Genomic DNA, 72,089 nt, shown 5'->3' with positions numbered 1-72,089 from the left:
AAGCGCGCGGCGAGCAAAGTGATAACATCCATGATTCCCCTTCTTCAACAGATAAAAGTGGAAGAACAGGGGAACAGTGGCGGCACGCCCCATGCGGGCAAAAAATATATAGAAACCCATGATCACCCTCCAAGAATTGGGCAACACCTGCCCAGGGGTGACGTGCCAATGCTCTAACACCAACTCGACAAAGTGAGGGATAGGAAGGCAAAGGCCCTGGAGGAAAAAGGCATGGTAGAGACAGATCTCGTCTGCACGGTGAGAGAAGGCATACTCGCCAGGTCCGAGAATACGTAACATGACCTCAACGGGACTGTGGAACTCCTCACGAAGGGAGACCAAGTCGGAAGGAGACAAGATACTAGCAACATGACCCAACATATCAGCAGGACCGACGACTGAGGACACCGCCCCAGAAGGCCTACGATCCCTACCAGGACCAGAGACACTAGAAGGTCCCACACCCCCATCACTAGCACTGGGGGAAGGTACAGAGGATGGAGTACACACAGAAGAAGGCGATCCTAGGGAACGCTCCTCTGAAGATCCAACCCCGACTGAAGCAGGGCCAGGGTAATTAGGAGACAACATGAACGACAAGAGAAGAATAGACTACTTACTTGAGAAAGCGATCTCCCAGAAGAAGCTAGCAAAAAAAATGAAATGAAGACCACCGGCAAAGTATAAACATCAGATCCATCACAGACAAGAAGAAGAAGAGTGAAGAAGCATGAGGGTCCATCGCACCCACGGATGCGGCCTCACTCCCCTAGGCGCGGCATCACACCCACAAGCGCGGCCTCACACCCATAGGCACAGCCACACCCGCAGGCGCAGCCACCCCAGGCACAGCCATCCTAGGCACGGCCTTACACCCGCAGGTGCTTCCTCACACCCATAGGCGTGGCCACACCTGCAGGCGCAGCCTCACCTAGGTGCGGCCCTGCATCAAAAAAAAAAAAAAGAAGGGGTTGAACTTACCTTAGGGGGAAGGCGATCGCACGGGGGAGCAGACACACGATGACGCGACCACACCACGGGCACGATCAAGTGACAAAGACCACCAAATGCAAGGCACTCAAGCCCTCCAAGTAAGCAAGGCACTAAGTGAGCACAAGGCATGCACAGGGACCCAAAACCAAAGGAAGGAAAACCAAAAAGTTGACACTAGTCTAGGTAACCCAAGGACAAGCACATGGTGGGCACCAAAAAGAGGACAAAAGACAAAAGTGTAATGCACAGGAGAAATTCAAGAAGAGCAACAAGTGGGAGACAAAAAGTAAGAAAGAGAAATGATGAGGAAAAATGAGAAGTGAAAAAAGAGAAAGTGAAGAAGAGGGACATATATCTACAAAAAACAAAGCAAAAAAGAAGAAGGAAAAGTGTAGGAGAAAGGTTTGAACCTCCAACCTCTCCCACCTCACTAACAGATTTATAGGCAAGCCCCACAAAGAAAGTTCATTCACAGCGGACCCCTCACTATATAAAGGCATCTACTCTCTTGGACATCCTATCTCAAGAGAGTGGGGGGCAAATGATACATCCAAGATTCACCAAACCAGTCAGCAGCTGCCACGTGTCACAAAGCGACCCGCTCCAGAACCAAGGAGAACCAACCAGGGGTCCCACCTAGGCATGGCCTACACCCAGGCGTGGTCTCACACCCAGGCGCGGCCTCTCACCCAGGCGCGGCCTCACCCAGGCACGGCCTCACCCAGGCGTGGTCTCACACCCAGGCACGACATCGTGGATGCAGACGTGATATACACGGACACTGAGGCCGCTCGTCTATGACCCAATTGTGTCACTATAGACTTATGCCACCACCAGGACTCTGGGCTACCGCTTAGAAGTCACGCCACCCAGACGGATTCAAGCACCAATGACGTTATCACTACACGTGAGTATCTATCCGCCAAGGATCTTGATACCACCAGGACACTCCCTCCCGCATGGAGATGACCAATCAGGATAGAGCCCTACTACCCAGGGCCTCTATCCACTCAATGGCAAACTCGCCATCAAACTGGGACTCTCCATATCATCATACTCCACTATAAAAGGAAAGGTACACCACCCTCAGAGGGGACATAAAAACTCATATTGAATTCTACATTCATCTGTTTGCTCAGGAGATCTAACTTTGGCATCGGAGAGCCCTAGGCCGGAACCACACCGGTTCTCTCTGTTGACCCCTTGGTCTTTTTGCAGGTGACGGTACTCACAGGACCACCCGATGATTTCTTGACGCAACAAACGCTAATTGGTCATGCAGCATGTCGTGTACCTACGCCCAAATAGTCGTGTGTGAATTGTGAAATGACCTGTGGAAAGGATCAGGGATGCACCAATCATTTCACATGTGCTTGTGTCTATCACACCCCCACCCAAACTAGTCTGGGTTATGTAACTGAATGTCTACTGATATTCCCAAAACCACTAGGACCTCAGTTCTGTGGGCTACTCATAGTTAATAATCACAATAATCAATAAGAAAATTAGAGTAAATATAGCAGAAACTTATGTTGCAATGGAAGCCTGCCAGAACACGTGTACCTCCTGCCCGACAAACCCACTATTGTTAGAATAGTTTGATCTAAATAGGGACAAGACCATAAAAGCTAGGATCTCCATAGGGCATTCAAGAACACAACAAACAAATAATAGAGAATCAGAGATAGAACCACTAACCTTGTTTTGAATCCATAATGATGATAATTGCAACAAAAAATAAAGACCAAAGATCTAGGTGCTTCTCCTCTATTCCCAAAGATAACTGGCCTGATGAGAATACCGTATGCATAGGGATGATGAACACTGAATATCTCCCACTCTTTCCAGAATGCACTCCTCAACAAAAATTGAGAATAATTAGTTGTGATGGGCTAGAGGGGGGACCTATCTCTTTTTATATAGTAATTCTTATAGGGCCTCTTTCATCATAGTCCCAGTAGGAATCTAACTGACCCTCACTAAGCCAGACCACATAGGACCCCTAAAACCACTCAATGACCCTCTTTATCATACCATAACTAGAATTAGCCTTAGTTTAGGGATTTAATTAGGTCCACATAGAGTTCTATTAGAAATAGAATTCTAACATTCTCCCACTTGGATTTATATTAAATTCCATAATTTTAAAAAATTTGAAAAGACATATTTGACCAAAACAAATCATAGGCTAACGATCTTTTAAGAAAACTTTATGTGCACATTTTAAAAACAAATTGGTCTAAGGGTCAGTTTTAGAAAGTCAATCATGTCCCATAAATTTTTAGACACTGAATCATGGCGGTAATTGCATCTATCAAGCGACACAGAATCTTCCATGGTCACGAGAGCCCTCAACTCTACTAACATGGATGCAATAGGGTAGTGTGGCAACTAGATGATACTCACATAATGATTCCTTATGTATCATCCATTTATCAATCCAATATTTCTCTCCTTTAAGTGGCATTGGTACACTAAAAAAATAATCTTTATGATTCCAACGAATCTGTATGTCTCATCTTGAATAACTCGAGTTATACTTTATATGTCACAAGGCATACCTTTAGACTAATAACTTAATGCCCCAACCTTTGCTTAAGATTAACACATTCCTTAAGACTTTAAAACAAGAAATATATACATCATGTCAATATATAAAACACCCTTATGTTAAAAAAATATTTGCATGGATAGACAACTAATATATATAAGTCAGTTTATCATATGATAAAAATTACAGATGAAAAGAAAATTTAAAGTAAAATGAATTAGAATAAAAATAACTCCCACTAAACAACCGCATCCCATGATACAACTAAGCTCATGTTCATGACATGTCTCTCAAAAACACAAGGGTGAAGACCTTTCGTTAGGGGATCTATAACCATATCATCTGTATCAATATGCTCCACTGCAATGTCACATTTCCTTACTATCTCCTTTATGGTCAAAACTTGGCCTCCATGTGCTTAGACCCTCTAAGTCCTTTATTGTTGTTTATAACCAATACAACAAAGTTGTTGTCACAGTATATCTTGATGGGTCTATCCACATAATCTACAATGGTCAACTCCTTTATGAGATTCCTGAGCTAAATGGCCTAAATAGCAGCCCCATAACATGCTACAAACTCTACATGCATAGTCGAAGTGGTCACCAACGTCTGCTTTTTATTTTTTCATGATACTACCCCTCCTACCATCAAGAAAACATAACCAGATGTGGACCTCCTATCATCCTCACAGCCAGCAAAGTCAGAATCTGTGTAACCCACTAGCTTGAGTTCAGGAACATGTTTGTATATCAGCATATAATCTCGTGTCCCCTTCAAGTATCTCAATACTTTCTTGACAGCAACCCAGTGGCTAAGACTAGGATCTGAGTGATAACTACTAAGAAGTCCCATCACAAAGGTAATATCTGGTCTGGTACAGACCTGAGCATACATGATACTACCAAGTGCGCTAGCATAAGACACCTTCTTCATTTCATCCCTCTCAACTTCATTTTTTAGGCACTATGTCAAGCTCAGCTTGTCACCCTTGAGAAAAGGAACATTCCCAGGTTTACATTCCAGCATACTGAACCTGTCTAGAATACGATTAACATAAGTCCTCTGAGAAAGACTTAATATACAGTGAGAACGATCCCTATGGATCTCAATGCCAAAGATAAAAAAAAGCTTCACCAAGGTCTTTCATGTCAAATTCCCTAGATAATAGTTGTTTTGTGTTATGCAACATTCCTAAGTCACTGCTAGCAAGCAGGATGTCATCCACATAAAAAATGAGAAAATAGAATTTACTTCCACTGACCTTGTGATATACACATTGATCCACTTTATTTTTCATAAAATTGAATGAAGTCACAACACTGTCGAACATCAGATACCACTTCCTAAAAGCTTGTTTGAGATCGTAGATAGACTTCTTAAGTCTACACACAAGATAATCTGAACTATCCACTGCAAAACCCTCAGGCTGAACCATATAGACCTCCTCATCAAGATTTTCATTGAGAAAAGCTGTTTTAACATCCATCTGATGTAGCTTCATATCAAAATGAGCTACCAATGCCATGATTACCCTGAAAGAATCCTTCGAAGAGACTGGAGAGAAGGTCTCATTATAGTCTACTCCCTCTCTCTGAGTGAATCCCTTGGCTATCAGTCTGGCTTTAAACCTCTCAACTTTTCCTTTGGAATCCCTCTTAGTTTTATACACTCATTTACAACCAATGGGCTTACAACCTTTAGGTAATTCAATAAGCTCCTAAACATCATTATGTTTCATCGATTATATCTCATCTTTCATCGCATCTAACTACAAATCTGATTGAGGACTAGAAACAACGCCTGAATAAGTAACTGGATCAACCATACAACCAATGTCATAATCATGTTCTCCTAGATAGACCTCATAGATAGATGGTATAACTGACTTTCTCTCCCTGATGGATCTCCGTAATGGTGCCATCACTGCCTCACCCTGAATCTAAAGAATCTCAGCTGGAACTCCATCAATGATAGGATCTTGAACCGTACCCTGATTAAGATGAATCTTATCAAGTGTTGCATGAATGTTAGGGACCATATCAATATCAGGCTCCTAAACTCCAGCAGGTGTAACCAATGGCGTAGTATGCCCCGCATCCGTCTAAAGAGGTAGAAGATAAGGTATTGATGTACCAACCATGCCGTTATCTTGAACAATTTGAGAGCAATCATTCTTTTTTACCACATCAAATTCCAAAAACTTCGCTGTCTATGACTCCACAATCCTAGTGCCTTCGCAGGGATTATAAAATTTATATCCCTTCGAATGATCTAGGTAGCTGACAAAGTAGTAACGAGTAGTCTTGGGATCTAACTTGTTTAAAGTCGGATTATATAACTTCACTTTTGCAAGGCACCCCCAAACTCTAAGATGGTTTAAACTGCATTACGGCTGGTCCATAACTCAAAAGGGGTAAGAGAAACGACTTTAGTAGGTACACGCTTAAGGATATAAAGAGCAGTTTTCAAAGCCTCTCCCATAAGAACTTATGCAATTTATCCTACTAACCATACTCCTTATCATGTCCATAAGGATGCGGTTATCTCTTTCGATGACCCCATTTTGTTTAGGATTTCCTGGCATAGTAAACTGACCAACTGTCCAGAGTCCTCTAGGTATTTGGCAAACGGGCCCTTAAGCTGTCCAGCATTGCCATGTCTGCCATAATACTCACCCTCATGATCGGATCTAATAATTTTAATAACTTTTCCCAGCTGTTTCTCAACTTCAATCCTAAAATTCTTGAACTTATTGAGAGATTCAGACTTTTCTTTAATTAAGAATAGATAGCCATATCGGGAATAGTCATCTATAAAGGTGATGTAATAAAAAATTTTACACAGTGTAGCTGAATAGGGACCACTAATGTTAGTATGAATGACCTCCAACAGGTCAGAACTTCGGGCTACAATTTTCTTCTTTATTTTGGTCATCTTTCTCTTACAACAGTCTACACAAGGTTTTACATAACTTTTGAGAGTAGGTAGGATGTCAGATTTTATCAGCCTTTCCACTCTTGCCTTAGAAATGTGACCTTACCTCTTATGCCATAATGTGACAGACAGTTCCTTAGGTAAGGGTCTTTTCAAAATAATATTTTCAACATTATAGGAGACGTAGATATCATTAGGATACAAACACAGTTTGTACAATCCATTGGACATAATGCAGGAACCAATTTTACTTGAATTAAAAAACAAATTAACCATACTATTCTTTATTTCAAAATGGTAACCCCTCATGTCCAAAACTGAAATAGAAATTAAATTCTGCCTGAAAGATGGTAAAAAATGATCTTTAAAGTCAAATTAAAATCCAAATCTAATAATAAAATGACATCTCCCATAAACTCTACGTTAGAATGTACATCGTTTACTATGACCAGTCTTGATTCATCCTTATTTAGCCTCCTCCAGTTTATGAACCCCTGTATGGTAAAAGCAATATGGTTAGTTGCACTGCTATCTAGCCACCAAAAATTGGATGGGGCTTCTGATAGATTGGATTCACAAACAAAACCCAAAGAATCATTACCTGATGGCTATTTGGGCTTGGACAACCAAGCCTTGTATTTGTCGTAGTCCTTCTTTATGTGATCCTTTTTGCAAAAGAAGCAGCAATCACTCTCTTTCTTGAAAGAGTCTTTCTTGGGTCCCAAATTTTTAGTCTGATCGGACTGTTTATTGGCAGACTTATGAGTATGGTTTTTAAACCTTTTACTCTTACAGGTTTTGGAAGTTGTAGACACTGAAATTTGCCACCACCTTTGGCGATGATGACGATGGGATACGGATAATGGACGTCGCACCCCCTATCCCTTGCCTAGGACCAAAAAGACAGGGCCCATGGGCCCAGACACACTTAGAACACCAAAAAGGCCCATTTAGACTCAAAAAAGTGAAAAGAGGGGGACCACACTGTCCATGGCACTGTGGACAGTGCCCCACGGCCCTGTGGAGGCCTCCTACGGCAGTAGGGTACAGAGCCATGCCGCCGCGGAGGACTACGATGTCAGCAGGCTAACGTCATTCACGGCATCGTGGTTAAGTCCTCCACTGTACCGTGAAAGACCTATCCAGGTCAGGAGGTGTGGGACACCCCCTATAAATAGGAGGGTCCCCCTCCCCTCATTTCAAGGAGGGGTAGGGAGATCCTCCTAACCTGAAATCCATCCCTTTTGGCCCCGATTCCCTCTCTTTTGAGCGTCCGTTAAAGCAAGGTTCCTGAGTGTGGATAGATCCATCGATTACCCGTTCGATAAAAGAGCAACTTCATTCCCCCCCGATCGTTATCCTGCACGGGTAACAAAAAGCCCCTCTTAGTCGTTATTTCTGTCTGAAAAGACATCCAAAAGAACCATTACCCTATTCAAAGAAGCTGGTGTTGGCTCATTTGTCTGCCTCCCCTGAGCCAGGGGATTGTCAAGATTTGAGGTATACCCATATAGAGGGATAATTGCTGCATTTCATTTATTACAATGTAGTTGCTAGAATTTTATCATTTTAATGTATACATTGTAAATATAGGCGTCATGTACATTACATACTCTCATTTTCATAAAAGAGTGAATATTCCCCCTTTTAGCATCTATAACAGATAGACTAGTTTTTGCCGGGCAAGATGGGTGCCTAACACCTTCCCATGCTTGTAACCTAACCCCTTACCCGAATCTCTAACCAGACCATATGGAATCATGTAGCTCGTTTTCGTTCATAACGGATAGGGCTACACCCATTGGGTCCTAAGCCCTGACCCTAGGTGGCGACTCCTCATTTTGTTTTAATATTTTTATAGTGTGACCCCAACTATTGTGTTAGTCCATTCCGTAATCCTGCCAACCGGCATCCCCTACAAATATGGTAGATCTCGCCATTTGGCCTTCAAAATTCATTCTTTAGACTTATAGTATGCCTAGGTTTGTTAAGAGCTGGCTATTAGCTGAAGACTTATTAATGTCCAGGGTACTAATAGGATCCTTGATGCAGGTATTATGCGAGGACCAAAGAAAAAAGGGCTAGATGAACAGTTATGTCAATGGACCCTCCGTATTCATGTGGATGGTCCTACGCTGCTGGCGATCTCAATTTATCGATACTTGGGAGAATTAGATGTTTCAAGCTCCATCGTGATCTACTCAGAGTAGCATCAAAATGCTGGGATCCTCAATTACATGTCTTCCATTTTGGAGAGGTCAGAATAACCCCAACTATTGAAGAATTTCGCGCCTGCATGTTGGCACCCTCTCAAGGAAAACTGTTCCTCCTGCTCACGCAGAGAGAGCAACTTTTCAAAACTTTGGAAGATTTCTTCATTATGGACAAAAGAAAGATAAAGTAGATTCTCAATTACGACAAGGTGGATGCATTAAAAGTAGTGAGAATCTTTAGCAACAACAGAGCTGTGTCTGAACAAGATGGGATGGGAGCGGGCTGTTTCTAAACTGTTTTTATGTGCTTGCCTTCTAGCTCTTGTGCCTAATCAGTTGCATTGTGAGCTCGCAACCAACATTAACATATACAAATCCAACAGAAATTTTTTTTCTTAAATATAAATTCAACATAGTTGGGAGGAAATACTTTTCAATCAAAGGATACCACATATTCATAGATCACATGAGAGTTCCATTTTCAGTCCTCCACCTTTCCTCCCCTTTCCCATATAAAGTGAACATAACATTAATTTTTACTCGGTATATTGTAAATGACTTAATCTGTAAATACTAATACTCGACCCAGAATTCATAGGGTTAAGTACAAAGCTAAACTTAGTAATGCAAATTTTGTGTATCAAACTATAAAGATTGGGAACTCAAAGCAGTGAAACAGTCTGCTGGGATTTTCATATACATGGCATTATTTTAAGTTAATAGAAAATATTTTGGACTTTCATGTAGTTCAGCAAATTTGTTAGGACTGGACCCTTGACCATTCTTTGTATCCATCGATAAAGAATGGAACTTTTAGTGAGGCTGAGACACAGGACCTCTTCAGTTGTTGTCCATTATCAAGAGAAGATTAAGAATCAGAGATCGCATTACGGATATTGATTGAGAATTATGTGTTCTTGAAGCATATCTGAAGTTTTAATTGAGAAAAAGATTGAATTTCTGTTTTAATCTTTTTGGATTTTGAGTTTCTATTATACTTTCATCCATTACATCTGGTCATTACTATTATTGGATTGATGTGGGACCTTATGGCTGGCCATTTGTCAAATGTGCTACTTGAGATTTGTCCCTAAGATTCACAGATATATCTTTTCCAACGTGGACTAGAATTGACTTGTATATTGTCACTTTGAATGTTGCCTTTTACCTGGAGTTTGCCACATTAGTAGAAGCTGGTGATGAAAACTTGCCACAAAAGAAGGCAAAGGATGCTCATCTTCATTTGGGTAGCCCCCTTCATTTTCAATTTCCTTGTTAATGCTTGTCGGCCTTAGTGTCATCCATAAAAGTGCCTTCTATCCCTTTTGAGCTATTATCTTTTTTAGTTGCTTTTACAACAGAACATGAAATGCAATTAGTGCTTGACAATGCTTATAATTAACCCATGGCTTTAGCAGCCATGAAATTCAATTAGTTTGACAAAAAGTTGCTTCAGTGAGCATGCTACCTTTTGTATTTGATATGAAGAAATCCTTTGTTCATAATCAGTTTAGTCCCAGGATATCCACATGGCCATGGTTCTTTATAGTGTGTGTTCCCAGGTGCCTGCATGTAAGCTCGGGTCTCCACCTCTCTACATACATTGATCTTCTATAAATGACATGGAATAGAGAAACCTACTTTGTGCTCCAAAATAAATGCAATGGTGTCTGCTTGAAGACATCCTCCATAGATGAATCATGAATTCACTAGTCAATCCAATAGCATAGATCTATAATGGATGTTTATATGTTGAATTAACACCAATTTTTCTCTCTCTAAAAGCCGCAGTGGTTCATGGTTTGTTCTAAATTTGGTTCATTTAGTTACATATTCTATGCTAGGAGTGATAAATGAAGAGTACATTACAGCTCTTGGTTTTAAAACTCTCTCTAGGATGGGGTTGAAGGAATTTAGCATCACATGCCACACTCAGGATTGTTCATAACGCTATTGATAAAATGCAAGAGACCTTATGCCATTGAATAGAACTTATTGGAGAAAAAGGATCCATGTAGCCGACCCCATTTAGTTGGGATAAGGCCGAGTTGAGAAGAGTAGTCCTTTTCGTAAGAGTTGTTTTATCTTCATTGTAATCCTTTATCTTAGCTTAATTCTATTAAGCTTTATTTATCTAGTTGGAGTTTTTTTATTGTTTTTTAAACTGTTATAGAAAACTGAAACTACAAAAGAACCAACATGTTTCATTTGGGAGAAAAATAGCCACCAAAATGGATTTTATAACTTAGCAATAAAGAAAGGCCTTCAACTGTTACACTGTCACACCCCCATTTTGTCACAGGGACTGACATGTGACCAGGATACCCTACGATATCCAAACAATCTCCAGGATCATAGAAGCAGTACATTACACGTCACAAACCACACAAGCAGGGGAGGAAAAAGAAAGATAAATCAGAGTGCATACGGAAGACTCAAATACCCAAAAGGATTTATACAAATTTACAGTAAAACCCAAGTCTGTGTTATATTATTTACATATCCATTTATGCTCAAAAGTTTTAAAGAACATAATATTTACATTTCTAAAAAGAAAAGATCAAGAATATATATACAAATATTATTTACAATTCATCAAAAGGAAGTAAAGTTCTAGAGTTTCATTAGGTCTCAAGAGCACATGATTCACATGAACACCCCGGGCCATGCCCTTCATTCTTGGGTATCCATCAATCCTCACTGACAAAACCATCAATAGTTTCATTACCCATTGGAAACTCTGAACCTGCATCCACATCTAAAAAGAAGAGTTTTGCACGTGGAATGAGCCTCACAAGTCCGGTGAATGAAATAGATCATGCAAGCAAATGCAATACAATGAATCCTAATGCATGGCGTTCAATTTCAATATTTAATCCACCTAAAAACAATGTCTAAGTCAATGGGTTTGTAAGTACTACTGCAATCCCCAATTCATGTATCCCTGGTGTGGGCTTCTAACCCTTTCCCGCGATATACCTTGTCAGTCCATTGGAGTGTGTGGAATGTTGTTGTCATTGTTGGCAACGTATTTGGTCATAGTGGTGTTGTGACAGTAGCTATTGGTGGTTTGGAAGAGCTGAAATGGTCAAACAGTCACCTACACAGTTATAAGGGTATTTTGGTCATTTGGCAGGGTTACAAGGGTACCTGCACTTGAAAAACACTATTTAACAGCATATTAAGTCCTTATATAGTGTTTGGCAAAGAGGCGAAGCAGCAAGTGAAGGTTTCATACTGTTAAAGTTGTGATTTCACAGGTTCATGCAATGGCAGTGACTTTAAGGTCATTTTTGAAAGGCTTAATGAAAATTCTGGGTGTAGTGGTCTTCATGATAAATGAATTTCGTCAAGTCATGGTTTCAACGCAACTAGTCTTGCATCATTTGACTATTGAACGAGAAAGTTACAGATATTTTCGTGTCGATACGCAAAAACGGAGCAAATCTGGAATAGGCAAATGTTTATATACTTAGCCAAAATTTTTGGCTTATGTTTAAGTGTTATACTGTAAACAGATGTTCTCCATTGTTTTGTTAAAACTCCAGAATCTCCTCGAGCGTCGGATCAGTATCTTGCATCAGATTTGGTTCATTAAAAGAAAAAGAAAGAAAAAGAAAAAAAGGAGGAAATAAAGGAAATAACTAAGGTGTAGTGAAATGTGATGTTGGCATGACATCACCCCCATTTCTTATAAAGGAAGAGAGTGTGAAAATCTCTGACGCGTTTTTCCTTTTGTGCACGATTTGTCATGAATAATCTCTTTATTTACGGATTTGCCACTGGTTACCAATTTTTGGAGCCTAGCTTCAACTTTGGAAGGCCGTATCTTGGCCATCCGAAGTCCAAATGGGACGAATTTTTTTTTTAAATTGGGTATTTTTTCGAGAGGAAGCCATTGGAATGAGTTTCTGCATCATTTGAGCATAGAGAGTCGACGATATTATTATTTTATGTTCGATGACTCTGTATTAAAGATGGTTTGAGCAGTGAAGCGTACATAGACACAATTTCTATGCGTCAGAGGCTTCATGATTGTTGGATTACTCTGCAAGAGGTAATCCTCGATTGTAAATCCCCATTGTGAGTTTCTAGGCTGCATGTTTAGTTGAAAAAAAACCTAGTTTGACTGTAAGTCAATATTGGCCATTGTATTGGGGGATTTGGTTATGTTATTTGCAATTAATTATTGTAACGCTGTCAAGTGGGGGCTTGTACAGAGATTGGGGTTGTTGCCCTCGTTTGTGTTGTTGCACAAACCAAAGCAGGGATTGTAGTTCCTGGGCTGTTGTTGCAGTCAAAAATTTAAGTAGCGTATTGAGCAATATACGAAACTCTGGGTAGGGTATTGCTCCGTGGACGTAGGCAGTTTGGCCGAACCACGTAAATTTGGTGTCTTGTCTACTTTACTTTCTATTGCATATATTGGAGTGTGTTTGATCTACAGAGTGGGGTGCACTATCCGGTAGACTTGGCCACACAGTGGTTGCGAGGTGGACATGCATGTGTGTTGTGGAATTGGTAATTACGGGATTGCCCCGGCCAATCAGGTTTGCTTGAAGTCTTTTGCATCGACGTCAACACAGGGTTGGAATTTAGGGATTATTTTTTATGAACACTGATTCACCCCCCTCTCAGTGTCAACCTGGGATCAACAAGTGGTATCAGAGTAAGGTTACCCAGTCAGAAAAGTCTAACAACTTTGGGATTGTGAACTGAGAGACTTTCAGATGGCCAGAAAAACTAAGAAGAAGTCTAAACCTGTGTTGAATGATGATTCACCTTCAAGGGTAGTTGTCAGAAGATTAGACATGTGGTCAGTTAGTCAATCAGATACTGAATCTACATTCATTGTTCTTGATGGTTTAGAGCATCAAATTTTAGATGGTTCTTCAGAGTCTGAGGAAGAGCTTGAAGCGGTAGTTGACATGGAGGCAGAATTACTTAGTGCATTGGAAGACCTCAAGGATGAAAGAAAAAATAATAAGAAGATCACCAGGCAAGTTGAAGACCTTGATCAGAAAAATCTTGAATTACAGGCTCAGTTAGATGATCAAAATTCAGAAAAACGAAGTGCAGAAAATTAGAAAAAGAAGATTCTGTTATGAGAGAACTTGTGTCAGAACTACGGAAGAGAAGCACACCGCCTGAAGTTGACAGAGATAACCTGCAACAAGGTGAAGTAATTTTGAGGTTGAAAGCTGAAGTCAAAGAACTCAAGTTCATAGTGGAAGCGCTTGAAGGACAAATTATACGAAAAGATGAAAAGTATTGTGAACTTGAAGACGAGTATGTAGCACTGCAAGCACAGGTGCATAGTTGAGTTACTCCCAAACACAGGATGACAACACTCCAAATGAGACACCCCATGCTTCTTCACCCAAGAAGCAAAGAAGAAAGATAAGACAACCCCAGGCTCAAAGATATGATAGATCCAGATACAACAAAAGAGCCAATTGTAATGGATTTAGAAGAACTTCATACCAGAGACAAAGATGGCAAACTCTTACAGTATGGCACAGACCCACAACCAGGTTCACTCCCCACTTCCCTAGTCGGTGTTATAGTTGTGGTGCTTATGGGCGCAGGATGTCAAATTGCAGATACATTATGAGGCACAGGAGGATCATAGGCAGGGACCATAGATCTCGAAGATTTTATAGGACTGTTGTATGTTACAAATGCCAGATGCTGGGACACGTGGATAGAAATTACAAAACCAAATTGTTAGTTGTTTAGTTTCAAAGACAGAAACAACAATTCAGAAGAGCTCCCAAGAAGACAGATAAGCAGCATAGTCAGAAATCCCAAACAGTCAAGAAGAGGATTTGGGTACAGAAGGGAAGCACAGATGTTGAGCACATTTCTTTCCTTGAGCAGCCAGCCCCCAAGGCACAAGAGAAACATAATGAGAAAATGCAATAGAAGAAGATCAAGGCAACAACGAACAGAGATTGGAGAGAAAAGAACAAGTTAATAGCAAATGACAATTCATTGGTGGCAAAGGTAGACTTCAGAAAAACAGGTACATTAGTTGGCATGACAACAATGACGTCGATAGTAGGAAAGCTTGGTCAGAGGTAGAGCAAACATGGTAAGAAGACAACTGAAAGGCAGTCAGAGCAACGACATAGACAGAAGCCAAAGATAGTTGGAAAGAATATATGGAAAGAGAAGAACGCAGATGTAAGTAGCATTCCTCACTACTCAGTCATCACCCAAGCTGGGTGTGGGAGTGAACACATCTCCCAAGCACTAAGGTGCACTCCGGTGCACATAGAGAGGGGGAGCTTACAAAATGCCATATTAGTGCCCTCAGGTGGACTCTGCTAATAGCAGTGGAGTCTTAGGTATGTAGTGCTTGGAATCATCGTGGACATCACCAGTTTAGTTCCTTTATTAATTTTTTATTTTGGATGAATCGTCATCATATGAGGTGATATATGATTATGCAGAGGAGAGAGCAAAGTTGATGAGGTGTCAATGAGGAGGTATTTTGTAGTGTGTGTGGGGGAATGATATTCATGTTGATTGAATATCTAGTGATGTCATATGTAGGAGGAGTTTCCTATCTCCATGGGATTGGAAAAATGCAGTAGATACTCCCATAGTAAATTCTTCTGATGGTACATGTGCAGGGGAGTAGGGGGAGCTTCTGTGCAGGGGGAGCGTCGGTACCCTTTGTACGTGTTGTCAAAGGGGGAGAGAAGTGCATCACACAGTCAAGATGACTTTGTGCAATGAGTTGCCAACAATTACAAAGGGGGAGATTGTCAGTCCATTGGAGTATGTGGAATGTTTTTGTCATTGTTGGCAACGTATTTTGTCATAGTGGTGTTGTGGCAGTAGCTATTGGTGGTTTGGAAGAGCTAAAATGGTCAAACAGTCACCTACACAGCTATAAGGGTATTTTAGTCATTTGATAGGGTTACAAGGGTACCCGCACTTGAAGAACACCATTTAACACCATATTAAGTCCTTATATAGTGTTTGGCAAAGCGGCGAAGCAGCAGGTGAAGGTTTCATACTGTTAAAGTTGTGATTTCACAGGTTCATGCAATGACAGTGACTTTAAGGTCATTTTTGGAAGGCTTCATGGAGATTCTGGGTGAAGTTGTCTTCATGAGAAATGAATTTTGTCGAGTCTCGATTTCAACGCAACTGGTCTCGCATCATTTGAGTATTGGATGAGAAAGTTATAGATATTTTTGTGTCAATGCACAAAAACGGAGCAAATCTGGAATAGGCAAATGTTTATATACTTAGCCAAATTTTTTGGCTTATGTTTAAGTGCTATACTGTAAACAGATGTTCTCCATTATTTTGTTAAAACTCCAGAATCTCCTCGAGCGTCAGATCGGTATCTTGCACTTAGTTAGTAAATACGCGTATTATACGCGTACCTAAATTTTTAAACGTATAATACTCCCGTCCCTGTATTTTCCCATATTTTTTTAAAAAAATGCATTTTTTAATCGATCGAGTATTATACTCGTATAATACATATATTATACGTATTATACATTTTTTTTTAAATAAAAAAAAAAACCCAAAAGATTAGAATTTAGGAAAACGATTTCACTTTCCCTTTCGTCCCTTTCGATTTGCGTTGAACATCCAACCGTAGCAGACAACAGTAGCCGCCCTCCATCTCCAATCATCCTCCCCATCTCCGTTCAACAAAGCGGCACTTAAGTCTTGTACTCTCTTCTTGTTCTCTGGTCTTTGAACTTTGATGGTGGTAGTGAAGCAAATGAATCTGGTGTGATATTGGTGAGAACGGCTCAATCTCTATTCTATTTTATTCATGTTTTTCTGTCTCTTGTAGCTAATGTGTACAGTGGAGATCCATATCTGGAACTCTCCCTCTTGTCTTGTGTTGGTTAATTAGTGGGAAGTGGGAACTCATCCCCCTTCACAAGAACACATCTGGTTAAAAATATATGGTTATCTCATTGTAGATAATAAGAAATGTAATGTTGGAAGAATGATTTTATGATAAGGTAATCAACTTGTTCATCTCATTTTCAGACAATCTACATTCATTTCTTGTAGATTATTGATATTTTGGTATGTTAAATGATAATCTTAGAGATGTTATATAGCATATTATATTATTGTGTTTATTTTAGTTCATAAAATCATGATACTATTTTGTTTATTAGGTGATGAATGCATGTTATATAATGAATATATGTCCGTTTTTTTTAAAGTATTATTGCCGTCTATGCCGTATTATACCCGTATTAAACGCGTACCGTATTATTACCATATGCGTTTTATGAAGCCGGATTTTTGAAAAGTATTATTACTGTCTAGTCCGTTTAATTGCCGTACGTATCCGTTCCCGTTCAATTGCCGTTCCCGAACTTACTAACTAAGATCTTGCATCAGATTTGGTTCATTAAAAGAAAAAGAAAGAAAAAGAAAAAAAGGAGGAAATAAAGGAAATAACTAAGGTATAGTGAAGTGTGATGTTGGCATGACATCACCCCCATTTCTTATGAAGGAAGAGAGTGTGAAAATCTCTGACGCATTTTTCCTTTTGTGCACGGTTTGTCACGAAGAATTTCTTTATTTACGGATTTACCACTGGTTACCAATTTTTGGAGCCTTCAACTTTGGAAGGCCGTATCTTGGCCATTCGAAGTCCAAATGGGACGAAATGTTTTTTGAAATTAGGTATTTTTTCGAGAGGAAGCCATTGGAAGGAGTTTCAGCATCGTTTGAGCACAGAAAGTTGACGATATTACTATTTTATGCTCGATAACTCCGTATTGAAGATGGTTTGAACAGTGGAGCGTACATAGACACAATTTCTATGCGTCAGAGGCTTCATGATTGTTGGATTACTCTGCAAGAGGTAATCCTCGATTGTAAATCCCCATTGTGTGTTTCTAGGTTGCATGTTTAGTTGAAAAAAAACCTAGATTGATTGTAAGCCAATATTAGCCATTGTATTGGAGGATTTGGTTATGTTATTTGTAACTAATTATTGTAACTCTGTCAAGTGGGGGCTTGTACAGAGATTGGGGTTGTTGCCCTCGTTTGTGTTGTTGCACAAATCGAAACAAGGATTGTAGTTCCTGGGCTGTTGTTGCAATAAAAAATTTAAGTAGCATATTGAACAATATACGTAACCCTGGGTAAGGTATTGCTCCGTGGATGTAGGCAGTTTGGCCGAACCACGTAAATTTGGTGTCTTATCTACTTTATTTTCCATTGCATATATTGAAGTGTGTTTGATCTGCAGAGTGAGGTGCACTGTCTGGTAGACCTAGCCACACAATGGTTGCGAGGTGGACGTGCATGTGTGTTGTAGAATTGATAATTACGTGATTGCCCCGACCAATCAGGTTTGCTTGAACTCTTCTGCATCGACGTCAACACAGGGTTGGAATTTAGGGATTATTTTTTATGAACACTGATTCACCCCCTCTCTCAGTGTCAACCTGGGATCAACACACCCATTGAATTGTTGGAGAAGACCAGCCAGCTCCAGCATCTCATTCCTTGGTCAGCTTGACCAGCCCTCTAGGTTACCACTGTGCTACCACCAGCCCTATTGACTGATGGGTCCAACCGACCGAACAGTGCCCTTCCTAGACACTGGCCTCACACTTTTCTATGCTATCACTAATCCTAATGATCTGATCGACCAACGAACCGGGCAATGCCCTTCCAAGGCATTGGCCTCACACAATTGTGGTATCCAACACCTTAACCCCTGTTGGCAAAGGTATGTAATACAGGTTATGATAATCCCTAACCACATGTATTTCTATATGACAAAGTATGAAGTATACAGTACTCCCACATCCCATACTATGACACACCATACCCTTCATTTTCAAGCCGGCTACGACATCTAGTCTAGCTCAGCATCAAACACATATCCAAAATATTTAACCATACTCAACAACATATCATCAAGATTCCATAAGTAAGAGGAAAAGAAAAGAATAAGCATAGCATATAAATTCGAAACAAACATAATATAAGGAAATTGATCAATTTTGCATGAATGACACGCATGAAACAAATTAAAATAAATACTATAAACATGCCAGTATCTATCCCACTCACCTAGTCAAAAGACTTGATTACACAATCGAATTGGTTCCCATGATGTTCTCCGATAGGCCTTGCCGTACAGTTTGGTTCTAACCTATGTTGGTTATTTCAAAGAAATGAATTAAAATAAGATTTAGTAAAAGAGAGTACCTAAGGTGTACATAAGTTCATGATGGAACTGATCACATATCCAAAATAGGACTAACAGCAACTCAGGTCGGTCACTATGTGTTGATCCTGATCGATCGGAGGGATCAACCAGAAATTACAATAACTAAATAGATTTTTTAGACTATGCAGAACATTCTCTGGTCGATGTCTGGGGTTGGTCCAGATCGACCGGAGGGATCGACCAGAGTCTACAATAGAGAAAATTTTAAAGGAAAAATTAGGGATTTCACTTGGTCCCACTTAAATTCTTTTAGGGAGGAGCAAATCAAGCTCAAATTATACAATTACATCCTAATTTAGGTTTAGAAAATGGGAATTGCTGAATTATAAATGGGATTGGGTATGCATGGTTGGGATTGGGTTTTCAATTGCATTAATTCAAATCAATTTATCATGTATGATAGTAGTTGGTCAAATCCTAGCTCAAGCCAAAATTGTAACTAGGTTTTTAGGCTTAGGAAGAGATAAAGGAAGGAAATTAGAGTTGGGATCAATAAATTACTTATTAGATGTTGAATTCGAGCAGATGATTGTCCAAATTCACAGCTTTGGTTCTCCTATACAAGCGAAATTAGTAGTAAGGCATGGTTTTAGTAGGGTTTCCTTTGTAGAGAATACAATTGAGAAGAAAGAGAGGGTGTGTGAGATGGTATCCTACCTCAACTCAAAAATTTGGGTAGGTGTTGGTGTTCCAAGCCCTCCCTCTCTTCTTCTTCTTCTCTGCTCAAGCTCAACGAAATTAGCTGGGAAATGATTCCCAGCAAAGAAATAGGTTTATATATAAATTGGCTTAAGGGTCTGTTTGGCTTGGAGCCCAAAATGCCTTCTTTCCTATTTCTAGAGTATATGAGCTGATGTGTGGGTCCCGCTCAAAACTGAATGTTGGGAATTACCTCTACTAGGAAATCGGGACTCAATAACGGGAACCTCGACCTGCGGCACTGGGCCTCGCACTCACGGGACAGTATTTATACATTACAGCAACTCAGGTTGATGATTTTGGTCGATGTAACATAAGCTTGAGAGATCAACCAGAGTGTCTTTCTCTTTTGAACCAATGCCGAGTCATCCCTTTTATTTATGCCTTCGTGTATTAGCCGTCTCTATATATTTCTTATGTCCATAACATCATAGAATTGGGTCGGATTTAGAAAATCAAAAGGGTGGCACTTACCATAGGTTGTACATTTGATGGTGAATTGTACAATTACACATTTCGAGTACTTGTCTTATTATTGGTGTGTAAGCCCTTCTCAACAGAGCATGTTCATCATTAACATACACTTGATTGATACACCATAAAGCACCAACTGTTAGGCTTTCGGGTTCAGGCCCTACAATCAAGTTTTGTTTTTTAAAGAAAAAAGAAAAGAAAATTAGACTGGATTGGGAACGGGTGTAACATACATGCCCAAAGGCAAGCCAATTCCAAGTAGGGTAACCATTGTTAATGTAACCAAGTAGTTTAGTTTGGAAGCCAATTGAAATAGAAGAACACTGAATGAGTTTTAGAGCTAGACTATGAAGAAAGGTCTGCAGGTATGGGATCATGAAACAAATCCAAATTTCAAACATAGTAACTAAGTAAACCTCCGAGAAACCATCTGTCCACAAATGAACCTAACTGTATTTGATGTAGTCTGGAAACTACAATCGAAGTGGTTTCACACAGAACTTTAAAAAATGTACAAAGTAACTAAGTAAACCTCTGAGAAACTATTTGTCCAGAGATGACCTATCTATATTTGATGTAGTTTGGAGACTACAATTGAAGTGGTTTCACACAAAGCTTGGAAAAATATGTGCACCTCAATTGGAAAGAACATATATCAGTTGTCAAGGATTTGAAGATCATAGCCATAAAAAGAGCCATTACCTAGTTTTAGTCCCTCTTTTATAGGATGGTCCTGGGAGGGGTGGATTGAAAATGGTCTTAACTTTTGGCATTTTTGCACAAAGTCGCTGCTCTCAGGCTCTAATCCGCCTCCTCATTCTGGCAACCTAAGTTTTTTACCATCACACCAAGAGACAGCCCCTATTTGTCATACTAATATAAATTTAAAATACAATCATCTTAATATTATCAACGAAGAACCTTAGCTTGAATCTCTGTAGGCAAATCTTATTTAATTAATCTTAAAGCAACAGACTTTGATTCTAAATAGATCCTCACCAACTAGCAGCAGTAAAGTAAATTACAATTGGAGTAAGAAAAAAGTAGGAGATAAAAATCCTTGGTACAACCAAAGGAGGATTTGCATCTAAAGGTACAGCCCTTAGACCAAAGAAAGGACTCCAATCTTCACCTGTGAATTTTAACGGACGAACCAAAATATAATTACTCTGAATTCCATGAGACATAAAAACTTGGCCTGCTTACCATATCTGAAATATATTAGTTCCTTGAACTAAAAATAATCCTAGTCAAACTAGAAACACTAGGGCTCTATTCGTCGAGGCAAATGGTTCCATCGACTATTCTCGAAATACGATTTATGCTATTGCAGAAGTTGCAGACGAGAGGAAGAAGATAAGTCGCAAAGGTGATGAAGAATAGGAAAGGAAGAAGAGGTTGTTCACGGTTCCATCGCGGTGAGGAGATGAAAAAGATTAGAGGAAGCTGTCGCTGTTCACGGTTCCATCACTATTGTTCAAGGTTCCATTGTGGTGAGGAGATGAAGAAGAGGAGAGGAAGAAGGGATTCAAACTTGGATTTCACAATCGAGGTTCAAAGGGGGAGACTCTAGATTTTTATTTTATTTTTGGACAACCTTTTAGAGATTGTTACTGATCAGTATGCTTGGATGAGCATAGAAAACTAGTTCAAGTTTCCAAGTTATGCATGGACTAGGACATTTTCAAGCTGAATCTAGTCATATTTAGGGCGTGCTCGGTTATTATGACACTTAACTAAGTTGTCTTAAAACCTAACTTGGCTTGATAATACGTCGAAGTCAAAACCCATTGCTCCACCAAGTCATAATCCTATTTTTTTTAGTTCTACAGTAATAATCATGATAAGAGTGAAAATTAATTGAAATTTTCTTTTGGGCTATTCCTTATATTGTACCTGTAGGTTCATCATTGTGAAGTAGTGGAGCCCAAATATTGGAATAATAGGATTGAGGAACACAAATTCAACAGCTTCAAAACCTATGGGGTCGGGAAGCACAACCCTCTTGGACAACTTATGTTTCTAGAGAAAACGAGGACTTTCATCCAATGCCTTCTTATACATCCAGGAGTTGTCAACCCCCAACTTGGTAATTAAAATATTAGATTAATTGTACCTTGTTTAAAGATAAATAAATTGGTTTGAACTAATTTGATGTTGGTTTGTGATCTATCTTTCTAATTTGTTTTCAAACAACTCTTCAGATCCCTTAGGACTTTGTCCCTTTGTGCTAATTATCTTTTATGATCCTCTCCATGGATTTTGTTCTTTGCCTATTTGTATTGGCGAACCTTGTCTATGAGTCATTGGGTTACATATTTTTAAGAAGCTTCACTTGGTACACATTTCAACCACCGATTCTTTTCAAGTAAGAACTAGATTGCCTTCTTCATCCCCCTCCCCACCCCCACACATTTATTTGCACGAAAGGTATATATCTAATTCAGTAGAGTGATGTATTCATGGGTTTTGGTGTTTGTTTGTGTAATTCACTCTCTTGGCTTTTGCAGTTGGTTAGTAGGGTTCTCTTCTGATTTGGTATTACAATGCTAGCATTTAGTAAATTTTTTTTTTTGTTGCCCACATTGATATTTATTTCCTCATTTCCAATGTTGTTGAATTAGTTGCTATTAGATTGTTTGCTTTGAACTGCAAGACTATGGATATGGTATGGAGTTATGCTATTTTTAGGTATCCTTTTTAGCAAAGGAGTACAGACTGAATGGATTTTTAAGTATTATTCATGTGATACAACTCCATCCTCCATAAAACCCAGATTGCTTTCCTAACACAAAAGCATCCATAGGACTAATAAAGTACCCAGATTCTGCTTGAAATCACCATAAACTTGACTCTCAAATCAATTAAAAATGCCATTACCCTTGTCATTTAAGATCTCATGATGCAATGTTGCACCTTACTCTAATCCTACACTAGTTAATATTTAGTTGCCATTTGTTTTCAAAACCTTTAGTTGTCATTTGTTTTCCTATTTCAAAATAAATATGAGAGATAAGGCTTTATTAATAGATGGATTTCCATAATTTTTAATTGAAGAACAAAGAGTATATTCCTAAATGCAAAGACACTGAGAGATTTTGCTTCTTAGAGCTGTCATTTCCTGCAATATATCATTATTTTGTGTCGCTCTGTCACTTCATGCTGTTGCAACAACTTTTCACTGAAGTTTTGTTAGCCTAACACAAATCTAAGCTGTTGTTTATCATTCTTTCATGCATACACAGGTATGCGTAGAGAATCTGAATCTATATCTATTGGTTCAGAGCAACAAGTACTTTTGCTATATGATCTCCATAAAAAATAATACATTCAGTTTTAACATACTTTCCAGTTTCACACCAATTGTTCAGATAACATATTTTAAAAATATTTGTTACTTACCATGAGATTAAAGAGTATGATATTACTTGTTTTGTCTTTTGTAGTGCTTGTTGTAGTTTTCATTCTTGGGGTAGCAGCTAGACTTGAGGTAATGAGCTGCAAAATGTTTTTTAGAATGTCAATAATCAATTGATGTCCTTATGGCTTCATATGGAGAAATTGACAACAATTGGATTGGTGTGGTTTACCAAATGGGTGTTGTTGGTGAAGCTTTGAGGCTTTATTTTTTCCCTTATTAAGTCAATGTTGAAATGATGTTGAGCATATTTAATGGATGTTGTACTTTGAATTTCCTTTTAGCACTTTTGATATTGTGCATTATTTCATATTTAGTGGATGTTGGGCATTAGTAAAATTATTGTTTTATGTGGATGAATATATTATATATGAAACATATGACAGGATTAATGGATTAGATATAAACAGATTTTTTTTTAAAAAAAAAAAAAAAATACTACATTTAGCGATTTTTTTTCACAAATGCCTCTAAATGACAAAATCTAATGTCTATGCCGGCATTTCGTAAAACATCGTTCTGGCGTTTATACACAAACGTCGCATACATCCATAAACTCAACATACATAGCGGCGCTTAGTAAATCGCTGCTATAATATATTTTTCCCGCTTTTGTTTATAAACTTCGTCGAAAAGATATTTACATGGTACATGGTAAAAACATCGTAGTTTATTTTTGATACTATATTTCACGATGCATTAGTGGCGTTTTTTATAAACACCGATAAAAGGCTACAACGACGTTTATTATGGTAAAACGCCGCCACAGACCCCCTTTTTTTTTTGTAGTTAAGCTGTGGCTCAACATTTTAGGTTTGATTCTTTGGTTTCGTCATTTCCTTTTTGTTCCCTGTTTTTCATAGTTTTTTGCTTGTTCTTTGTATTTTCTATTTCTGCATATTTTTTTTTCCCATGCGAGTTTCTTATCTGGAATATTAGAGAGCTCAATTCTACTATCTTTCTTAATGTTCCTTGAAACTCATCTCAACTCATTTAAGCCTGATGTGGTTTTCCTTCTCGAAACTAGATTTCTAGTTCTAACTGTTGATAAGTTACCTCATTTTTAAGGTTTGTTGCTTTATTAGGTTTTGTTCTCATTGTGGGCTCTATGGTTTTGGAGAATGAATCTGGCGCTTTTTGTTATGATATTGGAGTATCTTTTGTCCATCAAGAATCCAGATTCATTGTTGTGACAATAGAGGACCCTATGTTAGTGAGGTTTCGGTGCCTTATCGATATCTATGCATCTCCATCATCAACTGATCGATTAACGTTCTTGAATGAATTGGTTTTCTTTTTGGTATCCTTGGATATACCATTTTTTTATCCTTATAGACTTTATTCAAATTATATACGCCTTTGAAAATTTTTGGAGGAAGCCCTAAACCTGTCAGGCCTACTTACTAGTCCTTTAATCAAATAGTTTGAGCAAATTTCCTTGCTTACTAAAACTCTGATTCAAAGTTTTTTTTTTAAATTACTAAAATACCATAAAATGGAGATGAATATAAAATACAAACTGGCATCTTTTGTAATTTTAGATACTTCCACAACTCATTTTAAGTTGAAATTGTACCAATGAGATGCCTGCATGGTCCTCTATCACATGGGCTAACCCATGTACTGCCATTTGACAAATAGTGAAGCATTATACTTCATTAGGCATAGTGACGGGGAAGAAAACCCTTAAAAAAACACTTTAATACCATTTTCTTCCACTTCATTTCACTTTCTTATATTCTCTTACACGCACCTTCATACATTCTCACGCTCTTGCTTTCTTGACGACTGACCAGGTTTAAAAGAGCAGATTTGGGATTTGAACTAGTTATATTGATTCTTATTTGAAAGGATCTAGATTGGTCAAGAATAAGTCAGAATTGGGCAAAATATGCCATAATCTTGGAAATCCAATATAGATCGACCAAGTCAGGTCAGCCAAGATTTGAATCTGACTCAGATTTTTGAATTACTGCAACTGACAACACCCTTAAGGAATGGAAATTAAATAAAAGTTTCATCCTCGTGGGCCGCATGTTTACTAGTTTAATGAGTGAGATTGAGCTAATTTTTACTTTCTCCACTACTCAACTGCACCATCACTATCTACAGTTAACAACAACTCAGCTTTATCCCAACTAAATAGGGTCGGATACTTGTATCCTTGCCCTTTAATCAGCTTTATTCGATGTCATACCTGATACAAGGCCTATGCTATGTATGTCTTTCCTCACCAATTCTTTTAGGGTCTTTTTAGGTTTGCCTTTGACTCTTATAGTGTTTTTTTTCCTAATCTGAATCAAATTACTCCTCCATACTAAAGCATCCAAAGGCCTTTGTTGAACATGACAATGTCACCTCAAATGACTCTCTTGTAGTTTATCATGTATTAGAGTTACTTATAAAGTAGCTCTCATATGATTATTCTTTACTTTGTCTTTCTTAATTTTGTCTGGAATACGTTGATCACACAACATTCCGGACACACTCAACGCTTTATCCATCATTTTTTAATTCTTTGTCAAAAATCATCTTCTATGTTACTTTTTTTTATTTATGACTGAACCCAGATATCTAAAATAATCATTTTGCGGAATCTTCCTCTCATCAATTTTTACTACCTCATTATCCGTCCTAGTGTAACTAAAATTACATATCAAACACTTTTTTTCGTTCTACTCAATTTAAAACATTTTGTTTCCAAAACTGATCTTCATAACTCTAACTTGATGTTAATCATTGTTTTTGTTTCATCTACCATATCATCATAAAAAAGTATCACCAAATAAAGTCAAAATACAGAATTGAGGATTGAGTCCCTACCGATTTTGATTTGGATGCCGTATTCGGTCCCAAGAATCCTAGAATCAGGCATTGTATATGAAAACTCAACGATTCTATGGTTTCTTGGCAAGGATTGATCATGTTGAGAGGGATCAAAATCAGTTCATCCTATCGCCCGATTCAAACAATTCGATTCCGACTTTGAAATGGCGGAGCTAGGGCATATGTGAGCGCCGTTTTCTCATCCATCTGTAGTCATGTCAGGCTCCTCTCCAGCAACCCCTATTGCCTAGGGAGAGCCCAGTGAGCATCCAACGGCTCGGCTGACTGGGCCCATGCCGGGGTGTGTGCCTGCATTCATCCCAGCACGCGCCCAGTCAACCCAGCCGTTGGATGCCTCAGTTGGCACTCTCTCGGTGATGGAGTCCCTGAGAGGAGCGGGATCCTCTGTAGTCTGTGGGGAGAGGGGGAAGAGGGGGAAGAGGAAATAGGAAACGTCAGCAAAGAGCCGGTGAATTTTTCTTCCACACTCCAAAAGGGCTTTGACATTCACAGTCACAACAGTGGTTTGGTGAGTAGTAGAGCAGATGACAGTAGACGACGAGAATTCGATCTATGTGGGCGGACTACCCTACGATTCTACTGAGGAAACCCTTCGTGAGGCCTTCCATTATTATGGCTCCGTCGTTGCCGTTAAGGTCAGTGTTTCTCTCTATGGAGTTATGGTTTCCTCATATCTGGCTTCTTACGTGACTAGGGTTTTCCGTTTCTATCAAGTTTACGTTCGTCGTTGTTCCAATAATACTAGTTACTTAGTTAACACCTGCAAATTGGTAACTCTCATTGTCTGGTATCAATGGAATCCCATTTTTTTATTCTTTTGTTTACTCTATATCGAATGAATGACTTCAGTGTTCAACAGAGCCGCAAAAATCTCTGTTGTGGGCTCTTTTAATCAGTGTTTCTGTGTGCTCTGAATCTTAGTTACTTGTTAAGAACAGTACTCATAATTTTTCCCTTTCAAGTAGTGGAATGAGTTTCTCCGTACTGGCTACAGGTTTGGTAGTTACTTGTGCATTGTTGCTTTAAACATAGCATATTCATTGTTTGAAAAGCTCTCTTGGCTATTTTTCATTAAGAAGCTCTTTGTCACAATCCCATCTACAGATAATTAACGATCGTGAAGTTGGTGGGAAAAGCTACGGATTTGTTACTTTTACAAATCCCAAGTCCGCAGATAATGCTATCCATGAAATGAATGGCAGGGTATGCTTTCTTCTACCTTCGGATTCTGCTTTGTAGTATTGATGCATAGGCGGATACATAAATTAGATTCTTGATATCATCTCTTGTTTTAGACCTCTGACAATATAGTGCTTTTGATTAGACCATTGATGGTCGGGTTGTAAGAGTAAATGAAGCAAGGACCCGAAGTGGGAGACCACATTTTCATCGGGAGAATTTCTATCGCGATTCCGAGAGGGATGTGGAGCAGGATAGGAGCAGAGAGCAAGACAGGAACTATGATCCTGACAGGGGCCGCTATCGTGATCGAAACAATGATCGCTCTCGAGAACGGGAGCAAGGGCGAGAAAGGGAATATGAACGTTCACATGATCATGATCAAACAAGAGACCGTTTCTTGGTTCGAGATCGAGACCGAGACCGAGACCAAGACCAAAACCTGGAAGACAATGAGGAAGAACGTAATCAGAACCATGAACATGATCTAGACTGGGACCGTGATAAGGATGTGGATAGGAATGATTGTGATAAAAGCAAAGACAGGGATAAGAACCAGCAGTCAAGAATTCGGAACCGGTAAGCTTCTTTATCCTTTATTATTTTTCATTTCTTAACTTTCAAGAGAGTGGAAGGAGGAATTCTATCTCTGTCAACCCAACTGTATTCTGTTGTATAATGTTTGTCTATACAAGTATTTGGCTGGTTAAGTTTACCTTGTTTGTTTATTTGATCACTTGAGTAGTTAAGTTTACCTTTTTCAAGATTATATCAGTACATGACTCTTTGATCTGTTATAGCAGATTATCTCCTCTACCAACGTTAAAAATACTTAATTGTACTTTCCACTACGAATTTCAGGTTTATCTTATGTTTAATTTCTCTATTTCATACTTAATTGTAAACTGCATGACAATATGCATGGAACTACCTGTTTGCATAAGTAATTCTTAGGTCTTCATTTTTAAAACCCTTCGATTTCTATAAACAACATGGGGCATCATGTGAACTGTGAAGAGATACCAACCATTGCTATCCTACTTGTAATTTTTCTAAATAAGACATTGTTTTGAGAGTTGAGGAGTTGATTTTCCAATAGCCCACTGATATGAGGGTTTTGTCCTTTTCTGATTATAAATGAACTACTGCACTCTTGACAAATTGGGTTGACTTTCCATTTGTATTTTGCTGCCTCATGCTGTTGTAGGTAGGGATGGCGAGTGACTGATTGAGTTATTTCTGGTACTTACTTAGAAATATGTGAGTGAAATTTTACTAACAGAGGGAATAAATGTTGTATTGTACATGTTTTTAAAGTAATAGGAACATTCAAAACATGTCACCAACGTCAGATAAGGATTTACCAAGGTCTAGTATGGTTTTGCTGATGTGTTACCAACGTCAGCAGCTTTTCTTTAAACGACAATCAAGGGCTTCTCAGTGTTGGACTTGTCAGAAAAACTTCTGACGATAATATCATCTGTTCAACATGTGGAGTAGAAATTTTTATGTTGGCTGAGAGTTTACTGACACATCACCGATGTCAGCGAATTCACATTGAACATCATCCAGATTGTAATGAAAGTTGGCAACGACTAGTATTTGGAAAAAACCTCTGCAAAAGTCACCACTATTGGGCTCTTTTAGACAGGTATGTCTAAGAGGTATCTCTCCTCTATAAAAGAGAAGTACCATGTATTTAGTAATGTGTTCCAAGTGTCCTCTACCTCTTCTCTCTTATCTTTCTTGTTCACTCTCTTTATTTCCTTAACTGGTTTTGCCATTTTCATGTACTGTTTTGAGAAGTCTTCTTAGTCTCTTTCCTCTGTTGATTGAGCACAACCCGAGTGTGTCTCGATGTGTCCCACTAAGTGAGTGCAGGGCTGTTTCATCTTGGAAGCTGATTCTCGTTAAGGGACATCTATGGTCTTAAAGAGAGTGTCCGGTGGCACGACTCAGCCCCACTGTTTCTCCTGACAATTACAAACTATTTTTGGTTGCAGTGCAAGTTACTGATTGTTCCTGAAATGCTTTACTCTGAGGTAATGTTGTTTTTTGATAGCCTTAAGGACAAGATAAGTCTTATCGCTCATAATTCTGTTGTTACTTTCACTACATATCTTAAGACCGTAGAAAATTTGGAGGTTCAATTTCCTGTATGACTACTGAAAGTTCTTCATACTCCCCTTGTTCCTGCAATGGAGAATTTAAGAATCATTTCCGATTTTGACAAAATAGGCCCATTCAACGGTTCTAACTAAAAGAGATGGAAGCAAGTGATCAAGTTCAGTTTAGACCAACTTGCCATCTCTTGTGCTTTGACTGAAGCCATTCATGCTGAGAGTAATGATCCTCCTCTAAATGCCAAGAGGGAAGCATGGATACAAGCAGACTATCAATGCAAGAATCACATTTTAAACTTGTTATGCAGCAAATGTACAGTGTGTATTCTCCTTATGGGTATGCCAATTCTATATGGACTGCTTTGGAGAAAAAGTTGCTTTGGTACATGCTGCTACCAAGAAATATGTTGTTAACTTCTTGATTTTGTGATGAAAGATGACAAAATTATATCTGCTTAAATTGATGAATTTCAAGTTATTGTGGCTAAGTTAGCAAAATAAAGCATGGTATTACTTGATGAGTTTGTGGCTGGTTCTCTTATGGAAAAACTGTTGGTGTCTTAGAGTGATTTTATAGTCAACATGAAACACGAAAGAAAGGATTGGACACTTGATCAGATCATCATCTAGGTTAAGATTAAGGAGAAGAATCAGGAGAACGACAAAACCGATAGAGCCAAGGAATTTAAATCCAATGTTAATTTGGTTGAGTCTGGAAAGCATGAGTAGTTCAAGAAGAACCTTCATACCAAGTAGGAAACGAATTTAAAAAAAAAAAGGGTACTGCTTCGTATGCAACAAGCCTGAGCACTACAAACGTGATTGCCACCAACTCAAGAAGAAAAGCTACGACAAGGCAAAGGTCAACCCAATAGAGGCAGACTTATTTGCAGTCGCCTGAGGTTAACTTGGTTGAAAACCCAAAAGAAATGGTCATGGACACGGGTGCTACCAATGACATTCGTGGTGACCAAAACTCCAACTAGATAACAGTTTGATTCAGGAGCCTTAGTGTGAATGGGAAATTCCCAAATTTCTATGTCATTGGCAAGAGTCAAGTATTTTTGAAGTTAACTTCAGGAAAGTCCCTTGTGCTTAAAGATGTGCTGGAGATAAGGTGAAACTTGGTGTCGGGTACTCTTCTCAAGAAGGGTCAGACTGAAGCTCTCAATTGAAGTGAACAAAGTTATCATTACTAAGAATAATGTATTTGTAGGAACTAGGAAAGGGGTACTTGTCTGATTGATTAGTTGTGTAAAGTGTTGTTGAAATTATTAATGAAAAACCAAGTACTTTTCCTGTTTACTTGATTTATTCTTTTGATGAGTGGCATGGTACGCTAGGTCATTGTAATGCATCGTATATAGGAAGGTTAAGCAAATTAGGCTTGATAGATGGCAATCCTAAATCTTTACTAGATAAGTATCCTATTTGTGTTGAGCAAAGTTTACCCAAATATCCTGTAAGTTGTTATAAAGACAAGTGGTTTACTAGACTTAGTGCATGGTTAAATGAATCCAGGGGTGGTAAAAGATACTTCATTACTTCCATTGATAATTATTCGAGATATACAAAGGTATATCTTCTTAGAACAAAGGGCGTAGATGAACTTGCCTTTATGTCATTTAAGATGGAGGTTAAATAGCAATTGGGAAGGAAGATTAAGAGATTAAGTACTGATAGAGGGACTGAATGTGTTACTCATAGTCTTTAAAAGTATTGTGGAGACCATGGAATATATATGAGGCTACTACTTATTAACTTGATTCTAATGGACTAGTTGAAAGGAAGAACAGAACCATGAAAGAAATGATGAATTCCATGCTTTTAAGTTCAGGTTTATCACTGAATTTTTTGTGAGAAGCCATTCTATTGGCTTGTTGTATCCTCAATAGAGTACCTCATAAGAAGACCGGATTGTTACCATTTGAGTTGGGTCGTGGCAGGAAACCTAACTTGAGATATTTGAAGGTTTGGGGATGTTTATCTAAAGTAGGAATACTTGAACCTAAGAAAAGGAAGTGAGGATCCAAGACATGTAATTGTATATTTTTTGTTGGGTTATGTTCATCATAGTGCTGCATATATGTTCTTGGTGATCAAGTCAATAGAGAACACGTTTGATGCTAGCACCATTATAGAGTCGAGATTTTGAACATGTATTTTTCTAATAAGAAAAGACATACCTAAAGTTGATATCTCTAGAAAGGATGTATCAATGAAATTGAAGATGCAAAACCAAGTGATATTCAACTTAGTGACGCAGGCGGAAGGTTCAGATCTGTAATAGAGAGATCAGATATAGTTTAGAGGGAGGTTAGGGATAGGATAAAAGGAGAAGACGAGGTGTTAAGATCAGGTTCTGATCTAGGATGAAGAGAGAAGAAGAGACGGGAGATGAGAGAGAGTGTCGTGAGAGAGAGGAGAAGAGATGAGATTGAGAGGGGGAGAGAGAAAAACGAGATTAGGGAGAGGGGAGGGAATGAGGGATAGAAGGTGATCAAACACAACTGCTGATTTCCAATGAAATTCAATTCATTATTCAAATCTTTCTTTCATTGTTGGATTACATGAGCATATAAAGAAAAAAAAATGACTCTTGGACTCAAGCATTAATCACCTAGAAGCTAACTCTAATAAAGCATTAAATTACTTAGAAACTAATACCAAGTAAAATTAATTACTTTACACTAACTCTTGGACTCCTACATTGAAAACTTAAAAGACCCAACTTGAAAATTGAAAAGTCTAATTAAAGCATCTAGAAAAAGAAATCAACTCATTAACTAAGCCTAGGAAAATAAAAAGACACATTGGTTTATTAAAAGACAATTTAAGAAAATTAAACTTAGGTATGATGGCTCTTTGGAGTTGACTTCATGAGCCCCACCAGCAATAATATCGCAAGGACTAACCCTGGCCAGCTTAACCCACTGTTGGACTTAATTGAGGCTGGTTCTTGGCCCTACGGGTTGGTCTAGTTGTGATGTAGACCAAAACAGCATGAGGATCTTCTTCAAGCTTGATACTGCATCAATTCCCCCGATGTTAGAAAAAACTCGTCCACGAGTTTTGTAATGGAGGAGGATCAAGACCACATGATTTGCATCGACGATTAAGCCATAATGAACTTGTAAAAATTCCTTGATCCAAAGCTTTTTATCGAAGTAACCATCGGGAAGCACATAGTCAATCGGCTCATGGAAGAGTTCCATCGTCAGGATCTTCTGATGATTGTCGTCAAACAATGTCTCCTGGATTGGAATCTGAGTGGAGGACTTGACATCTTCAATTGGACCTTCAATCTCAATTAGCGGAGCTTCATCGTCCGACTCTTCATGGTCAACTTCAATTGTAGGCTCATGTGGTGGTAGCGTACCATATGGCTGAGCCTGTGACACAGAATTGGAAGAATCCCCAGAGTACATGGGACTTATCCCTTTAAGTATTGTCAATATTTGGTGAACGAAAACTTTTAGGGATGTAACCATAGTGGTGAGAGTATCAACACGATCTGATAATGACTTATTGGAAGCATCGATAGCTGTCACCTTGTCAGTGAGACGAATAAACTCCTCTTTGTAGGCACTAAACTGTTGAAGAACTTCACTTTTGGCTACCATGGTTGGGAAAGTAGGATTTTTTTGGGCTCTGATACCAATTGACGCAGGCGGAAGGTTTAGATATGTAATAGAGAGATCAGATCTAGTTTATAGGGAGGTTAGGGATAGGATAAAAGGAGAAGACGAGGTTTTAAGATCAGATTCTGATCTAGGATTAAAAGAGAAGAGGAGACGGGAGATGACAGGGAGTGTCGTGAGAGAGAGAGGAGAAGAGATGAGATTGAGAGGGGGAGAGAGAAAGAAAAACGAGATTAGGGAGAGGGGAGGGAATGAGGGATAGAAAGTGATCAAGCACACCTGCTGATTTCCAATGAAATTCAATTCATTCTTCAAATCTGTTTTTAATTGTTGGATTACATGAGTATATAAAGAAAATAAAAATGATTCTTGGACTCAAGCATTAATTACCTAGAAGCTAACTCCAATAAAACATTAAATTACCTAGAAACTAATGCCAAGTAAAATTAATTACTTAACACAAACTCTTGGACTCCTACATAGAAAACTTAAAAGACCCACTTTGAAAACTGAAAAGTCTAATTAAAGCACCTAGAAAAAGAAATAAACTCATTAACTAAGCCTAGGAAAATAAAAGATACGTTGGAATATTAAAAAGCATTTTAAGCAAATTAAACTTAGGTCTGGTGGCTCTTTGGATTCGATTTCATGGGCCCCACCAACAATAATATCGCAGGGACTAACCCTGGCCAGCTTAACCCACGACTAGGCTTAATTGAGGCTAGTTCTTGGCCCTACGGGTTGGTCTAGTTGTGATGTGGATTGTGGACCAAAACAGCATGAGGGATCTTCTTCAGGCTTGATACTGCATCACTGTGATTGAAGTCAACTAAGGAGAAGTAAGAGACAAAGGAAAAAAACAAATTTGGGAGATGATATGAAAGGATCTCACAAATTTGTTTTATACATTAAAAACCTAAAAGTTGTATAGTTCCTGGACATGAACAGAAGGTGTGTAAACTTATGAAGTCTTTGTATGGTTTAAAGCAAGCACCTCGATAGTGGCATGAAAAACTTGATATTGTTTTGATACCTAATGCATTTACTGTAAATGTTGCTTGTAGATGTTTATATTATTAATTTCACAATAACAAAGGTGCTATCATTGTTTTGTAGTCTTGAGATAGAGAATTCAAGTATTCAACTAAGAATCTCTTTATGTCAAGTTTGATACAAACGATATGGGAGAAGATGATGTGATTCTAGGAATCAAGATCATTATAAACCAAAATGAGAGTATACAATCTCAGGCTCATTTTGTGGAAAATTATGCTTAAAATGTATGGTTAGACATATTTAGTTGTTGGAAGCTACTTGCAAAGATATATTGGTGAACCAATTGATGAACTGTACTAGGCTGATATGCATTTGCTGTTCAAAAACTAAGCCAACATACTCATAATCCTAGCACAAATAATTGGCGTGGTTTGATTAGATTGTTGGGCTACTTAAAGGGTATTATAAACCATGGTTTGCGTTATAGTGGTAACCTTGCTGTGCTTGAAGGATATTGTGATGCCAATTGGATTTCGGATACTAAAGAATCATGAATTCTTAGGGGTACCACCAATCAGTGACCATATGGAGCCAACCAAAATGATTTTGATCATATTTGATGAAGGACCTATTTGAATCACAAGAAGTAATGATATATTTCAAATTGAAGGCCTCTAAAAGGATGAGGGAATCAGCAGCAATAGAGTCCTAGCTATTGATGGAAGATCTTACATCCTCTAAAAATTTAACAGAAGATTTGGTCCTACATAGTGTATTTATGGATATCCCTCCCCAAATATTTGGGTTGCGACATTTTTTCGAGTTGTTTCTATGAGCTTGGTTGCTTTATATGGGCTGAGTGTTGAGAAATGAGGGAGACACATCTGATGCAGATAGTGGTAGAAAGAGGAAGAAAGGAAGAACATGCGGTTGGTTTTGGTTCACCTTTGAACCCATTTCTGGTCCTTGTACATGCCAGGGTTAGATCTGCCTGCTTATGGCTTATATGGCTTATTCTCTAGATGATCTGGTGGGCCTCTCTTGGAAGATCATGCATGAATCTTGAAATATCTTTCTAGAATATTCTTTGGCTGAAGATTCAGTTTTGTTTCCATTCCTATAGTTGATTCTTAGTTATTAAATTAATAGCAATTAAGTTAGTAAGTTTCCATTTCTTGTAATAGCCAAACTAATAGGTCTCTATTTGTTTGTAATAACTAAGAAGAAAGATCCTATTTTTTATTTTCTATCTTAAAGGTTATGCACTGGGTACATTATGACCCTACCCAGACCCTGCACAGTGGTGGGACCCTCGTGCACTGGGTTCGCCCTTATTATTGTTATTATTATAAAGGTTATGCACTCTGCAAGCATAGAGAGTTGTTATTTTTGTAGTGGACTACTTCAATATTATAAATAAGGGTAGGGGAAATCCTACCCAAACTATGGCTTAGTTGAATGATATTGATTTTTTGCCTTAGTTGCTGTGAGTGACAGTATTGCATGGTGTGAGTCCATTGCAGCTTGGTGAGACGCTGATCGAGACTTAGGTGCATAGTTGTCAAAGCGCTAGGTGACCCAAGGCGTTGGAAGGAGGGGGATCAACAACTAAGGCGACACCAAGATGCTGCCTAGGCGACCAAGGCGTCCATCCAAAAAAAGGCACCTGGACACCTAGGCAACTCTTTGACAATTATGCTTAGGTGGGATGCCCAAGTCATATGTTTTTTGTTTTCGCTTTCCTATGTATGAAAAAATATAAAAGAAAGAGAAACTTTCTGTTGTTGGTCTTTCTTGTCCCTATCATTCATCCTGTTGCAATTGATCTCCCACTGGTTCTTTCTCTGGTTTGAGATCGATTTTTGCATTATTTTGTATCGAAGCTGTAGATCATAGTTATCAAGGAATCACCAAGGCGTCCAGGTTCCTTGGTTGCCTAGGCGGGCGCCTTGCCGTCTTGATTTTAGACCCTCTCCAACGACATAGTCGCCTTGCCACCTTGATAAATATGCTTTAGATGGATGGTAGACGAAAATCGACGGCTGCTAAATCCTACTTCCGATTGAAAGGTGAACTTGCAGATTTGATCCATTGTCATTGCAAAACTAGTGGATGAGTGTTTTTTTGTTTATAAATAAGTAGAGGAGAGTTGCAGATGGTGGTAGAATGAGTTCTAAGGAAGAAAGGAAGAACTTGCGGTTGTTCTTGGTTCACCTTTAAACGCATTTTTGACTCTGGTTCAAGTCAGGGTTAGATTAGCCTGCATATGTGGCTTATTCTCTAGATCTAGTGGGCCCCTTGATGCAGTATCATGCCTGAAGAAGAACCCTCATGCTGTTTTGGTCCACATCAGAACTAGACCAACCCACAGGGCCAAGAACCAGCCTCAACTAAGCCCAGCCATGGGTTAAGCTGGCCAGGGTTAGTCCCTGTGATATTATTGCTGGTGGGGCCCATGAAGTTTGAATCCAAAGAGCCACGAGACCTGAGTTTAATTTTCTTAAAATATCTTTTAATATTCCAACGTGTCTTTTAATTTTCCTAGGCTTAGTTAATGAGTTGATTTCTTTTTCTAGGTGCTTTAATTAGACTTTTCAGTTTTCAAGTTGGGTCTTTTAAGTTTCTATGTAGGAGTCCAAAAGTTTGTGTTAAGTAATTAATTTAAACTTGGTATCAGTTTCTAGGTAATTGAATACTTTATTGGAGTTAGTAATGTAGCTCTAGATAGGCAAAGGACCTACTAGATTCCAAATATCCAGGATCTAATGATAAAGGAACCAAGGGGCTGGTGGTTAGATTGGTCTAGACAGAAATTTAGGGCTTTCGGGGTTTTACAGAGACAATGTGGATTAGGGTTTGAGTGGGAGAATGGGGCTGCAAGTTGGATCGAGTATTCTGGGCAATGAGGGGGTGACTCGAGTGTAGTTTGGTTAGGTTTTGATGGCTGGAAGTATAGGATCTGTGATTTAGGGTTTGAGTCTTAATGGGATTCAAATAAAATAAAAGGGGATCGATTGGGAGAGGGATTGGAGGGTTAGAAATAGAAATTGAAGCTCAATCTTACAGTAGATTCCACTGGTAGCAAGCTTGAACAAGGAGAAGGATAGAACCACCTTCAATTGGAATTCCTCCCGATCGTCTCGATGCAAGGAGACGTAGGAGATCCACCTATCCTTTCCGCCTTGATAGAACCACAAGGATGCAACACTCTTTGAGGAGCAAAACAGCAACAACAATGGCAACAAACTTCAGTCACGATGTTTGGAGGCTAATCCTCTTCTGAGTTTTTTTTATTAATATATATATAATAGGGCCAAAAGGCCAAGTACGATTCAGCCTTGGAATAGAATTCCTTGGCTGAATAAAATTACAACTTAATTCCCTTCTAAAATCGTGGAAGGGGAGAATTCTAACTTAAAACATTAACTTAAGAAAGATTCCTACGGAGCCAATAGGATTTAAGACCCTATCAGCCAATAGGATCATTTCACTTAAATTGAACCAATTGGATTCAACCAATTTGAACCGGTTCAATTAAAAACATAAAAATAAAACTAGTATAGAAAATTTAAACAAACTACTAAGTAAACTAACTACGGATGTGGCTCTTTGATGCTGCATGAGCTAGCTTCTAGGTGATTAATGCTTGAGCCCAAGAGTCATTTTTATTTTCTTTATATACTCATGTAATCCAACAATGATCGGAAGATTTGAAGAATGAGTTGAATATTGGATTTCATTGGAAATTAGCATGTGTGATTGATCACCTTCTATCCCTTCCCCTCTCCTCAAAATCTTCTCTTCTTTATCTCCCCCTCTCAATCTCATCTCTTCTCCTCTCTCTCATGATACTTCCTCTCATCCCCCCGTCTCTTCTTTTCTCTTCATCCAAGATCAGAATCTGATCTTGAAACCTCGTCTTCTCCCTTTATCCTATCCTTAACCTCCCTATAAACTAGATCTGATCTCTCTACTACAGATCTGAACCTTCCGCTTGTGCCAAATTGGTATCAAAGACGAAAGTTCCTACACTTGTTGTTTGGTAGCAACATGATAGGGCTGTAACAATTCAGCCTCAATTTGAAGTTCTCCTATGGACGTAGCAAGATAACATCTGTGTGACTCACTACTTCAATACCAAGAGCGTATGACTGTATGAGTGTTCAAAATGAAGAGCTACGTGTTGGTCACGAGGACTTTAGAAGAAGCCTTGAAAAATTCACCGAGAAGGTATTTGAAGTTCTTATGCAAAATGAAGAGGAAGCCCTCTCTCATGAGCCTACAAGGCTACAACTGAAGTTGCCCAAGAAGAGCTGGATGATGAAGCTCCGCTGAATGAGATTGAATCTGATAAATTGATTGAAGGTCCAATTGAAGATGTCAAGTCCTCTATCCAGATTCCAATCCAGGAGACGTTTGACGACGATCATTAGAAGAACCTAACAATGGATCTCTTCCATGAGTCGATTGATTATTTTCTTGATGGTTACTTGGATAAAAAGCTTTGGATCAATGAATTTTTACAAGTTGATTATGACTTGATCGTCAATGCAAATCATGTGGTCTTGATCCTCTTCCATTACAAAACTCGTGGACGAGTTTTTTTTCTAACATCGGGGGAATTGATGCAGTATCAAGCCTGAAGAAGATCCCTCATGCTGTTTTGATCTACATCAGAACTAGACCAACCTGCATGGCCAAGAACCAGCCTCAATTAAGCCCAGGCATGGGTTAAGCTGGCCAGGGTTAGTCCCTGTGATATTATTGCTGGTGGGGCCCATGAAGTCGAATCCAAAGAGCCACCAGACCTTAGTTTAATTATTTTAAAATGTATTTTAATATTCCGTGTCTTTTAATTTTCCTAGGCTTAGCTAATGAGTTGATTTCTTTTTCTAGGGTGCTTTAATTAGACTTTTCAGTTTTCAAGTTGGGTCTTGTAAGTTTCTATGTAGGAGTCCAAAAGTTTGTGTTAAGTAAATAATTTTACTTGGTATTAGTTTCTACGTAATTTAATGCTTTGGAGTTAGCTTCTAGGTGATTTATGCTCGAGTCCAAGAGTCATTTTTATTTTCTTTATATACTCATGTAATCCAACAATGAAAGGAAGATTTGAAGAATGAATTGAATATTGGATTTAATTGGAAATTAGCAGGTGTGTCTGATCACCTGCTATCCCTTCCCCTCTCCTCAACGTCTTCTCTTCTTTCTCTCCCCCTCTCAATCTTATCTCTTGTCCTCTCACGATACTCCCTCTCATCCCCCGTCTCTTCTTCTCTCTTCATCCAAGATCAGAATCTGAACTCGAAATCTTGTCTTTTCCCTTTGTCCCATCTCTAACCTCCCTATAAACTAGATCTGATCTCTCTACTACAGATCTGAAGCTTCCGCCTGCGCCACCCCTCTTTGGAGGTCATGCATGGATCTTGGAATATCTTTGTAGAATATTCTTCGGCTGAATATTTGATTTAGTTTCCATTTCTATAATTGATTCTTAGTTATTAAGTCAATAGCAATTAAGTTAGGAAGTCTCTGTAGCCCAAGTCTCTATTTCTTTGTCATAGCTAAGGACATTTCTTGTAGAAAGATTCTATTTTTATTTTCTTTCTTAGAGGCTTTACACTCTCCAGTCTCCACGCATAGAGAGTTGCTATATTTGTAGTGAACTACTTCAATATTGTAAATAAGAGTAGGGGAACCCTACTCCGACAATGGATTAGTTGAATGAAATTGGTTTTTTGCCTTGGTTGCTGTGAGTGACAGTTTTGCACGGTGCAAGTCCATTGCAGCTTTTTGAGATGCCTTGCAAGTATGGTGGGTGAGATGCTGCTCGAGGCTTAGGTGGGATACCCAAGTCATAGCCTTTTTTATTTTTTATTTTTGCTTTCCTATGTTATAACAAGAAGGGAGAAAATTTCTGTTATTAATCTTGTTTGTCCCTATGTCATTTATCCTGTTGCAATTGATCTCAATGGTTCTTTCTCTGGTTGGAGATCGACTTTGCATTAACAGCTATAGATTCCCTTATTGAAAAAATAGAATGGTTGCCGTTGTAGTGGATAGAGAGAGAGAGTATTTGTGATGCAGTTGCATGGCTGGACTGGCCTGACTCAGGCTGGAAACCCAGGCTTAGTAGAACCAGGTCCAAACCTTGGTTGTGGTCCAGTAGGGATAGTTAGGGGTTTATTTTATCATTGGTGTTATGTCTTGTAATTTTATTTTTTTAGTTATTTTATTCCTATTTTTAACTATTATGGTAGAAGTTTAATTTGTTTTCAGTCTATTTTCAGTTTCAGATTGCAATTAGGACTTAGTCTTTTGAGTTCTTTTATGTATAAACCATCAAGAAATTTAAGTTTTTTGGAATAGATTTTGAAACTTTCAGAGTTGCGTAGAACCAGATCTGACCGATTGTTTCCCTCTCCTCTCTCTCGTTCTCCCTGGTTAAATTCAGTTTAAATCCATTATTCCAGGTGTGATCTTATCCCATTCTTTGGTTATACTTTGTCCATCTATTATACTTCTCCTAATTTACTTCTACTCCTTTTTGTATGTGTGTGTGTTTTTAAATTCTGGTTATTATCTTCTTCCCTGCTACTTCTGTACCTTTGGATGGAATGAGAATTGAATCCTAAAATATTGTGGAGTGTTCATGAATCGTCGGGGGAACCAGCCTAGAAAATTTGAGCCTGAACCAAGTTGGGGTTTGTGAGAATTGAACCCATAACAGTTTCTGAGAAGTTTCTTAATTTTTTTTGTTGATTATTGGACCTGCCATTGATTGCGTTCAAGAGGTTTTGAGGTTGAGATCTTATTCCTAAATCCTTAACTGATTTGGAGCCTTGGGGTGAGGAGCTGTATCATTCGCAAGAGCAGCCTCTCTACCGTGTTCTGTTTTGTCGAAGGAAGAAGAGTGATTCTTCCTAGCATACAAGGTCATCTTCTTGTTTATTCCACAAAAGTTCATTCTTTCTAAATTTGTTAGTAAGTTTTCCCTGCTCTAATTTGCAATTATAGAAAAGCTCTTTTCCTTAAAATTGATTTACCCCTTTGTCCCAAATTCCTTTTTCCCAGCCAATAGGGTCATAAGCTGTTGCCAGAACTTACAGAATTGCCTCTAGTATTTTATATTTGGATTTTTATTACTTCAGTAGGCCCTAAGCAACCTACATCAGGGTTTTGGAACACTAGGTTGCATTAATTGGTATATCTAATCATGACACGACCCTCTCACTAATGTAAGACTAGATTAGGGTTAACCTAGGCCCAATTACCCACAACACAAATAACCAAATAGCAGCCACAACACTGCCACCGCAGGTGTGAAACAGAAGTTTAGTCATCAGAAAATTGCTAACTCCAGAACCAGTTGTTCTCCAACTCGTATGGGACTGATACTCTGATGCAGATCGAACCAGCCCAAGTATTGGGCCAGTTTTGGACCATGAGACACTGTTCACGTGAACAGTGTCACAGCCCTTAGAAGAGCCAGCTGGCCTTTGACTAGTCAAGCTGCCTTTTTTATTTTAGAAACTTAATTGCTTTAGTTAGTTTCTATTTTCATAATTAGAAGTTAGTACTTTCTGTTTTGTAATTGGTAGTTAGTTTCTATTTTTGATATTAAAAAGTCTTCACATCAACCTAGTTGTTGATAGTGCTATGTAATCTCATTCAAAGATTATAAATAAAAACCAAGGGGGGGGGGGAACTAAGAGCTACACAGTTTAGTTTTGAAAAAAATATTTGTTTTGCTGCTACCATTGAGCTCTACATGAGTTTGCCTTGTGAGTAACATCAAGGTGCAGGGTTGGTGGATCTCCAGTGACTCCTTACATCTGTTAAGATCGGGGTTCTTCTTCACTCCTTGCATCTGTTCAGAGTGGGAGATACATTCTTCAATCAACCTTTAAGCTGCTACTGTTTTGAAGATCAGTTTTTTTTCAAGTAAGTAATTTACAGATTTCCATAATTACCTTCTTCTTCTCATCCTTCAACCAAGCTCCATTGCTGCTGCCCAGACCTTCATTCCCAAGTTACCTTCTAATTCCATTCCCTCTCTCTCCTGCCCTATCCAGCCATTAGTTTTCTTCAAGCTTTTCAGCAAACCTTCACCCCCTCTAAGACCTCCACGCAATCCCCTTGTTAGCCCCATCTGACCTGCAGATCACCTTGCACAAGAAATCTCCCTAAACCCATCAAACCCCACTTTCCCAGCCTGCAGACCAAATTGGCAGAGACAACTGCCCTGCTGCTGATCTGTTTGTCTAATCCCTTGACCTCCCTATCATTCCAGACCTATTCCCTCACCTTACCTCTACCTTAAGCCTATCCATTAATCCACCAGCCCAACCCAACCTTAACCCTATCGAACTGAACCTTTTTTCCTGATTTCAGATTCTGTTTTGGGACTGTTGGAATATGTAGTCCAGAATACCGTGGGTGTGTTCTGGTCTTTTTGGGGTAGTTTTATTCTTTTTATGTTATTTAGTATAAGTGAGCTATGTGGGTTTTAGTCCCACACCACCTAGTTTAGTCTCTTTGTAATTTCTCCTCTATTATAAATAGAGTGGCTTACCTATCAATGAATACAACACATTATTTTCTCTCATTCTCTCTTTCTAATCCACGATTCTGCCAACATGGTATCAGTGCTGGTTTGATCTCGGTTAGAAAAAGAGAAAAAACCCTACTCCATCTCTCCAATCGACCTCTCTTTCTTCTCTCTCTCCCTTTCTCGGCTTCTCCTTCTTCTCAACCTTGTAAAGGGGCAGCACTAATGAGGTAAATACAGCATACCAATGATTTAGTTGCTGCCCCCCCTCCCTTTCTACCTTTTTTTATTAAAAAATTATGTTCGAAATCTGCTAGAGCCATACCTGCGATATTGGAGTTGTCCAGAATTTTTTGGAGACCTGATTTTTACCTAATGAAGGCTGATCCTCCATTGTTGGAGCCTCCCTATGCACCCTTCTCCAATCCCTTTCTACCCTATTTCATTATCCTCATTCCCTATTTCCTTTTTCTCCAAGCTTTAATTAATTCCAGCCACCATACCCTAATCGATCTCAACTTGTCAGGGTTTTTCAAAACCCTGACTCCAATCGATTTTGGTGTTTCCTTTTTCAGATGCAGCTGATCTTTTGGGGGTGATTCCCTATTACTACAAGCCCTACTTGACCTAAGTTTGGACCTTTTCTGATGGCTGGATTTGTTTCTACAGCAAAAATTCCTGTACTTGCTAATTTGGTTACTTGCCAAAAACCCTGACTTTCAGGTTTCAGTTTTTGCTAATTTTTGGAGGGTTGATTACTCCCACTTCAAGGACCAATCGACCTCAATATTGCACCTATCCAAGTTTTTTGAAGACCCCTACCCCAATCGATCTCTTCTTTTCAGGGTTTTCCAAAACCCTGATAAAAATCGATTTGGGCTAGGGATGTTTGCTGCTGTTCGAGTGCTTTGGAGGTGGTTCTAACATTAAAAGAGAATTGTCCTTCATCAGTTCAAGGCTTAAAGAAGTTCCTTTATGCTGGTGTAGTGCTGTACTGCTGCCCTGCTCTACTTATGCGATGTTTTGGAATCTCTCCCCTTTGAAGATCAGCTCTCACTCTCACTGGAGATTGATTGTTCACCTTGGAGGTTCCATTCTGGCAGCCTTGGTCAGCATCTATTACATGTCTACATCAGCAATTACAGCCCCCTTTCCCTAAATCGATCTCAATTTCAGGGTTTTCTGACAATAATCGATTTTAGGGTTAGGGTTTTCCTATCAAGCTCATATTTTGAGGAGAGTCTGATACATATCAAAGGAGTATTCAACCCATATTTCAGCATCATTCATCAGTTATTTTTGGAAAAAATTCAGGTTCATTCTTATGACTCGATTTTTCCAATTATCAACCTATTTTCCTTGTTCTTATGTGGCTGGCTGCTCCAACTACCTATTGGATCTATTGAGTGATTATCTTATATTTGCTGGTTCTATTGAGCTTTACTACCTACCTTGCTGGTTCTATTGATTGGCTTCTGTAAGCATGACTGGTTGACATGTTACTGCTGCCTTTATGTGGACTACTGCTGCCCTATTATTGAGACTGAGTATCCTACTATTGGAGATCAAATTTCTTTCATTATTGAAGACTCGAATCTACTACCCTGGAGATCAGCTTATTTGGGATTATAACAGTGTGTTCCAAGGTTATTGGTTGCAACTACGAACCTATTCAGTTATGTGAAGCTTTTTTGGTTCATATTCGGCTTACTTTGAGAGCTTGATTCTAGCCTTATTCACTAATTCAGATCTGATCCAAGTTTTTTGTTGAAGCTTCTTACATCCATTGCTGTCCAGATATCTTCGTCAATTCTATTTAGCATGTGGGAGTTTATAGTTTGGAATTTTGCACACTGGTTCTTCCTTGTGTGAAGATCGATCAAGTTTTTGAAGAATGGTGCCTTCTCCTTCTAAAAATCAGACCTGTTTTTTATAATTCAGATCTGATCATTGGAGATTGGTGTTTTGGAATTAGTTTGATCGATTGAAAAAGGTTGAAGATTACTGTGTTGCATTGTTTTTGTCCATGGTTCATTATCCCATTGCTCTTTTCACTTCACCACCTTCCAAAACAAACCTTTGGCATATACCCATAACCCATTTGGAAGTTAATGGTATTCTCTAATCTGCCATTTCTTCCTTTTTCCATTACCCTTAGCACCTCTTGGAAAATTCTGGAATATTATGTTTTTGCCCTATCTCTTACATCATCTCTGTTATGTCCACGTGTACTACACGTGAAGAGGGGATTATGTACAGTACACCTACAAACATTGTAGAAGCAGAACTTGCAGGAACACTTGGTGCAAAACATAGAAGATCAGAGTTTTCACCATTGCCAATGGGTATCTACTTTGTTATTGGGGTTGAGTTTGCCGTAAGGGGGAGATTGAAGTATTAAAGTATTGAAGATGTTTGGTTATTGTCTGCCTATATGAGGTTCTACAGTTGGGTTGATTTTTTCCGCTGCTTGATTCATCTGCTTGCTGCCTTAGTTGCTTATCTTCAAGATTATCAGTCAGAGATTCATCACTGGACAACTGTTAAAGATTGGTGAAAGTTTGCTGCTCAAGTCTGCCCAGGTTTTGAAGACCTATTTTTTTCCAGTTCTTGAAGGTTTATTTGGGAACTGCATTCATCTGTCAAGCTGGATTCTGCTACAACTTAGTTTTTTCTCTTTTTTTGTTCAAGTTGGGCATTAGTATCTTGTATACGCCAACTTGAGGGGGAGTGTTAGCATTATTAGGAGTTATTTTTTCTTTAGTTCAAGTTGGATCTTCTTTCTTTGTTTATTTGAATAATCCAGCTTGAGGGGGAGTGTTGGAATATGTAGTCCAGAATACCGTGGGGGTATTTTGGTCTTTTTGGGGTAGTTTTTTTCTTCTTATGTTATTAAGTGTAAGTGAGCTATGTGGGTTTTAGTCTCACATTGCTTAGTTTAGTCTCTTTGTAATTTCCCCTCTATTATAAATAGAGGGGCTTACCTATCAATGAATACAACACATTATTTTCTCTCATTCTCTCTTTCTAATCCACGATTCTGCCAACAGGGACTGGTTGAATCTTCATTCCTGTCCTACATTATACTCCTAACAAGTAAAGGTCCAACAAGGGTGATGAAGCCCTAGAAATCTCAGTTTCAATTGATGGCTGAAGAGGGAGATACCATCAGGTCACTAAAATAGAAGGTAAACTCAGATTTAGTAACTTAGTGAGTAGAGATCAAACCAGCCATGAGAAAGTAACCAAACTTGGATCGAATGATGCTTGTCTAGGGTAGAAACACTGCTGAAAGTTTCAATTGATTCTGATGGTTGAGCTGGAAGATATGACAGCAACTCCCAAAAGAGAACTAATTCTCTGCAGGCCAAACTAGCCACCAGTTTGGGCTCTAACTTGGATCGAGTATAGGATCTATGGAGAGGGGGCTCTGCTGCAAATTTGGTGAAATTCTGTTGGGTAGAACTGAAGTTATAGGGGTGGAATGAAAATAGAAGTTTTCAGCTTGTGGAATGGGGTGAAAGTGAGGATCGAGTGGAGAGAATGAATGGGGGATGGTGTGGGTTTGTTGATGGAATGGGGGAGTTATGAAATTAGAAACTTGCAGTCAAAGGGGTTGCAGAGGTGCAGCAATGGTTCCTATCGATGGAACAACCAGCAACAGCAACAACAGTGTTGGAGAAGTGCCTTAAAGCTTCAAGTAACGATCTCCAGCACAGCAGCAGAAGCAACAGCAACTGAGGGGAATCCTTGGCAGTGGAATGATCACAGCAGTTCTCAGGCTCGATGGTGAAGATGACAATGGAAGGGTTGGGATAGGTGGATTTGGCTCTCTCAGCCAGGCTCCTTCAGTCCTTCAAGTCAAACAAAACTTGAGAAAGAATCATAATTTGCTAAAGCAATCTTCATTCAACTGTAAAAATCGTGGGGAGAGGCATAAACAGCCTTACAATATAAAGAGGGCAATACTTGCACCTTAAGTAAGAGAGAAAATATAAACTTGACATAATAAGTGCAACATAAAAATAGAAACTACTCTAATTAACTATGACTGAAATAGATTAGAAACATAATAAGATCTTCACTCCTTCAAGTGGTCTCCACCATAAGTGATATCGGCCAGCACTTGAAGTCCCAAAATTTTGTTAATAAAATTGACAATAATGCCCCTCACTTAAAGACTTGACTCACTAATAAATAAAAGACTGATCTGCCCCACAATTCTTCTAGGAATATTCTCACCAAGTCAAATCAAGGGGCTGTGACACTGTTCAGGTGTATAGTGTTTTGGCCTCTTTTTCTTCATGTTTTGTCTTAAATCAACTCTTTGTCTCTTCGAAAAAATTCGACCTCGAATTTTGAAGATGGTATGGATAAGCTTGATGTGGTGGATGTCAAGTTTTTGTCCAGACAAATATTCTTGCAGCTCCTTGAAGACATGGATGTAATCCAGAATGTGTGGAGTTCGTTCTTCAAAGTACTTTGGTGGAATAACAAATTTCACATGTTCAACTTCCACATCATCAGTTGTCTCAATGTTGCTTGCTTCAAATTCTTCAATGTAAGCCTTGGCATTCCGAACATCAAGGCTGACTCTTCCATGACAACAGAAATTGCTGAAACTTCAACATTAACCTCATCGATGTCATTGTTATCATTCAGGGTGTCTTCACTCTTCCCCTTTCTATTGGAGATGGAGGGCGATGGGAACCAAATGTGACTTTAAATGTTTGCTTCACGCTCCCTTCAAGTTCAAGTGTAAGTGTCCTTTGGTGGTAATCTTGTGGAAGGGAGAGCTTTTTGCGCATATGTTCCGGTAGGTACTTGTTCTTCAACTTGTACTTCATCTCTTTCCAAGTCCTAGGTTCATGTCCCCTTTCTATGAGTCTCTCTTCATGGAGTTTCCACCATTTTCTAGCATAACCAGTCAATCGAGAGTAAACAAACTTAAGCTTCCGCTCCTCTGTCGGGTTGTACCAGTCAAAATATTCCTCTAGAGAATCCAACCAATCAAAGAAAAAGACTAGATCCCTCTATCCAGCAAAGGAAGGAACTTCTGATTTCATCTTGCTTGTATTAACATCAATCCTAGAGGTGATAGGCTTTGATACCAAATAATGCAAGACTAGGTTACTAGTCGCAAAAACCCACAAAAAATTTAAATTGGAGCAGAATCAGAATTAGAAGGTAAACACAAAAAATAGAAGATAACAAATACTAGGCAAACCAACCAGCAGTTTGGTGTCAAACTGAAATCGAAGGAAGGTCTGACAGCAATAAGAAACCTCTCCAAATTTCAGCCTGATCTGGTCAATGGTTGCAGAGATACGAGGCAGACTTGAAAATAGAAGGTTTGATGAGATCTGGCTAACCAGCAGGAGTTTGGACTCCAAACCAGGGATCAAGCGGGCCTCCTGTAGGTCTGATTCAGTCCTCCAAATATCACCCTCGATGGGGTAAAGGCTGCTGGGTTCAGGTCCTTCGATTGCAGCAGCAGAGAACTTGAAAAGTTGCAGCTGGCAGGTGTGGGAAGTGATCTTCCTTGTCTTCGAGCAGCAACAGCAGAACCTGTAGATGTTTGGGATGGTTTCGGAGTCTCACAGAAGTAGCAGCAGCAATAGTTTGCAGTCTCACAGCAATAACAATAGCAGGGGATCGATTGGAGAAGAAGATAAAGGGATAAGGAGATTTGGCTCTCACCTCTCAGCAGCCCTAAGCCCTAAGGTTTCGGCTCTTTCAGCCAGGCCCTTTGCTCTTAATCCTCACAATGGGATAACCAACACTTGCACAAAGCAATCTAAGCCACTTCATTAATTCGTGGTGTGCCTCTATGGGTAGATTACAATATTAAATAGACTCAAGGGGATGAGTCAAAAATAGAAAGAAATAAAATAGCAGTCTCTTATATGGTTGAGACTTGCTTTACAAGTAATGGGACCAAAATAGAAAGTAATTAGAATAGAAACTCCAACTCAGCTAAGCAACTTAATAGAAACTCTTATTTTGGAAACAAATAACTAACAAAATAGAAACTAGATCTATGCTAAAATAGAAACTAAACTACTCCTAAATCACCACTCATAAAGCACCATGCAATCTGATCTTGGGCCCCACAGAATCTTCTAATAATATTCCACCAAGGCAAAATAGGGGGCTGTGGCACTGTTCACGTGAACAGTGTTTTGGCCTCTTTTTCTTCATGTTTTGTCCCACATCACAATCCTGAGCTCCACAAGCTGTACAAGGAATTCCAGGAAAACCAGCAGGGTATTGAAATGAAGCTTGATAAGTTCATGGCAGAGACTCTGTTTGAACGGGAACAAACTCACAAAACTTTCACTGAGATTCTTGCCTTTGTGAGAAGATTCAACAAGCAAGATGATGTAGGGCTGTCTACACTATTTTGGGAACTCTCTGGCTTACAGATACACCCTTGAGACAACAATCCGAGCCAATTATTCTCAGGATGTCACATGACAGTTCTCAGACAGGGATTACAGTATCAAGGTTGAGGTCCAAAGTTCAACGGTAAGAAGGGATCCAAGGACTTTCTTGACTGTTTGATTAAAGTCGAGAGGATTTTCTCCTATAAGTCCTTTCCGAATGACAAGAAAGGCGAGCTTATCCGCACCAAATTCATTGGGTATGCTTGATCGTGGTGGGACGATGTGCTATATAGTCAAGGTTCATTAGGCGACTTGGATCCATCACTAATTGGGAGGTCATGAAGGAAATATTGAATGAGAAGTTTGAATGAGAAGGTGCTCTTCCACAAGATGGTCATTTTGCACCAAGACAATAAAGAGGTGGATACCTATATCATGGAGTTCCACAAATTGTCTTCCAAGTGTAGACTCCAGGAAACAATGGGTATTAAGGTATATCAATGGGTTGGATACAGAGATTTGAGTAGGTTCTCGTGGTTAGCTCATGTAATAAAATTAAAGAGAAAGAAGGAGAAAGAGAGAAGAAGAGAGGAGGAGGAGAAAAAGAAGTGCTGCAACAAGTTTGGAGTCACAACTGTATCTCTGCCTGCCCCAAAACACTCAATATATTAAAACTAACAATAGGATAAATAGCAAAAGACCAAAACACTCAATATATTAAAACTTCCCTCCCCCTTTCACGACAACTTCTAACACTCCCCCTCAAGCTGGAGCATATATGTTAATCATGCCCAGCTTGTTACAAATATAATCTACCTTTACACTCCCCAAAGACTTTGTAAACAAATCAGCAAGTTGCTCCCCGGTTCGAACATGACGAGGAGAAATAATCCCTTGTTGCAGTTTTTCACGAACAAAATGACAGTCAATCTCAATGTGTTTCGTTCTCTCATGAAACACAGGATTAGTAGAAATATGAATGGCAACCTGATTATCACACCATAATAACATAGGAGAATCATTACTAAACCCAAGTTCTGTCATCAACTATTTAATCCACATCAGCTCACAAGTGCCATGTGCCATAGCACGATACTCCGATTCTGCACTGGACCGAGCTACAACGGTCTGTTTCTTGCTCTTCCATGAAACAAGATTTCCTCCAACAAACACACAGTAACCTGAAGTAGATCTTCGATCAACTGGAGACTCTACCCAGTCAGCATCAGTAAAACCTTCAATCCTCCCATGACCATGATCAGTATATAGAAGACCACACCCTGGAGCTTTCTTGACATAGCGCAAAACCCTTATAACCGCATCCCAATAAGACGTCTGAGGAGAGGACATAAACTGACTCAGTACACTGACAGGAAAGGAGTTGTTAGGCCTAGTCACAGTCAAATAGTTGAGTTTCCCTACAAGTCTCCAATACTTCTCTGGATCATCAAGGATATCACTATCATCTGCCATTAGTTTCAAATTAGGATCCATAGGAGTATCCAAAGGTTTAGATCCCAGTAACCCTGTCTCTGAAAGCAAGTCAAGAACATACTTTCGCTGTGAGAGCGAAATCCCTTTCTGTGATTGAGCTACCTTGATACCCAAGAAATATTTCAGACATCCCAGGTCCTTACTCTGAAATTGCTGTCCCAAATGTGTCTTCAAGCTCTCAATACCTGAAGACTCATCTCCTGTGATAACAATATCATCTACATAAACTACCAAAAATATCCTCCCTGCATCAGAATACCGGAAAAACATCAAATGTTCATTCTCAGACCTAGTCAGTCCAAACTCCAACACAACATCTATAAATCGGCCAAACCACGCCCTTGGTGACTGTTTCAGCCCATACAATGATTTCTTCAGCCTACACACCTTACCAGACTCCCCCTGAGCAACAAAACTAGGAGGTTGCTCCATATACACTTCCTCATGGAGATCACAATGCAAGAAAGCATTCTTGACGTCCAACTGAAACAAAGGCCAATGGTGTGTAGCAGCCAAAGAAATGAAAATGCGAACAGAAGCAAGTTTCTCAACAGGAGAAAAGGTATCCTGGTAGTCTATACCATAGACCTGGGCATATCCCTTAGCAACAAAACGGGCCTTTAACCAAGCCACAGACCCATCAGGATTAACTTTCACCACAAATATCCACCGACAGCCAATGGCAGACTTACCAGAGGGTAAAGAAACAAGGTCCCATGTCTGATTGTCCTTCAACGCAGATAATTCCTCAGTCATAGCAGCCCTCCACCCAGGTTCAGACAAGGCTTCTGCAACAGACTTGGGAATAGGATGACGTTCAAGAGTAGACAAACAAGCAACAATAGTAGATGACAAACCAGTATAGGACACAAAGTTAGAGATAGGATGTTGGGTACAACTTCGAACACCCTTAGGAAAAGCAATAGGGACATCTAAATCAGAAATAACAGGAATAGGAGGCGAAGAGGAGGTACCTATTAGAGGATCCGGATCTGGAGGTGAAGAAGACAAGGTAGAGGTAGCTAACCGGGTGCTATACATAAGCTGGAATGCGAGGTGTCGGCTCGTCGGATAAGCGATGGTGGAACACAACAGATGGCTTAGTAGGAGGTGGCGCTGCTGGCAAGGGATCCTGCAAAAGAGAAGAATACTTGACAATAGAGATGGGCAGATCATTGTCCAAATCTGAAGAAGGCAGCGAAGACTCAACCAACGGAGTGGACTCAAAGAATTTAACATCAGCTATAACAAAGTATTTCTTCAAACCAAAAGAATAGCAACGATAACCCTTTTGAGTTTTAGAATACCCCACAAAAAGACATTTAAGAGTCCTAGGATCCAACTTAGAGTGACTGGGGCGATGATCCCTAATAAAACAAACACTCCCAAACACACGAGGGGGTAAAGCAAACAAAGGTTGAGAAGGAAACAACAAAGAATATGGAATACCTCCACACAAAACTGAAGATGGTAGACGGTTAATAAGATAACATGCGGTCAAAACTGCATCAGCCCAAAATATTTTAGCCACTTTCATCTCAAACAAAAGACATCGAGTGACTTCCATTAAATGTATGTTTTTCCTCTCGGTCACACCATTTTGTTGAGGTGTGTCCGTACAAGAGGACTGATGAATGATGCCATGCTGAACCATAAACGTAGTAAAAGGAGCAGAAAAGTATTCTTTAGCATTATCACTACGAAGAACTTTTAATGAAGTATTAAACTGATTCTGAATTTCAAGAACAAAAGCACAAAAAATGGAGAATAACTTAGAACGATTCATCATGAAATAAATCCAGGTAACTCTGGAATAATCATCAACAAATGTAACAAAATAACGAAAGCCCAACTGCGAAACAACTGGACAAGGGCCCCATACATCAGAATGAACTAAAGAAAAAAGGTGGGCAGCCGGTTTATTGACTCTTGGGGGATAACTTACACGGTGAAGTTTCCCAAACTGACACGACTCACAATTAAGACTAGACAAAGATTTAAAGCGACTATCTAAAATTTTCAAACTCTCCAAGGAAGGATGACCCAAACGCCAATGAATCTGACGAGGAAGCGCCACACTCGAACATGCCACCGCTGATGTGTCTTCAAGTAGATACAACTCCCCAGATTCACGGCCTCTACCAATCGTCTTCTTCGACTTGAGATCCTGAAATACACAATAGCCAGGGAAAAAAGTGACAGAACAATTATGAGCTTTGGTGAATTTGTGAACAAACAACAAATTAAATGGAAACTTAGGCAAATAAGAAGCAGAGGATAATGACAAAAAGACGAGGTAGCATGCACAGTGCCTGTACCCCGAACTTGAGCTAAAGACCCATCAGCTAACACAACATTTGAAGAAGACTCACTAAATGAAGAAAAAATACCTGAAACCCCAGTCATATTATCCGAAGCACCTGAATCAATGATCCAGGGACGAGAAGTGGATGAAAGGCATGCAGTGGCATTACCTGTTTGAACAAGAGTAGCAACGGAGAACTGAGATGACTGGGAACTCTGAAAATGAGTAAAGCGCTCATAATCTTCATCAGACATCGTCATAGTCTTACCCTCAGGCTTGGAGGGAGAAGGAACACCCGAATCACTACTAGCCGAGGTGGCAAATTGAGGTGGTTTACCATGTAGTTTCCAGCAAAAGCGCTGAATATGACCAGGCTTACCACAATGGTGACAAGTCCTCACCTGTCCTGAAGTCTCTGAAGCACTAGAAGTGGGAGCTTTACTAGTGCCAGTCCCACGACCACGACCACCACCACCACTATTACCTGTCCCGTCCCACCATTAGAGCCACGGTTTGGTGGAAAAGAAGCAAGAGCAGAATTTTCAGCATTATTGGGTTCTTGGCTGCTTTCACGGGAAGCACGTAAAACTTGAGAAAAAGTTTCCGAAAGAGTGGTAACCTTATCTCCACCAAGAACTTGAGACCTCACCGACTCAAATTCCTTACGAAGTCTACCCAAAAATACCAAAACAACAAGCTATTCTCGCTGGTTTTGCATCGCTTGTACATCCGATGAAATAGGAAGGACAGAATTCAGCTCCTCATACAAACGCTTGAAGTCAGCAAAATATTGAGTAACATTGAGATTCTTTTGATGCACTTTATAGAAAGCCTGGGAAAGATCATATATACGTGACAAGTTGTCCTGTCCAGAGTACAGGATATTCAAATATTCCCATAATTCCTTAACTGTATCAATATGAGTCACCAAGTCTACAATCTGATTTTCCATTGAATTCAGCATCTGGCTCAAAATCCGGGCATCGACAGTGTCCCATGATGTATCATCAACAGGTTTCGATTTTGTCAAATGATCCGGTTGATCACGGCCAATCAAAGCCAATCGAACCACCTTCTTCCATTGCTCAAAATTTGATATTCCCTCTATCTTGCGATCAGTAATACAATAAGAAGACGAAAGCTCAGTCACCGTAGTCTTGGTCTCAACCATTCTTACTAATTCAGATAATCTTCAAATAGCAGAGACAGCCAAAGAACAATCCACCAAATAATCCCAATTAAAAAAAAAATCAAGAATCACCCCCAAGGTATAACACAACTCAAAGCACAAAATCACGATAAAAAAAAAATATCGTGAATACTCCCAATATCGCTGACTTCAAACACTTACTCCATCAACCTTCACGTCCCACAACAACTAATCAAAATCATCCAAAAATAGACCTAGTTCTTCATATAATCATGAACTAGTCTCTAAACAAAATCCAAAGACAGCATAGGGTGCTGCACCCCTTCAAACGAAAGACTGAATAGTCTACGACTTGATTGGTTTGTAGAAGACACCTTTAGCCACTGTAAAACCTCAATCAAAAGAGAACAATGGATCTCTGGAAGTCGTGAACCAGTCCCTATCGATCCAGCTCTGATACACGTAATAAAATTAAAGAGAAAGGAGAAAGAGAGGAGAAGAGAGGAGGAGAAGAAGAAGTGCTGCAACAAGTTTGGAGTCACAGCCGTATCTCTGCCTGCCCCAAAACACTCAATATATTAAAACTAACAATAGGGTAAACAGAAAAAGACCAAAACACCCCTAAGAGGGAAATCGTGAATTAGCTCTAGCACTAATTCACGACATCCCTCCCCCTTTCACAACAACTTCTAACAGCTCGCCAATTGAAATTTCCTTGGGTCATCCTGGTCATTAGCCTATCTTGTTTTCGATGGTCCCATCTTTCCTATCAGGTAGCAATCCCACCTGCCATTAAGCCTGACCTGACCGGCTCGTATGTCTTTTTCTTTTTAGTTGTTATCGATTCTTATAGAATACTTCTTAATAAAAACTATAGCCTTCTAAGGTTAAGAGAAAGAAAAGATGGAGCACGGCGTGTCAGGATAAGGCTTTACACTTAATTTTTCTGGGATTGTAGTTCAATCGATTAGAGCACTGCCCTGTCAAGGCAGAAGCTGCGGGTTCGAGCCCCGTCAGTCCCGACCTAGGATCCGATGAATCGATCAATTCATTTCTCCATTTTCTGTGAAGAGGGGGGGACAAAGAATAGGATCTAATTCCCAGCAGGAGGATTTCAATCTTGTGAACTAATCAAGACCGAAATTGGAGTAGGAGATTAGAACGGAGAGGAATAACCAATCAATGAAGGAACATGGAACCATTCTGTTTCAATAGAGGTACGGGAAACGGTTGGGGCAATGAAGTAGGTGAAGTGGTTGAATTTTGTGAGCTGTTCCAACCACTGCTAGATGTGATTCCAAGAGCCGAACAAGAATGAATATCACATAGAGGAGTCAAGACCGGGCTCCCTAATGGAATGTAAGAAGAATGAAAAGAAGCCCGAAAAAGAGCTAAAAGAAATATAACCTCCGATATGATGAACGGAATAGAACCATATTGAGGTCCTAATTGTATGACTTTGGTATGATGTCCTTCCAATGTGGATTCACGTAGAACTACTTCTTTCCGTTGTGCTCTCTGGAAAGTTCTTTCCTTTTTTCTGTTCATCCTCTTTTCTTTTTTGGTTGTTTATCAAAAACAGCCTTTCTTTTGTAAGCCTACGGTCTCTTTAAAATCCTCTTTTCTGTAAGTAGAAGGCCGGCCTGTGAAAGCAATCAGATAGGCCAAACAGAATGGACTGACTGCACAGTGGCAGAAGGAGTGATGGGTAAGGCGGCACTCCAGGGAAGCGGATTTCAACGGTAGGGGCCGGGCCTTCCTCAACGACTCAGGTATTGGTCCGTCATTCAACCGGTGGTAAGGCAGTGTATGGGTATTACTCATTGGTCTTGTCTTGGTCTCGGACTTTCAGCATGGGGATCTTATCTTCAGCCTGTTTGCGGAGAATTCTGGTTTCCTTAAAACCAGGAATATGGAGATTATATTATCTTATTTAATTAGGAAGCTTTCCTTGTAAACCAAACATGTAGGAAATTCTTTTTTTTTAAGAGTCTTTTCTTTATTATTAGTTCTGGTTGTGGTCTTTTGGGGTTCTTTTTTCTCTGTTACTTTATTATATTAGCTTGCTGGAATTTAGGGATTAGATAATTCAAGCCCAAATTGTTTTGGTTCCTAGTTTGAGCAACTCAAATCTAGGACAACATTAGTAGGAGGAATGGCGTTGTAGGGGTCTTTTGAGTTTCACTTTGGTTGATAGTTGTACACTTATAGTTGTGACTCTTATACACTTGTACTTGTAAGTTGTCACACTTTGACATTTAATAATATTAAATTATTTTTCTTCATTTGTAAATTGTAATGCATATTTTAGTTTTCATTGAATTTTATGTTATCATTCTAGATTATGTGTAGCATAGGCTATATTTGAGAAAGTAAATAACCGAGGTACGTTGTACACTACCAACCTAGTGTACGAAAAAAAACTAACATTTTGGGCGTGTTTTTTTTTAACAATCTATAGGTTTCATTATGTTTGGAGATGCTTAATTAAGGTCTCCCTGAAGTTTCGGGCCAAAATATGGCCATTTGACCACCGAAATGTTCAAATGAAAGCAATCACCGTAACATGCAAGGTTTCAACCAGGTTTCGCCCGAAAATTTTTTATGGTCTAAACGTTGGTTGTAACTGACTCCTTGAAACAGCTTCAACTTGAGCAAGAGAACTTGCAAATGTTGAAGCGAATATTGAAGAAACTCGGCGACAATGTAAATAATTTAAGAATTAATTGGTGATCATATCCTATCGTATGGGATCTTCGTTGGATAAATTGATCTCAGTCGTTGAGCAATGGGTGGCAGAGCAAAAAGACAAGCCACTGATGATGGTAGACGAAGTGACTCCAACTCCAACTATCATTGATGAAACCATCCATGGAGGAGCATAAACTTGTTGATCTTCTGATTGATCCAGTCGAATTTTTGCTTCCACGTTGCAACCTTCACAAGTTCCGTATTGTTGATTTCATGCTGTTGGATCATGGGCTAAATGTCTAATTGACGATTTCACTAGATCAAGGAGGGTGGATGTTGATCGTGCGTTGGTGATCCTCCCATTCTACAAAACCTTTTGATGATTTTTTTTAACTGAACAGGGAATAATGCAAGAGCATGATCACCACCACTGGATGTAATTTGATCTTTTATTTTGGGCCTTTAATTTGTAATTTGTAACTTGGATGTATTGCAATAATGTAGGCTAGATTCGTAGGATGGTTATTTTATATTGTTTCGGGTCTTTTGCTTTAAGTGTTTGTAGTGGGAAGATATTTTTGGTGTCTTGTGGGGCTGATGGGGATCATATCTTCAACCTTTGTGTGTGGAGAATTCTGATTTCCTTAAAACTAGAATACTGTCTTCTTATTTTATTTAAGTAGGTTGTTGGGTTAGATTAGGAAGCTTCCCCCATAGCCCACACATGAAGTAAGTTCTTTTTTTTTTGAAGTCTTATCTTTATTGTTAGTTCTGCTCATGGTCTTTTGGAGTCTTTGTTATGTTATTATATTAGCTTGCTGGAATTTATGGATTAGATAAATCAAGTCCAGATTAGTTTGTTGTCTTTTTTTAATTAAGAGTTTGAGTCTGTGTTACGATCCTCCAATCACAGCCTGCAGTTGGAAGAGGTTCCTTATCTGTTTACGTTATCTCTTTTGTTATTTGATTATTTAACTCATGTAGGGACTCTCTAACAGCAGCTAACAATTAAAGGTTTAGGAGTCTTTTTAATTCCTTTTTTATTTATGTTTTCAGCACTATAAATCAATGTAAAGGTTTGATGGTCTCCCTACGATTTGATGAATGAAATTTAGTTGATTTAGTTTAGAGGTTGTTGCCTCTCTTTCTCTTTCCTCTTCCCCCCATTATTTCTCTTTCCTTTCTTCTCTCTTTCCTCTTATTCCATTGATTTGTCTCACCACCAGTAGATCCCCCGTTTGATCTGCATCACTAACCTTATCTAAAATGCAAATAAATAAAAGAAGAAAAGACAAACTAGGAATTTCCAACCGTAGGAGCTGTTGAATCCTTGATTAACTCAAACTTCCAACAAGGCTAAACTATTAAGGGAACTGCTCATACGCAAGCTAAGTTTGGAGTGTCATTAAACAACTAAAATACTGAAAATAAGGACAGTTATTAAAAGGAAACAGGACTGCCCATAACCAGCCTCAATAAATAATAATAAAATAAAAGGAAATAACTCAAATAACTCCTAACGCTAGCCTCATGATTGGGATGAACCTTATCTAAGTAAGCTACTTATGATATCTCTAACCTTTGGGCCTCACGAGCAAGTTAAAACAACGAATCTAATTTTAATTAAAAAAAAAATCCTATAGTTTAGGTCCATGGTATTATAATGCTCCCAATTAACAAAGACAAATCTAAGACACTGATTTTGATAGCAAACCGCATCGAACACATCTGATTTTTCCCCTGCATTAGTTATTGTCCCTTTTCCTCTGAAGTAGCGTATCTCTTTCTCCTGAGCTAACTGAAAGAATAAGCACTAAGCTTTGGTACAATTGAAGCTAATAATTTGGTTTCTTACTTGAATGACTGGTGAGGAGGTGGGAAAGAAAGCAACAAGTGTAAGTGATGAAGTTGTTCCCTTGTTATCTTGTCAAACCTTTTTCTCCTATAAAATGATGGTCAAATATAGAAAAGATGAAATGTAACTGTCTAGTAGTGACTGAAATGAGCATATCTTGAATAGGAATCAATTATAGAGATCAGAGCAAAGTTCCATCCCTCCCTCACCCCCCAAAACACATTGTGTTAGTAGGAAAACTTAGAAATCTCACTGTGTTTTCAAAGCTCCTAGCCATAAAAGACTAGAACTGAAAAATGCAAGATTTATTGATTAATTTCTGTCTTTAAAGTTCCAATTCATTGTTTTTATCAAATTTGAGCATAAATCCTTTGAGGGATTATTTCATTACCCTTTCACCCCCTCCTGAAAAGAACCATTGAAATTGTTTTGTTTCTTAAGATAGATAGCTACTAATGTCCATTATGTTTTGATATGTAAAGCAAGAATTCTGCTAGCTATGGCTGTTATCTGGCATAAATTGTAAAAAAGGGGCATACCCAGTGCACGAGGCTCCTGCCACTGAGGGGTCTGGGGAGGGTCATAATGTATGCAGCCTTACCCTCGCTTTCTCAGAGAGGCTGTTTCCAGACTCGAACCTGTGACCACTTGGTTGCAATGGAGCAACCTTACCGTTGCACCAAGGCTTGCCCTCTATTTTGCATAAATTGTGTATCCAATAATCTAAGTTTGTCTTGTAATGACACTTGTGGAACATAAATATTATTCTCAATTTTTTTAAAAAAATGGTTGAGGAACTTTTATCAGTTTTCAGCATGAAGTATACCATTACTTCATTATCTTCCTGTTTTGCTGCTCAGTTCCCGTCTCAATGATCAGCATAGTAGGGAGCAGTCTTCAAACTCCAGCGTTGATTACCTTGATCTGGTAAAGTCGAGATTTTCTCGTATGATTATTTTATCCATAGGTGTATATAGATTATATGGTATTGATACTTTTTTTCTCCCTTATGTGGCTTTGTATTATCAGGTTGAGGAACAGTTGGAGGTATCAAATCAAAGGCGCGAGGAGCTCCAAAAGGAGGTTTAGCTACTATTCTTACTCTGAGCTAGGGGATATTAGTTTGTCTTTTCTACTTAAAAGATAATGAGCTGCTTTTTCATTTGGAGGTCACTAAATTTAGGCACTTCAAGATTCCAGATTTTTGAGATCTATGACAAAGAAGATGAGCAATGAACCTAAGTTGAGTGGTACAAAGATGACTAACAATGTTCGATGATGCTGAATGTTTGGCAACAGTGAAACAACACAGACGAGTGTAGCTGAATGGGGATGTTAAAATGTATTGAATGACAAGACTAGGGAGAACTTAGGTGGAAATAAATTCATTTGAGAAAATAGGTGTCATGATGAGAAAAAGCTATTTTAGCTGGGTGGGATTTGTTCATGGTAAACCATTTTATGCAACATGCACCCATGAAGAGAAATTGTTCAAATTGGTAATGGTAAAAGGACAAGGGGAAGGACAAAGATTAAAACATGTATGCTCATCCGTTAATACTTGAAAACACAGTGAATGTAGCTGACTCCACGCGGTGAGTATGAGGCTTAGTGAGTTTTAGCACAAAGAATCCATTGTGAGAACAGAAGAAATTTGTTGGGATTCTTGAAACTTTAAGTGACTTTGTCCAAATATTCATCATCCCCTAATGTATTTCGCAACAGCAAATGCCTACAGTTCTAAGTTATGGTAAACTGCTTTGCTTTTGGATGTAGGGTATTGAGCTTTATGTAGAATTGATTATCTAGTTGTATTTTCTCTTGTTGATGCTGTTGTTTTATCACTAGTCTGTACTTTTTTTTTTCTTATATCAATAAATTGTTACTTAATAAAAAGGAAAGTTATGGTAGAACATTGGTGTTGTATTCCTTCAAATTGCATAACATGTAATGAATTATTTGTTAGTTAAAATGTAAGTGGACATTATTACCGAAAAAAAAATGTCAGTGGACATTCTTTTCTCTCCCCTCTCCCCTCTCCCCAAAAAAAAGTTTGAATTTTTCCCATGATTGATAAATCCAAACATGTTTTAACTCCTGCTCATGGATGTTTTGTTGTAGTTGGGTGAAAACTGAAAATACCAGCTCGGCAAATTTGTTCTTTAATTTTGCTAGGTTATTCAGGCAGTTATTTTTTAATTATTTATAATGAATTGCATTAAGTAGTAGCCTGTATGTTATAGTCATATTTTGGTGTTTGTTTAATGATGTCTCGTTATAGTTGTGGGAATAACAAAAAACAAATGCACTATCAGATTTCACAAATTGAAGAGAAATCAAAAGAGAAAGAACAGCTGGTGTCAGATTTGCAGAAGAAATCTCTAGTAAGCTTGTTTGTGTTCTTATTTCTTTACAATTTCGTAGGATTTGTAGCAGTTTGATTTAAATCCTTGGACTACTATTTGATGCCTTAACTGAGTTGTTTGATGGTGGAAGTAGAAACTGGAGGATGCCCTGGCCACTGCAAAGACGCTATCTTCACACAGACAGATGCAGTTGACCAAGGTAACTATATACTTTCCATGTTTCCATGAGTTACCATTTTTTTTGATTGTCCAATGCTTTGAAATGATTCTTCCCATCATTATGTATTTGTGCAGTTGCAGAGATGTTTTCTGCAAGTAAAAGATTACACTGAGAAGTCAAAAGCTGGTGAACAGGAACTCCAGGTTAGTTTCTTCCCTTTTGAGCATTCTAAAAAATTCCTAATTTTTCCCAAACTAAGCAATATGAATCTATTGGGTATTTTGCATCTCTAGGACAGGTTGAATCAAATGTTGTATATGTGAATTCATATGTGAGCCCACTTATTATGGATGGGCTGCATGGATACATGAAGGCACCGGATGTTTCTCAAGAGAAGAGAGTGATTACAACATGGTGTTGAAAATACTGAAATTTGCTTCAAAGTTTTACCCCCCACATTTGGTAATAAAGTTTTTTTTTTCAATGAATGATTTTTTTTAATAGAACTTGTTTCATAGTTTAGAGACTGTCCTTAGGGTGTACTATATATATAGATATTCTAGTTGAGGTTAAGGTTCACTTAGGTTCTGCTAATTAGTGGTGGCCCAAATAATAAGTTACCGTCTAGAGCTAAAAATGGAAAACATTCTAGAATATTTAAAGTGTCCCATAACAAATTCATGTCTAATCAATTAATGTTGAGATGAGCTTAGTCCCCAACATATAAAGATACTCTGAATTGGTATATTATACCACAATTGGATTCCCAATTGTTCTTGTAAAAAGGAGCATGTAAAAAAGTACCAAACAAATTGGGAAGTAGGAAAAATATGGAGTTCCATGTTGGACCATATTGTCGATATTTGACTAACAATCCATTTATGCATGGATAGGTTAGTTATGCATTCTGAGAGTAGAATTCTGATATTTTTGGTTGTATGTTGTAGGAACTATACCAACAAAACATTTCATGATCTATTAGAAATGGAAAAAAAGATTAGATGATATAATAAGCATGCAGGGACATACATCAACTATTTTTCTGTCATTTTGATCAAAACAGGCTCTTGTTGATACAACAATATTTGAAGCTAGTATGGGTGATGATGCTTCTTGAAGTATATGGCATCATTCACACAAGTTGCGAGGCATGACATAACAGCCTCAGTTGAATGATCTTTACTACATGATGGATTTAGTGGTTATGCCTTATGGTTGTTTGATATCTTGATCTATTGACTCATCTTAACTTGCTTGTTATTTTCTATGACAGCTTCTTGGATCAGTACGAGTGATTGAAATACCGCTCTTTCTAACATGCTCATGTAGGCTTAAATTTTTCTTTTTTGTTAAAAAAAATTACAAATAGATGAAATAACTTTTTCTTCTAATTGTGACAAACTCAAAGGAACCCATGATTGGAGGAACAGAATCAGATTGGGTGAATCACCCGATTCGAATTAAAATTGGCCAAGCCTGATCCTGATTCTTGTGACCCTCTTTTGAATCACCCATTATTCATATTTGATCTTTATTTTTGGTCGTCGTTTCATTTTTTTAGTCAGTGAATACAAGAAAATCAAAGAAACTTAACTCTTGTAGCAAGATCCCAGAGTTAATTGAATTAAAAAAATTTCCCAGTATAGTTTTTGGGAAAACCTTTGCTGCTTATTCCTAATTCCAATAACTAGGGTTTTGGTCAATGGTATCAATGGAGGCTGATCACATCTCCTATTCAGGGTCTTTAAACCATGGTGGAGCTAAGGTTAGTTATACAATCCTTCATAAGAAGGTTCATCTAAATCAGGCGGCAGGTTGGCATTTCTTTAATAGGGAAAAAGATCACCATGACTCTAGTGTTGGGATTTCTTCCCATGCCCCTTCCATTTTGAACAGTGGATTCCACATCGACACTCTCTCTTCTCATGCAAAATGGGTCTTCTTTATACAAAATCGTCTGTCATGCGCCATTGGTGGGATGTCTCACACTAGCATTGTGGGAAAACTTTGCCCAGTTAATAATAATAAGGGACCGAGTACCATTTTAGCAGCAGCGAAGCTATCATAATTTGTCGTCGTTTAATTTTCAGTCCTATCTAATTGTGCCAATCTATATAATGCTTTGAGAAGTGATTGAAAATATCAGCTCTTTCTTAAGAACTTAAAGAATTGTTAATGAATGAAGAAGGCAAGTTATTATTAGTGGGATGAAAATAGGGAATTTATTTTCATGATCCATGCAGGAACATTCTTTTCTGTTCATTTTCTTTTGTGACTCTTGGTCATAAGATCTTTTGGCCACACGTGTGAAATAATAATCAAACGAATATGCAGCTCAGGAACCCAGTGTAGTTCTGCTCCGGTTCCCGGTTCCCGGTTCCCGGTTCCGGCCCAAAATTGACACCGTTAAATTGGATACAACCCTGGACTTGACCCCTGATGCTTCTTGATCCCACCTATCTAAACCTTTCTTCAATTGGAATACTACCAAAGAAGTGTATTGTGGACCAAAATCATCATTTCCCTTTGTTAATAATAGGGTAGTATGGAAATAGGGCATGTAACAACAATCCTTAAAAAAATTCACCTGTGCTCATCTCCTGAAGCCTTTCATGCTCAAAACTCAGGAGCGCAAGAGTAGTTTGAGATGTTAAAAATGTGAAGTTACATGCAGCTATGAACGGATATCGAGGTACAAGGCTTATTGAACAGACCTTGTTCAAGATTTTAAGGTCATAATGGTTCAAAAATTCGGTGGAATTGGCGGATTCAAATTGGATCAAGGTCACTGACCCAATTCCAATTAATGCCTATCCGGCAACCTATTTTGGAAGCAGCCATGAATGCCCTCTGGTGTTTTAAAGAAAAAAATTCATAGATATGTGGAAATCTTTGTTTATTAACTCCTAAAGTTCCACCCTCACATTGGGTGTGTGTTGTGTATATCTGTCATTCTGTAGTCCCAAAAGTTGGTTAACCTTTTGGGATTAGGGTGTGGTTTGTGTGATTACCAAAAAACCATTGCAATGTGTGCGATGGGTGTGTGGGTTTAGTCCCACATCGGGTGTGTGTTGTGTATATCCTCCATTTTGTAGTTTCACAGTTGATTAACCTTTTGAGATCGACGTGTTGTTTGTGTGATTACCAAAAAAAACATTGTGCTGTATGTGTTGTGTACGTGGGTTTAGTCCTACATCGGGTGTGTGTTGTATGTTGTGAATATCCACCATTCTGTGGTCCCAATAGTTGGTTAACCTTTTGGGATTGGCATGTGGTTTGTGTGATTACTAATAAATGTCTAAAAGTTCCACCCAATCTTCAGCTGATTTCATCTTACTTGATTTGGAATCAATGGAGGCCGATTACGTGATCAATTCAATATAAGCGCCTAATGCTTTGTGAGAACTGTCTCATCCAAAGAGAAAACATCCCATGAGTGTCATCTCATCTCATGAGTAAAAGTACCAATTAAAAATAAAAAAATAAAAAAAATAAAAAGAATGTTCTTAGCTACCGTACATGGTTTTGGGTATTGGGACCGTATCGATCATATTAGTATATGGCCGGTATTGATACCTAATAGATACCTGCATGTCTGTGCTAACAGAACATGGGAAGGCAAAATGGTTCAAAAAAATCCCATATTGATACTTTGAAGGGCAATATGGTTCGGCAATATATTCTGTTTACACTCTATTTCATTCATCTGATTGAAATACTATTCATGCCCAGTTTCGGTCAACATAATTGAACCAAAATAATTAATCGATTGGTCTACACCCAAAGGTGGTTACAATCGATGAGGAAGATGGGAGATCACAAGAAGTTACTTAACCACTTGATAACTACTAGAGGTTACTAGCAGCAACTATAAAAAGAATGTTGATGATGAAGAACGAACCCAAAAGGGGCAATGACTATCACTACCCGTACACTTACCCTATATTAACTAAAACTACCTTACCTCCAACTTCTTTTATAAAACTACCCTGCTTTTAAACTTTTATATCTCCTTCTACTCTCATGTTTTTAAATACCCAGATGTTGGGAAAACCTTCTAACTCCATGATTGTTTTGATGATAACAAACGTATTGGTACAAACCATTCTGTATAAACATGTCAACAGGTTTGTTGATAGAACCAAGAAGATCAAGTCAAGAAATTGAAGGACATAAAGCTCAAGGATGTTCAAGACAAAGCTTGAAAGATCAAGGTTTTGAAGATACCTCACCATTCTCACCAAAGAATAATTGAAGAATGGAGATTGAAGATTGAAGAACATCACTTGAAGAATTCAAGATGAAGACCCTCATGCAGATGCTCGTGTGCACAGTTACATTTACACACACACTTGCATTACATTAATGAAATTGCATTTGCATCATATAGAGACCTTAGGAGGTTGTACTTTAACCCACATGACCTTAGGAAATGTTGGAAAAAGATTGGAGCAAAGCCCCGCGAGCTTGTGTAAGCTCATCCCTAGGGAATCTTTGTTTTTAGATATGGATGCAGGAACGGTGGATCCAGTGGAGATTGACCCGGCCTATCTGGGTGGTGAGGATTATGAGGCTTGGTGTGGTTAAACCAGAGATGGAGCATGCATCTGACTACCTGTGTGATGAGTGTGCTCATGAAGCACCGTAGTTTGGGCTAGGGGCCTTTTGATTGGGACTTTACTTCTTTCTTATTAGCTAACATTTTTGGATTACTGTAACCAACAATCTTGGGATTTTATTTCTTTTCCTTCCTTGGATATTATTAACTGCTATATGTGGTATTTAATTATTGGATTGGAAATTGAAACCTTTATTCATATAAGAAAATTATCATTTAGAATTTCTATTATATTCGAATTGACTATTACAAATTTATTTCGCTACAACTCTGATTTTGGTTCTTATATTCTAAATAAGAACCTGGGTAGTGTACATGATGCAGCAAAGCATCGATCCTGTAGTTCGATGTGGAATACATGGGTATTCCCGTCACATTTCCCTAGGTTGAGGGATTGGGGTGTGACAAAAATGCCTCCCAACAACGGGTACACATAGGTTCTATAGGGACCTTATGATGAGTTAATGCTGCTGATGTCGCTAGGCCATCTACACAAGCTTGCCATAGATAGAATCTTAATTTTGGCAAAGTCTTGCAAGAACAAATTTATTTCCACACAATAGTAGGTGTTGCCCTCTTCGTAGGTGAAGTTGCTGCTGAATTTAAAGAGTGGGTTGTGTCCTTAGTGCAAAGAACATGATAATAAAATCTTGAAGTTGACACTGTCAACTAGGGCTTAGTCTTCAGAACAGGAGGTGTATTTAGAGTTTATTACATTTTACCATTCTTTATTCAATTCTGAAGGAATTGATTACAAAACTCTTCAAACAATTCTTCAATCCATACAACCTGGAGTGTTAGATGAAGACAATGTTTTGTTATGTCAAAGATCGAGTTTGGATGAGAAGAAAGAGGCTCTTTTTTCTATGAGCCCTCTGAGGGTTCCAAGCCCCAACGGATTCCCCCCTCTTTTTTTCCAAAGGTTCTGGGACTTGATACTCTCAAATCTCTTTGGTTTTGTTACTAATTTTTTTTCTACAGTTCACTTCCCTCCTGAAGCCAATGATACTCTTGTGTGCTTAATTCCTAAGGTGGGAAAGCTAGAGATGGTTGAGTTTTTTCACACTATTAGTTTATATGGTGTTGCATCAAAGGTGGTTAAGAAGCTTCTCGCATCTTGATTAAAATTTGTGCTTCCACATGTGATCACAACTCACGAGATATTCCACTATATAAAGAAATAGAAGAAATGTAAGAAGAAATATTTGGGACTCAAGCTTGATATGAAACATGCTTATGATCAGGTGGAATGGGGATTTCTAGAGCAGATCCTTCTGCAATTGAATTTCTACTCTATGTTTATGATTTCGTTATGGCATGTGTTAGATTAGTGAGGTATACCTTTATGATCAATGGGGCTGAAAGAGGATCTATTTCTCCATCTAGGGATATCCGACAAGTTGATTCTTTGTCGCCAAGCCTGTTCCTGATATGCCCCCAGGGTCTCAACAATCTCTTAGCCCAGACACATTCAGAAAATCTCATCCATAGTATTAAGGTGAAGAATAGGGCCCTATTTATTACTCATCTCCTCTTTGCAGAAGACTGTCTGTTATTCTCTAAGACTCGTCACAGGAGATATGCTATTTGAAGGATTGCCTTTACATCTATTGTGGAGTTAGTAGTCAAGCCATCAACCTCAAGAAATCCTCCATGTGTTTCAATCCTAATACTCCATATTGTTTCAAGAGCTGGTTTTCTAGAGTTTTGAAAGTACCAGCCTTATGTAGAAGGCCCTCAGAAATACTTCGGGCTGCCGACAGAATTTGGAGTGACGAAGTCAGAACTATTTCAAGACCTTAGTAATAGAACTTCTAAAAGGCTAAAAGGGTGGATGAAACGGTTTCTCTCTTAGGCGGGTAAGAAAGTTCTCCTCAAGTCTACAACTATATGTATGGCTAATTATGCACATGCCCATTTCAAGTTGCCAACGTCTTTTTCATAACCGAGGCTGCACATTTTTTCCGGGGGTTTGGGGGTAGAACGATAATCCGAGTAAAATCCATTGGGTGTCTTAGAAGAAGTTTTGTAAGTCCAAAGACATAGGGGGACTTGGTTTTGGGAACCACGTAGGAATAATTTGGCTATGCTCGCAAAGTTGGCCTAACGTCTTTTTCAAGAACCGGAGTTAACATAGGCAGTTTTTATAAAATCTATTTGATTTTTAAACAAAGATTTTTTTTCCTGGCCGGCAACTCTAGGTCTCCAACCATCATGGGCATGGTGAAGCATTTTGGAAGGGAGAAATTTTCTCAAAGTTGTATTATTATGGAAGGTGTGGAAGGGGAATTATATTAATATTTTGGAAGATAATTGTTGCATGTGAAAACCTCTATCGCCCGGTTTGCCCACGGATGAGCCTGCAAAAACCGAGTGAGCACAAGAGATCCGGTGTGGCTTCGGCCAAGGACTCTCCGACGCTCAAGTCAGGTCTCCAGTGCAACAGCGTAACAGCTTAGTGAAAAGTGAGATGAGCGTTTGAGCTCCATACCTTAGTATTTATAGGATGAGGTGAGGCAGTCAGAGGAGTCCTCACATGGTAAGAGTTCCCAATAGGTTGGGCTCTTCCACACGGAGCGGAGTGGAGAGTTATTTTTGGAGTCGGACTCTCCTTAAGGTAAGAGTCCTAATGGGAATGCGATTTGGTATCGTGCTGGGATCGTGGCTCAATTCTTATCTCGTGATTGTCGAGTCATGCTGAAGTGGCTCTGCAATCCCCAGTGGGCTATTATTATAGCTTTTGTGGAGGGCTCGGCCTCAGACGGCCGTGCCCTCGGTGCTTAGCACCGTGCGCAGCCCAGGTAGCGAGTGTGTGGTGTCCTAAGTGCCGCGTTCGGCTGGGCTGTCCTCGGACCCTCCTGGTGCTCGCCTCAGTGCTCGCCCTGGAGTGAGCAAGTCCTTGCAGTAAGCAGATCAGGGTCGGTACAGCTTGGTACTCGACGAGCTTAGTGCTCGGCAAGCTTAATGCTCGGCCATGCTGGTGATCAGGGTCGGTCACTTTTCTGGTCAGGGGGCTGCACCATTTGGCTTAGTTCGGCCCTCAGGGTCAGCTCAGTCTGTCCACGTGTCGGTTTCCAAATGGAGGGTGATTTCATGATGTATCACAAGCCCCCCACTCATCAAGGCTCGGCTCGTCCTTGATGAGTACAATCCTTTGGCGTGCTGTCTATTTTGCCCCAAGGTTGAGTCCGAGCTCATTATTTGTGGCAATTTGACGTTGTACGAACTTTGGCAGTTGGGTGTCAGTGCCACATCACTTGACGCCATTATGGCGCTCAGCAATTTGAATCGTCTCTTAATCTGGGCCATTGAATCTCGTTGAGTTTTTCTCGGCTGTTGGATCTCGAGAACTCAGAAGCTATAAATAGGCGATAATTCTTCCCTCATTCTCCATTGTTTCAAATCTTCTGAGTACTCGGCTAGCTCAGAGTCTTTGGGTCTTCAAGTGCTCGTCGTCCTCTGCTTTTCAGCTTGTCTCATGTTCAGTTCATCCTCGAAGCTTCCTTCAACCAGTAAGTTCTCTCTCCCCAACATGTCAGTTGGTAGTGGTTACGAGGGCGAAGTGCTCGCCAGGGTGGACGAGGGTATGAGTCCGAGCTGAGAGCTCCCCAAACATTCTCCCACTATAGACTTGTTGGGCTTGATCTCGGACGAGCCCGCCGCTGTGGAGCCCCGCCAGGCCAATGCTGCCGAAGTCCCCCTGCCCCATGAGTCCAGCCACGAGGCTCAGCCTATTGCCGAAGATCGAGCCGAGAGCTTGGGATAGTCCTCAATAGACGATGAAGAGTCAGACGAAGAGAAATCTTTCGAAGATGGGGTCGGCTCGGGTGACTCTACTACTGACATCCCTGAGCCTGAGGAGGGAAGAGTAGGCACAGTTGAAAGCACGGTCACCGAGGCTGACCTCCAATGTTTGAGGGTCACCTATGTCATCCCCGAGGACATCCAGCTCCGAGCCCCCAACCCTGAGGAGATGGCTTGTTTCATTCCGCCCAGCGAGGTGGCCTTGTATGAGATTACGTTTAAGTACGCCTCCAGGTTCTCAGTGCTCAGCTTGGTGGATCAGATCCTAGACCGTTTCCACCTGTCCTTGGGTCAGCTGACATCGAGCGCGTTGTTGCTAATGTATGGCTTCCACGTCTTCTTTCACTTGATGGACCGAGCCGCGAGTGTGAACCTCTTCTCTTGGCTCTGGTACCTGAAGAAGTCCACCGAGAAGGGGTGGTATTATTTCACCCGCCAAACACAAAAGGGTTCGGCACTGAACACCTATAAATACTTGGACCAAGTGCCGACCTCCAACAAGCATTGGAAGCCTCGGTTCTTTTTTGCCTCCATCCCAGACTGTCCCTTCCAAACCGAGTGGAAGGAGATAAAATTGAGTTATGTCAACAGGGTGCTGCCCTTGAATGAGTACGAGCAGACATCGTACGACATGATTCGTCAGCACCCACCCTTTGACATCCTACAACTTCAGGACCCGGGTAAGGAATCCGAGCCGAGCTCGCTACTTGTGATTTTTCTTGACCATGCTTTAACTCCTCCCCTTTTTGCAGTGGTCGGCAATTTGCCTTAGATGGATGAGGCTCGGCTCAAGGCTGAGCTCCACGAGGACAGGAAGCGGAAAGCTACCGAGAAGAAGGCTAGAGCCAAGGCCTCCAAGTCGAGAAAGGGCAAGGCTGTCCTGCCGAGCCCAAAGGAAAAGGTTGTCGGCCTCTAGGCTGGGAAGGGCAAGGACCCGACGAGCCCGCCTAGGAAGGGGAAGGGCAAAAGAGAGAAGGGCGAGCTGAGCCTGTCGAGGGATTTGCAACGCCGTAAGCTCTCCGTCAACCTCTCGGGTGGTAACCCTCCTGGGGTCACCTCAAACCTGGGGTTGCTCGACTGGCTCTGGGGAGAGCCTCGGCCAGCAATGTTCTGATCCAGCCGAGCTGGCGCCTCTTCCCAGGGGATTCGGCTCTGACCTCTGCAGTCCATGCCAAGGAGTTGCTGGAGGAGGGTCTACTCCCCGGGGACAAGGCCATGCTAGAGGAGTTGACAGACCCCGAGCTCCTCTCCACACTCTTTCAAGATTTTTCCATGCTAAGTTTCTTGTTATTTCCTTCTAGATAGTTTCATTCTCGGGTTTGGCTTTTCTTACGCTTGGCCCTTTCTCTGAGGGCTTTTCCAAGGTGGTCGAGGCCACTCTGCGGTTTGAGCAAGTCCTCAAAGAAAATGCCTCCCTCGAAGCCCAGTGCATGTAGGCTAGGAAGGAGGCCAATACGGCCATTGTGGTGCGCCGTGAGGCCATGGCAAAGCTCGAGGCTGCCGAGTCTGACCTCAAGGTCCTCCGAGATGCGGCAGCGAAGCATAAGAAAGCAACAGAGGCCCTGAAGACTCAACTCGAGCAGACCAAGAAGAAGGCTGAGGCTGACTTGGCGCGTACCCGAGGCGAGGCGGTGGATGAATATCTTGGGTTGAAGTGGTACGAGGAGCTATGCCACAGTCTGCGAAAGCCCTCGTACGAGTCTGGGTATGACGAGGGCCGAGCTGACCTTCTCGCCGAGCTCAAAGCTGCCTACCCTGACCTCAACCTCTCTCGGTTCGATGATAATGCGGTCACTATGGTCGAGGAGTTGGGGGATGAGGAAGGGACGAAGGTTGTGCAGACCATCCCAACCGAGGTCATGTCATTGGTCGAGATGTTTGCCCTGGCCAAGGACCCAAAAGCTTTGCCTATGAAGCTCCTTGCCGGGGACATCGTCGAGATCGCCACCAAGGACTCCGTCGAGGAAACTGCTCCTTGAAACCCTTTTTCTTTTTTCCCTCTGATGTATATGTCCCCGTGCTCGGGGTTTGAACAAAAACTTCTTTTTTTTCTCTTTCTTCTCTTTTTTTTTTGTTTGTATGCACCGAGCCGAAAGGCTCTTTTTTGTACTGTGTCGAGCTCTCGGCTTTGAATGAATGAAATGACCTTTTCTTCCAAATTATCTAAGTGTTTGCATTCAGCCTTTCCTTTCTGTTATTTTGTTAACGCTATTCCTACGTCCGAGCACCGAGGTCAAGCTTTCGGTCTGACCCCCTAGCCAAGGTCATGCCCCTAGTGATTGTATGTTTTAACTCAGCTAGAGTGCTCGAAATGTGTCAGGGTGCTGGGCTGAGGCTGAGCTCTCGACCGAGATTAATGCCTTCGAGAACTTTGTAGCCTGAGTTTCGAGTTCGG

General features: G+C 39.6%; 1 protein-coding gene across 1 annotated transcript; it reads left to right on the top strand.

Annotated features, from left to right (window-relative positions):
- Window positions 1-26,767: 26,767 nt before the first annotated feature.
- On the top strand, window positions 26,768-62,585 carry LOC122638392 (probable splicing factor, arginine/serine-rich 6). The gene is made up of 9 exons (XM_043831335.1): window positions 26,768-27,013; window positions 27,483-27,581; window positions 27,703-28,136; window positions 59,607-59,673; window positions 59,776-59,829; window positions 61,062-61,130; window positions 61,246-61,311; window positions 61,407-61,475; window positions 62,336-62,585. Exons 1-9 carry the CDS (start codon window positions 26,903-26,905, stop codon window positions 62,387-62,389), a joined length of 1,023 nt encoding a protein of 340 aa, XP_043687270.1. The 5' UTR covers window positions 26,768-26,902; the 3' UTR covers window positions 62,390-62,585.
- The last annotated feature ends 9,504 nt before the right edge of the window (window positions 62,586-72,089 follow it).

Source organism: Telopea speciosissima, chromosome 8 (assembly GCF_018873765.1).
Source record: "Telopea speciosissima isolate NSW1024214 ecotype Mountain lineage chromosome 8, Tspe_v1, whole genome shotgun sequence".
NCBI lineage: Eukaryota > Viridiplantae > Streptophyta > Magnoliopsida > Proteales > Proteaceae > Telopea > Telopea speciosissima.
This window is presented reverse-complemented; position numbering and strand designations above follow the sequence as displayed.

Bases quoted from the DNA above. Each gene is read 5' to 3' on its own strand.
- LOC122638392 (XM_043831335.1), top strand. From the start codon at position 26,903: ATGACAGTAGACGACGAGAATTCGATCTATGTGGGCGGACTACCCTAC. The intron at 27,014-27,482 runs GTCAGTGTTTCT...TCCCATCTACAG, and splicing joins GCTCCGTCGTTGCCGTTAAG to ATAATTAACGATCGTGAAGT. The intron at 61,131-61,245 runs GTAAGCTTGTTT...TGGTGGAAGTAG, and splicing joins ATTTGCAGAAGAAATCTCTA to AAACTGGAGGATGCCCTGGC.